This window comes from Heterocephalus glaber, unplaced genomic scaffold, assembly GCF_053883595.1.
Source record: "Heterocephalus glaber isolate CG9 unplaced genomic scaffold, H.glaber_assembly_v1.0 deba00001481, whole genome shotgun sequence".
NCBI classification, from domain to species: domain Eukaryota; kingdom Metazoa; phylum Chordata; class Mammalia; order Rodentia; family Bathyergidae; genus Heterocephalus; species Heterocephalus glaber.
In genome coordinates, this window is record NW_028258317.1 from 30,841,232 (window position 1) to 30,913,320 (window position 72,089).

Here is a 72,089-nt window from a genome sequence, read left to right on the forward strand (position 1 = left end):
TTTAATTTTTAAAGTTTTTGGTGCCAGGGATCGAACTCTGGTCCTTGTGCTTGCGAGGCAGGCGCCAGAACCACTGAGCTAAATCCCCGGCCCTCTTCTAGGTATTTTTTATTAGTACATGTTTACAGTACATAATGATTACATTTATTGTGGGAAGTTTGTAACACATGTAAGCAGCTTCTTTTTTTTTTGTCCACTTCCTTTCCCATCCCTGCTCCTTCCAGCTCATCTCCCTGCCCCATTTTCTAAAGCTCTACTTGCATTTTTTTCAACTCCTTTTTAAAATCCCTTTTTTCTTCCTTTTCTTCCCCTCCCTCCATCTTTTTTTCTCCTAATTTGAAAAGGATCTTCCTACTTCCTAATGTCTTTTTTATTCTCCTTATTTGTACTTTGGGTTTTTCATATAAGATAAACAATATAATATTTAAACTTGTGTGTCTGATTGTGTTACCTAGTCTGTATTGTGTTTGGCATTGATTTTGGTCCAATGCTTTGTACTTGATGAATGAGAAACTAAACATCCTTACGTTAATTAGTACCTTTTCCTAGCTCGAGATTTATGAGGTCTTGTGCGATGGAACTCTGATAACCTCCTGCCCCAACACATGAAAGACACACCATGCTCTGAATATATGTAAATGAGTGGCTGCATGTGTGTATACTATGTACTGAACTTAGAAAACACTGAACCTTTCTGGAAAATGTAATTGATATTAAAGTCATATTCAAGTGAGAATGCTTCCTCCTTATAGCAGCACTATGTAATTGTTTTACCTGTGTAGGTATATCTTGTCCTCATTTATTTTTTATACATAGTATTTATTAATTTAGAAACACATAAAAAGAAAAACTAATCTATAATTCTATCCAATTTTTTTGAAAATAATAAAATTATTTAAAATATTCCTTATATAAAGAACTCAAAGAAATCAGACCCCCCAGATTTAAAGACCCAATCCAAAAATGGGCATCTGAAATGAATAGACATTTCTCAGATGAAGAAGTAGAAAAAGCAAATAAATATATGAAAAGATATTCAACATCACTGGTCATTTGAGAGATGAAAATCAGAACAATGCTGAGATTCCATTTCACTCTAGAAAGAGTGTCTGTTATCAAGAAATCAACCAGTAACATATGCTGGAGGGGCTGTGGGGAAAAAGGAACCATTCTCCACTGTTGGTATGAAGTGTAGACTGATGAAACCACTGTGGAAATCAGTGTGGAGATTTTTCAAAAAACTAAAAGTAGAAGTTCCATTTGACCCAGTTATTCCCCTTCTTGGTATCTTCCTGAAAAAATGAAAAGCATCATACCACAGTGGTATATACACACCCATGTTTATTGTGGCACAGTTTGTAATAGCTGTCTTGGAAACAGCCCAACTGCCTATCAATGGACAAGTGGATACAGAAAATGTGTGCTTTTTGTACAACAGAGTACTCTGCCATAAAGAAGAATGAGCTTCAGACATTAATAGTTAAATGGATGGACCTTGAGACCATACTCCTAAGTAAAATAAATTGGACACATGTTTAAATACCACATTGTTTCTCTAGTATAAGAAACTGAAAGTGAAAATAGGGACTAAAATCTATAATATTGGGAAATGGGAAGAAAATGTTCAAATAGGAAGGGGGACTGGGGATGGGAGAGGGAAAGGGAGGAAAGAACAAGAAAAAATGTGAAAATAGAAGGAAAAAAATGGAAACAAAGCTTTTGTATAGGGAGGAGGGAGGGGTTGAAGGGAGTCAGGAATGGGAAAAAGGAAGAGGCAAGCTATATCATGTACAGGTGCAAATTCCCTATGATGACTGTTATCATTATGTATGTCTAAATGTACCAATAATTATTTTGCTTCAAAAAATATTCTTATATCCTTCAAGAAAACATGTATGCCCCAGTCGTGTATGTGTACATACTTTTTCCTTACATGAAAGTTATTATAGAGTCATTATTGTTAGGCCTTAATCTTTTGCAAAGATAACAAAATACTATTGCGTGACTGTATCATGATTTATTTAGCCAGTGTCATATTGATAGACATTCAGGGTGTTTCTAGCTTTTTACTATTAAAAACAGTGTTGAAATAAACATCTTTGAATGTATAACTTAGTGGTACTTTTTCAAATGTATATATAGAATAAATCCTAGGTGGAAACTTTCACCTCAAAAGAGCATTATTTTTAAGAGCAACAAAGCACTGAGTAACAATACATTGCAGAATGACAGTTTAATATTGTTTAAGTACACTGGAGTAGCGGAAATTGCCAAGAGTATTAAAAATAAAATTGTACTGAGAGTCACTAGGATGTGTTGTGGACTATGAATGTGATTACAATAGATTATAATTAACTGTCATCAACTTTAGACTTTTTGACTTAAAATTTTTGTCAGGATTTCCCTGTCATTTCACAAGCACTTAACATATATTCTTAGGGTTCATTTTAGATGAAAGGTCATTAAAAATGAACTAGCTACAACCTTCCTTTGCTTAACTATCTTAAAATTTATACACTCCAAGGAAGTGTTCATTGTTAAGTTAGGAAACAAGCTTGCATTTTCAATTAATGAATGTACTTTTCCTTCCTCAGGTGGAAGGGAAGATTTTGGGAAAATAAAACCCGAAGAGGCACAGTGTTGCTCCATGACTTGGAACTGGAGAGGAGGCAAGATGCTGGCATAGCTGTTGATTTGAGAACCTGCTATGCCAACATATTGCCATCTTTCCTGTCTGAGAGCAGCCATGGCCACCTGAGTGCCATTCTCCCATGTCTTGCTATGGAGGCATGTTCTTCCTTGAATGTGGTTTTCCATGACATGTCCTTGTTCACCTATGACTTCCTCCTAAGTACACAGAGTCCCTCACTGGCCTTTCTGGCTGTTCTTGGACACACCAAGGATGTTTCTGCCCTTGCTGTTGCTTGCCTTTTTCTCATTATATGGGTTTCAGTGAGGACATCACATCCTCTGAAAAGTCTTCCGTAACCATACTCATATAAGCTGTCATGTACTCCAGGCATCCATCATCCCGTTACCCAGCTGTATCTCTCCAAAAGCCTATTTGTTTACTGTCTTATTACATGAACTCAAATGTAAGCTTCTTGAGGGTTAAGAATCTTGTCTCCTTAACTGTATCCCAAGAGCCTGAAACATACAGAGTAAGCTTTCGGTACATATTTTCGAAATGCCACTCAGAATTTCATGCAAGAGAGGTGTCATACTATGTTTTTCACATTACAAATGGCTTTGATGAAACCCTGGCTCACAGGTAATTATAAAGAAAAAAAACCATACTGGGCCTGCAAACATAATGCCTTAGAGGAGGTCATAATAACCATCCTTGTGTCCATAGGCACATGAGAATCAGTATATTACAGAGGAAAATGCATTGGCTTCAAAATAAAATTTCTATACCAACTTCACCACTGGTGTTGCCTGTGTGTTCTTAGATAAGCTCTTTAAGCTCTAAATGTTTTTCTTTGTTGTAAAATAAGAATGAAAATACTCCATTGGATATTTGAGGTAAAGAAGGGATTTTAATCAGGTGATTGTCATCTGGTGTCTAAAAAGTTTGTCTATGAAATTCATGACATATATATTATTAGGCAGCCAACAAATTTTTTTTTTTTTTTTTTGGTACCAGTGATTGAACTCGGGTCTTTGCACTTGTGCAGCAGGTGGAGAAACCACTGAGCTAAATCCCCAGCCCAGCAAATTTTTATCTTACTACCAAGGGAAAATTTTCTCCTTTGTTAGAAACAAGTAATCTTAAATAGAAATTCTATGCCAGAACTATCATACGTGAAGAATTCTATATTGAGACACAAATTTTGAGAGACTAAGGAGTTAGTTGTCAGATTCTTCTGGTTCCTTGCTTTCTGTTATTTGTGGGGTTACTTATTGTCTGTGGACTTTTGGCTTTTACAGATTCACTTTCTTGCAGAGTAAGAATGCTTGGTAAATACTATTTGACGTTCATATTTTAGGTATTGAAGTTTTAGTAAAAAGCTTTGGTTTTAATAAACTAAACTTTGGCCCGGGGATTTAGCTTAGTGATTCTGCCACCTGCAAGGACCCGAGTTTGATCCTGGTACAAAAGAAAAAAAACACCCTCAATTTTATATTTTGATTTTTTCCAAGAATAAGATAACATTCATCTTTTCAACTGACATACAGTATTTTTTCACTCTGTATTAGAACTACAACATCCATGAAGTGCTCATTATATTGTACTTTTAGTTCTTGCTTCTGAAACGATAATTTAACAAAAATGTGTAACACAAAAGTAGCAATTTTAGTCTGCAACTTTTATAAATGTTTTGTTTATACAAAGATAATTATTTTAATGACATTATTTAAAATAGTGTGTTAAGTACTTTAAGCAATGTTAAATACTTTTCTAATCTAAAGTATCTATAGATTTATTGTTTTTCTTGATGGTTTGTATATTAAAATGTTTTGTTCTTTCAATTCTTGCAGTTATCAGCAAAAAATAAATTCGTAGAACAACAGCCATTAGCCCTTTAAGGATATTGTGCAAACCAACATTACCCATGAAGACTTTGAAGAACCCAATTAACAGCTCTAGCTGACAATTGACAGGTCTACTGCATTGTTCATTCTTTACCGTGATGATAAAAATAATTTGTTGAGGAATCAATAGAGCAGGACATAGAGTTAATTATAAGAATGGTTATTTAATTGTACCTGTAACTTAGTTTTTAAAATTCATTTCATTTCATGAGTTTGAGTTTCGTTTGCCTTTTTCGTAGAGATGCTGCCCTCAGTCCTCAAGTCAGTTGATGAGCTAGATTCGAAGCATGGAAATGAATTTTGAGCTCACTTAGATTAACCCTGTACATCTGAATTTATTTTACTAAAATTGCTAAATATTTGCACCTTTTTTCCAAAGCAAATAATCATAGATTGGGAATGGGAGTTAAGATATAAGAACATCAAAGTGAGAGGCTGAGAAATTAGTATTCTAAAGTATCCAGTAATTTCTGTATGTCAGTGGATTTTAGACTTCAGTATGCAGTCAGGTAGACAACTCCATACTCCTAATGCAGCCCCGAGACATTCAAATTTAATAGGTCTTGACTGCCATTTTAAAAATCTTCATTTGTAATGAGCACCCTATTGATTTTGATTCAGTTGGAGAATGTACTACACATTAAGAACAGTTATCTTAAGTTCTGAGTCAGAGGGCAGGTTTTAAAAAATCTTATATAGTTCTCAATATGGAACTTGAGTATGATGTTGAAAGGAGCCTGCTTTCCTACTGAGATTGTGCTTATGGAAAACTGGAACAATGTTTTGTAGTCCTGCTTTGTCCTCTGAGGTTTCTTACATAAATAGCCCATATATCTGCACACAGCAGCACTGCACCATGGGCTACTGATATGCTTCTGTAGAGTTGTTTTTAACTTAAATCATCTTTTTCCCACTGGTTCACATTATAAATTCCAAGATGTTTTATTTTCTTGGCTGAGTGATGTGATAGTGACCCAAATCCTTTACCTCTAAATATTCACTCTGCTCTAGAATTTCTGTCAAGTTGTAAATTATGTGTGAGTTCCTTGAGGCTATCAACTAGATCTAATTATGCAGATGGATAATTTTCAAAGATCTATAGGACTCTTTACAGTGGTAAATCTTTCTGTAAACTAAAGAATCATGTCTTAATTGATCTTAATTTAGTTTAGATTTTTGCAGGTGTTTTCTTAATTTCAGACATCTTTCCTTCATGAGGAATTGTGGTGTAGTAGAAAGAGCTTAATGAAATGGAAAAAGATTTGGGGTCTAGTCCCAGTTCTGCCAATTTCTAGCCCTGTGTATGACTTTGGACAAGTCATTTAATTGGTTTTCTTCATTGTATGTTGGGGGTAATAGTAGAGCAGGTTATATGATACATTAGGAAAGAGTGAAAAAAATGACAGCTTTGAAAACTAAGCAAGTACAAATTGGAAGATAATCTTCAAAAAGAATAGTTGGAGATTTTAGTAGTAGTTATATTTAATATTTTTCAATGTTTTATTGCTGTGTATTATCTAATTTGAATGTGAAAAAAATAGTTCTGGGTAGAAGGTAAATAACTTTAGTTCTCTTCCAGCCTGAACCACTTACTTTCTAACTAATTGTAAAAAAAAAAAGAAAGAAAAATAAGCATAGTGTTTTAATTGGTTTTATATTGAAGGAAAGTCCTGCCTGTACACTATTTTAAAACGTAGGTATATAAAGATGATTCTGTGACTCACAGAGTTGCTTCCTCATTTGCTTATTATGAAACTCTTAATTCGATAAGGTATATGAAACTGCTTTTAAAAATGTAAGAAGCTCTACAAATAGAGGTTCTAGATAACTATAAATCCTTTTCAACCATTTCCTTTCATATCTACAAAAGTTTACTTTTAAAATGATTGAGATTTTAATAAAAATATTTTCTTCTAAGCCTGGCTATAATGTTTTCATTTGTGGAATTCTTTTGTTTACCATTGTGTTTATAGCAGCTAGATTATGAGAAATTTGGTGAAGGGTGTATCTTCCAGCTCTGTAGACTCTAGAAATATAGTGCTAATAGGTGGGAAGATTGGAAGCATCCAATACAATGGATTTCATTTTCTGTCAACACATCCCTCAAAACTACAATATAATTAAAGTACTGCTTTCAGTTTTCACTGAAACCGGTGATGTTTTTATTCCCATATAATATTTTATGTACTTAATGTCAGAAAAGTACACATTACATTTTTCTATTAAAAGTAAATTTGTTTTAATGCTTTGAACATTAATTTAAATACAATATTAAGAAAGTTGTGGCAAGTGAATATGGCAAAACTGTTGCTCATACTTTGGGAAGCCTAATTAGTTCAGCTAATTGGGCAAGAGCCTCTTGTGGAGTAGCAGAAAAAAGCTTTACAAATATGTTGGATGGTATCTATTGTTTCTCCAAAAGATAGTAGAATTTGAGAATATGTGTATTTTTCTAATTAAAATATTTAGTTTTATATGAGGAGTAATGTACTTTGCCTACAAATTCTAATATATGTTCATATTTAGTTGCTGTTAAGGATTAATATTTACCAGATGTAAGGAAATTATTGTACCTTGTGTCTTCAAAAGCAATGCTCAATTGGTAAGTGACAAAAAGCTCATTCATAAATTGATTAGTAAGTGAGTATCTGAGTAGATATATATGTCCTTAAAGATAAGATTGTCTAAATTGCAAAACTGGCAGTTTATATTGATAGAACAGGCACATAATCTGCAAATATGCATCAAAAGCAGAAACCCATTACGTAATCTGGAAAACTTTTTAAAGTCTCAGCTTATAGCATAAAATTTTAGTGAAAACAGTTGGTATTACAATGCCTGCTTAATGCTATGAGACGTGCAAATTAGAAATTATCATCAAGGATAATTTGCTAAATGTGGAATTAAAAATCTAGACGTTCAGAATGGTCCACAGTGAAGAGAATCATCAAGTGTGCATGAGAAAACAAAGCTGTAGTGATGCATTTGCTAGGAAGCAAGCCACCTTCATGGTTTGCATACTTTGAAAATATATGTTCTCTGATGCTTAACTTTGCAGAAATAAGTGATTTGACTTGTTGATTGCAAATTAATTACCCATCCATTGAAAGAATTTACGGAAGAGTACTCATGGGATTTATGTGACTCAGAATGATCTCTGTTCATCTTTTCTTACCTGCCTTTCCACTTGCAAACCTTTCTTTATTCCTGAAACTTGTATAACAGACCAATGTACTGGATTTTGGAGACATCATAAAAAATTAGATTGAGTATATTGCTGAAATGTGAAGAAAGGGCCAGGGGGAGGAGAGTAGAGAGTGGAGAAGTGGGGGAGAGGAGAGGAGGAAAGATATATATTCAGTTCATGCACTTAATTTGTTCTACGATTTTGGAAAAGATGGCCACATTCATATTTATGTGGGAAAGATAGTTGGAGTTTTATCTGTCACCCATGTAGAGTGTTAATAAAATTTTGCCAGATGCTTCTGTTTTTGAACCAAATTGTTTCCAAACAAAACCATCTGTAAACCAAGGTACCATTGTGTGTGTATGTATGTATATATGTGTATATATGTGATATATATGCACTACATAATTATTTGGAATATACATATATATAAAACATGTATATCTTGTACATATATCATATATATCACATATAAATATATATATATATATATATATATATATATATATATATATATCTTGTATAAGAGACCTGTGTACTGGACTTTGCAGACTTGTCACAAAATATTGGGTTGAATCTATTGCTGGAATGTGGAGAGAGGGAGACTGGCATGGGGGCTAGGTTCAGTCTAATTTACTTGACCAAAGAATCACACTTGAGAAAGAAAAAGATATCTTGAAAAAGGAAGTAATAACAATTGGTGATAAAGTCACGAACTGAAAAATAAATGAGAGCCTAAATTTCAAAACTAAAATGATTAGTCTCCAGGTGTTTATTTTCCAAAGTTTAGCATATTCCAAGTAATTTATAGTGCTTAAAATTATTTTGAATTACATGATTTTTTGCATCATTACTTGAACACGAAAGCTTTATAAGAAGTATCAGCTTTATAAGAAGTATGGAAAATCTTTACACAACTTTCTGTGTCCTGAGATATTTTTCTGTCATTTAGTCCTACTCTATTAATCTTTTCCCATGTACTAAAAAGAGTCAATACTTTTTCATTGTGTACAGCCTAGGAAAACAGATCAACAAGACTTAGCAAATTTGATTGTGACAGGGTACTTTTGTGAGTGGAAACATAAGGGAATCTGGCAAAGGACTCCAAGGCAGAGATGTATTTTGTTTATTAGAGTAGAAAGAAGGGAGAAGAGTGTCCTAAGAAGAGGGGCCCTGTAGCTAGAAATTTCAGCACATCAAGAACTGAGATGTCCAGAATGTTTTTTTTTTTTGGTACTGGGGATTGAACTCAGGTCCTTGTGCTTGCACAGCAGGCGACAAAACCACTGAGCTAAATCCCTGGCCCTAGAATGTTGAGAGTAGAAGGGAAAAGAGAGAATGACGTGCATATTGGGGTATCTGGATCTACCACTTGTTTTGTAGCTCCTGTAAATACTGAAGGTGTTTTAGGTACCTTTCTAGTTCAGACTCTGTTTTACTCTAGTTTTACATTTCCAGTTACCTTTTATGTAGCCTCAAAGCTGTGCCTTTGTAACAAACTTAATTTTTAGAAAACTAGAAATCCAATCCAGTCAAATGGCTTCTTCTTGATTAAAAGCTTCATCACCAGTGCACACTGAGACCCAAATGTCATCTTGCTTCCTTTCTCACCTTTCCTCATACTGCCTCCCCCGTGTAATCAGTTGTCAAATCCTATTGATTTGTTCAGCAGTGTCTGTCATGTGTAGTAACTGCTTCCCATTGCTGCTGACATCGCCTTTGTTTATACCTAGTTCCTGACCAGGTACAGTATTATAAAATCGAATTAATCTCCCAGCCTCTATTCCTACACTTCACCCAATTCAAGTCTATTTTCCTTTCCTGTTACAGTTATTCTCCTAAAACATACATTTGATGATTTTAGTGTCTTGCCAATTTACTGAATAAGGTAATAACTCAGCCTGATACTGTGCTTCACCAGTTGGCACCAAACCATCTTGCTTCTTTCATTTTTCAGATATCTGTGCTCAACAGTTTAGAATGAATAGTTCTAAAAATCTCACATATATTCACCCTTTCATTCCACTGTATTTTTCCATGTTCCTTTTCAAAAAAAAAATCACAAAACTATCCATCTCACAACGCCCAGTGAAAATGACACTTCTTCAATGAACTCTTCCCCTGTCCTCCCAATTAAAATGAGTTGCTTTTTCCTGGGTCTTCCAAAAGTATATTGTATGTGACTCAATCATATAAAGCACTTTTATAAAATATTGTGTACTTTTCATGTATGAAAGTCAGAATTTATTCTGTTTCATGGGAGAGGGAGGGAGACATATCTTAGTCCTTTGTATATCTGTATCTTTACCTAGTAAAAAGCCTTGTATATATATTTGATGAGTATCTGTTATGGTGATTATCAGTTCTGTTCGCTATGCAAAGTGCTTCCCATAAGTCAGCTTTTATCAAGGTGTAACACACACATGTGCACACGCACACACATATCCAGATGCTGCAGTTGCAGCAGTTCCTTTTGCTTACGTAATGAGGTCAGATTTTCCTGAGGGCTTTCCAGCAGTGCTTTCTTATAATCAGCTGGTTTTTTTATTTTTTTCATTAAGTTTATTAAGGATCAGAGACTTGCTAGCCTATCTAGAGGAGAAGGGGTCCAGTGAAAGGATTAATAGGGTACAGTTCTAGATGTCAGGAACTAAAGCAACTCTAAAGGTATGTGCTTCTCTCTACCTGTCATTTCCTGTGTGCTTGTTGCTTCCCTGCTGTCCTCTGAGACTCTACTGCTTTGTCCTTTTCAGTTCACTTTTTCTATCTTTACTCATTTTTCTCTTACTGTAGCCTTGGCTTAGAAGAGACTTATCTCAGTACTACATCCACTTTTGTGAGCTCTGTTTCTACATCATGACTTTTCAGCTTCATCCCCTGATGTTGGTTGTAGCAAACTCTATGTCTTACAGTTCCATTTTTTAAGAATGAGAACCTGATGAGACCAACTTTCTTTTAAGCCAAGCTACATAAAGGTGTCTTGTATAAACAGATACTGGTTTGTGTAGCACCTCTGGTCCACTCATCCATGGTTTGTTACAGGCCTTGGCTCCCTATGTCACTAGAACTGTGAACAGGGCATGTCTTTACAAGCAGTATGATCCTTGATTGCCACACTCATCAAATACCACCACTGGATGGAAGTATTTATGTACCCATGTACACTTAACATTTAGAATTGTTTTCTTCCTATCAGTCTATGGCCATACCACCCTGAATGCACCTGATCTTGTCCTCCTAGCATACATCCTATCATAACTTACATGAACACTAAAGTAACTTTATTAGTGAGCAAATCTAACCATAATTCTTGTTTTACCATCTTTTTGCTTCTCCTCTTCTTATGTACTTTGTCCTTCAACCACACACTTACAAGATTTAGGATTGTTAATGTTGCAAAAAGTTTTAAACCTTACAGATTCTCTCTCATCTTTTTGTCTCTCTCTCTTTCTTACCTTCTCTTAATAGAACCCATGTAATAGAACCAATTTTTATTCTTTTCCCTTTCTTTGAGTACTTTTATTGTTTCCAAGAAATTGTTGATAAACTATATCAGGAAGATGTGAGGTTGGATCTCCTCATGTTCTTTTTTAGGATGTTGTACTTTGACACTTAACCCAAAAATGAATTTTATGTTCTATAATTTCCTGATGGAACAAATTAGAGAGGCAATGGGGGGGGGAAGGATTTTTATAGATTCATCATCATGTAGAATATGCTGTAAAACTTACAAGGTTTTGAAACTTCGATTGAATTCCTAAGTTATATAACACTTCATTGCTCCGTAAATCACATTATGTCAATAGCAAAAACAGCCTCACTTTCTAATGTAATCTCATTTTATACTTTTCTTTATGAGTTACTGAAAATATCTTTTTATGGTGGTGACCAGAAATAGAGTTAACCATTTCTTGATGTTGGCCTTCATTAATTTTTTAATTTTATTTTATTTTTCTAAAATTAATTTTATTGGTACATTTTAGGTATATAATATAATGACTTTCATCATTGGAAATTTGCACCTTTACATAATCTCTCTTGGTTCTTGTTTTTCTCCCATTCTCCTGTCTTCCCTTCAACCCCTCCATCCTTCCCCATTTACAAAGACTTTGTTTCCATTTTTCCATTTTCTCATATTAATTCCATTCCCTTCTTTCCTTTCCCCTATCCCTCCCACTTTCCCTTCCCCTTTGCCCCTTTTCTTCCTATTTCACATTATCTATTCTTCCTTTTAGTCCTTATTTACACTTTCAGTTTCTCATACTAGAGAAACTTCAGTATTTACACATGTGTATCCTATTGATTTCACTTAAGAGTATGGCCTCACTGTGCATCCATTTAGCTATAAATGTCTATAATTACTCATTTTTTATGGCGGAGTAGTACTCCATTTTATTAAAATAACCCACATTTTCTTTTTTTCTTTTTTTTTTTTTTTGGTATCGGAAATTGAACTCGGGACCTTGTGATTGGAAGGCAGGCGGCAGAACCACTGAGCTAAATCCCCTGACCCATCCCCCCCCCCCCCATTTTCTTTATCCAGTCTGCAGTTGATGGGCATTTGGGCTGCTTCCAAGTTTTAGCTATTAAAAATTGTGCTGCTATGAACATGGGTGCACATATATCACTGTGGTATGATTGTTTTCATTCTTTGGGGAAGATACCCAGCAGAGGAATAGCTGGGTCAAATGGGACTTCCAGTCCTAGTTCTTTGAGGTATCTCCATACTGATTTCCACAGTGCTTGCACCAGTCTACACTTCCACCATCAGTGGAGCAGCGTTCCTCTTTCCCCACAGCCCCACCAGGATTTGTTATTGGTTGATTTCATGATAGCAGCCATTCTTTTGGGGGTGAGGTGGAATCTCAGCATTTTTTTTTCATTTGCATCTCTCGAATGACCAGTGATGTTGAACATTTTTTCATATGTTCATTTGCTATTTCTGCGTCTTTGTGTGAGAAATGTCTGTTCATTTCAGATGCCCATTTTTGGATTGGGTCTTTAAATTTGGGAGGTCTGATGTTTTAAAGTTCTTTATAGATTCTAGATAGTAAACCTTTGTCTGAAGAACAGCAGGTGAAAATTTTTCCCACATTGTGGGTTGTCTCTTCACACTGTTGGTGGTTTTTCTTGCTGTGCAGAAGCTTTTTAAGAAGAAGAGATCAAACTTGTTGATTGTTTGTGCTACTTCGCATGCAACTGAGGTTTTGTTCATAAAATCTTTTCCTACACCAGTGTCTTCAAGAGTTCCACCTAACCTCTGTTCCAGCCAATTCAGCATTTCTATTTTAATATTTAGATCTTTCATCCATTTTGATTTTAATTTAGTGCATGGTGGAAGATATAGGTCTAGTTTTAATCTTTGTCAAGTTGAAACTTAATTTTTCCAGCACCATTTATTAAAGAGGCTATCTTTCCTCCAGTGAGTGTATTTGGCTCCTTTGTCAAAGATGAGGTGGCTGAGTGTGTCTGGAGTTGTTTCTGCATCTTCTGATCTGTTCCACTAGTTCTCAGGTCTGTTTCTTTGCCAGTAGCATGATGTTTTTATCACAGTAGCTCTGTAGTATAGTTTCAAGTTGGGGATTGTGTTACCCTCTGCCATGTCTGTGTTGCCTAGAATTGCTTGTTCTATTCTGGGTGTCTTCTTGTTCCAAATGAATTTTTGGATTGTTTTCTCAAGGTCCATGAAGTATGCTGCTGGGATTTCAATTGGGATTGCATCGAATATAGCAGTTTTGGAAGAATGGCCATTTTCACTATGTTGATTCTTCCTACCCAAGAGCAAGGGATGTCTTTCCATTTTCTGATATCATCTTCAATCTCTCTTTTCAGACTGCTGTATTTTTCAGAGAAGAGGTCTTTGATTTCTTCTGTTAGGTTGATTCCCAGGTATTTCAGTTTTTTGGATGTTATTGTGAAAGGAATTATTTGCCCTATTTCTCTCTCAGTGAGTCTGATGTTCGTGTTGATTTTTGTGTGTTGACCTTGTATCCAGCTACTTTACTGAATTTGGTTGTTAAATCTAGAAGACTTTTGGTGGAGTTCTTGGGGTTTTCTACATAGAGAATCATGCCATCTGCAAATAATGACAATTTGACTTCTTCGTTTCATATCTTTATCTCTTTCTTTTGTCTAAGTGCTGTGGCTAATGTTTCCAAAACTATAGAACAGTAGTGGTGATAGTAAACATCCTTGTCTTGTTCCTGATGTTAGTGTCAAGGATTTCAGTTTTTTACCATGGAGTATGATATTGGCTGTTGGTTTTTCATAGATTGAGGTAGAGACTGTCTATTCCAATTTTTTGTAGTGTTTTTATCATAAATGCATGTTGGATTTTGTTGAATGCTTTTTCTGCATCTATTGAAATGATCATATTTTTTTTGTCCTCGGCTATCTTGATATAGTGTATTACACTGATTGATTTGCGAATGTTGAACCATCCCCAAATCCCTGGGATGAATCCCACTTGGCCAGTGTATGATGTTCTTGATAATCTTCTGCATTCTATTTGCCAGTATCTTATTAAGGATATTTGTATCTATGTTCATTAGTGAGATTGGCCTATAGTTCTCTTTTTCGGTTGGGTCTTTCTCTGTTTTTGGGGATCAAGATGATGCTTGCTTTCAGGAATGAATGTGGGAGTATTGCTTCCCTTTCAATTTCATTGAAGAGTTTAAACAGTAGTGGAAGTAGTTTCTCTCTAAATGTCTTGTAAAATTCAGCGGTGAAGCCATCAGGACCCAGGCTTTTATTTGTTGATAAGGTTTTAATTACGTTTTCAATTTTATTGATTGATATTGGGTTGTTTAGAATTTTTAGGTCTTCGTTGAACTTTGGTAATTCATATGTATCTAGGAATCTGTCCATTTCTTCTGTGTTTTCCATCTCATTGGCATATAGGTTCTTGAAGTAGGTATTGATGGTCCTCTGGATTTCTTCTGGGTCCATTGTAATTTCACCCTTTTCTTTCCTAATTGCATGGATTTGGGCCTTTTCTTTCCTTTTTTTTTTTTTGATAAGTTTGGCTAAGGGCTTTCAATTTTGTTTATTCTTTCAAAGAACCAACTCTTTGCTTCATTTATTTTTTTTATATCATTCTCTTGGTCTCCATTGTACTGATTTCTGCTCTGATGTTTATAATTTCCTCCCTTGTATTTGGGTTTGGGTTTGGGTTTGTCCTGCTCTTCCTTTTCTAGAAGCTTGAGGTTCAGCATCAGGTTGTTTAATTGAGCTCACTCTGTTTTCCTAATATGAATATCCACTGCTATGAGTTTCCCTTGGAAGATTGCTTTCATTGTTTCCCAATGATTGAACCCAAGGTTTCATGCCTGATAGACAGGTGTTTGACTATAGAATTAGAACCCCATCCTCCATGAACACTCCTCAAATGCCCTCAGCTTCCTGCCACCTATCTCCCCAACTGTACACATACTATATATACTTTTTCTTTCCACAGCATTGTGTGATTTTGCTCAGCATGACTAAATATATCAACTGACAAACAGCCATGATGTAGAGGTGGAATACTTCAATTTTGCTAAAATCTAAACTTAATCTTAACTTAGTATTCTGGTCAATGCTTTCCTTTAAAGAAATCACTGTCTCTCTTTTGCAGTCTCGGAAGTAATGTGAAAATCCAAAGGATGTGGTCATGAGTTATAATTCAAAATTACATCTTTTTTAAAATTCCAATTTTTAAAAATTTTACTTTTTGCAAGTCCACTTTTTTTTTGGTACTGGGGATCGAAGTCAAGACCTTACCCTTGCAAGGCAGGCAGTGGCACCACTGGGCTAAATCCCTGGCCTGAAAGTCCACTTTTTAAAAAAGCAAGTTCCACTGTTTATAAAGCAAAATATCATGAAGTATTCTCTACTTTATATCTTAACATTCATTCCCAAGGAATAGCTGACTGGCAACTATTTCAAGTGTCTGTTTCTCCTCCTCTATGATATAAAATATTTTAAATGCAGTTTTCTTCTTATTGGATAGGTATATAAGTTGCTGGTTCCAAAAGGAAAATAATTTTGAGGGCCCCAAATAGTGATATAACTGAGCATTCTTAAAAGTTATCAGTCTATTTCTTTTGATTGGTGAATTGAGGCCATTAATACTGATGGTAATAACTGATATCTATTGACTTATCCTTGTCATGATATTTTCCTGTTGTTGGCTCTTTTACTTTTTATTTTTCCCCCCTTTCCTTTAATTTCTTGCCTTGCCTGATGGCTTTGATCTGTTGTGCCTCATGGAGTTGTGACCCTCATTGTCTTTTTCTAGGGTATTATTTAGAATTGTTTGGAGTGCTGGTTTGGTATTCATGATGTTCCTCAGTTGTTCTTTGTCATGGAAGTATCTTATAAGGGTGGGTAGAGGGGTTGAAAGGAGGGCAAGGGGATGGGAAAAAATAAGAATCAAGATATATCATGTACAGGTACAAATTCTCAATGATGAAAATGATCACAAGGTATACCTAAATGTACCAATAAAAAATTAATTTCTAAATAAAAAAGTTATCAGGATTCCTTCAGCCAGGAGTTGATTAATTTCAGGGTGATTTTAATCTTGTTCTGACCTTCTAGATAGATGAAATGAGTAGGAAGAAGCTCAGTTCACAGTTCCAAGGCAAATGAATGGTTTCATTATAGCACCTGACTGTGACTACTGCGCAGTCATGGTGACAAAGAGGACATTTGTTTCTGAGTGTAAAGAGTTTGTTAAGAACTTATTCCTACCCCAGAAAGGAGAACTGTCACCACACAAGATGCTTATCAAAGACAATGACATTGTTCCAACTAGCTCAACCCATGCCCCACTTGCTACCTGTTTTGGGGGTGTCTATTACCATTTTTAAGCCATCTTCTTGATTTTCAAGAAGGGCTACTCTGAGCAGCAGTCTCTGTGTTCCATGCTTTAGAATCACTTCTTTCTTCTTGTATTTATATGTGATGGGAGTCAGCACTGATTAGGTTTCCTGGCTTCTTTGGCTAGTCAAAATGAAGTCTGACATGGAAAGATAAGGTCAATTGAGGGTACCCTCAGGAAGTTGGTGATGATGATAAATTGGCCCAATATTAGTATAATTAAGCCCAAAAAACAAATTGAACTTGAATTTAAGTAATCTTTTCAATGCTTTTCCATCTACAACCCCAAGCAAAGATTTTCTGTCTTCATAAAGTATTTTACAGATCTAGTATTCCACTATTAATTAAGATTTATAAAAGTAGCCATATGTTTTCTTAATTTTTTTAATTGTTTGTTTAGAATACCTTGTTTATTTGACACAATAAATTCTAGCTCATGGGAGTACTTTTACCTGGCATTCAGATGAACTTGGTTCCTGGTATGGCAGTCAATAGGTCACTTAGATAGTCTCATCTGGTCTTTTGATAACACTTGCACCAATGTCAGCATTTTCTGTGATGATTTTGGGTCATAGCCTCCACACTATAGTCATCCTTCATGATGACTGCTGGCTCTGCCAGGTAAGATGTGTTGGCAGGTAGACTTTGTTGCTCAGCAAACTCATTAATCTCTGGACCAGGTCAGGTAGCAGAGTCTTCATATCTGATTTCTAGTGGTTACACAAGGTATGCTGTATTGATTTTAGACAACTCTGTCACATGGTAATTGCTTAGAGCCTTGAAAAATGTAGACTAGATTATGAAGGCAAAGGGCAAAGGTTCCAATTCCTTAATATTTTACAGTCTTCTGGTTTATTTTTCTCTTTGCTCAACCAAGGAGTGAAACCAACCAAGTTCTTTCTTCAAGCTCAGATTAATGAATACCAAATGTGAAAAACTCTGTGAAGTTACAGTGATTTCTCTAGTGTTTCTTTTAATCCCTCAAATGTTTGTTCAGAAGAAGCAGAAGTGACAAGTCTAAAATGAGGATATTGACATTAGAAGCCCAGTCAAATGGAGTCTAGTTTAGTTCTCCAAACAAGAATTTCTTAATATCAAGAAGCAAAATAAATATGAGTTAAAGGTGGGGTAGATGGGACTCCCAAAGGGCAGGCAACAAATAAATGATAAATTACTAATGCTAATACTAGGTAATTTATAGATGTTATTTAATCCTTACAATTACTCTTTAAGGTCATTATCAGTATTATCAGTATGCCTGTTTTTCAAAAATAGTGTCACTAAAGCTAACTGATTCTCTAAGTGCTCGGAGGTTGGATTTCAAACCCAGTGTTAAACATAGAATCTATGGAAAACATAGAATCTTTATAATGCCTCAGTTTTGTTTCAAGGGGTAAACAAAATATTCATCCCAATGTATAATTGACCACATTCCAATGTAATGTTTTCTAATTTGTATTAGCATAATATATGTGGTTTCTACCCACAATGTCTTCCAACATTTTTAGATCAGAAAGGTAAAGTTAATTAAGACTGCATACTATCTTTTTTTTTTCTTAAATTCTTTTATTGGTACATTTTAGGTATACAACACAATTACATTTCTCATTGGGAACTTGTACCTTTACATGATGCATCTTGGTTCTTATTTTTTCCCCATTCCTAGCCCTGCCTTCACCCCCTCCACCCTTCCCTCTTTACAAAGACTTTATTTCCATTTTTTCCATTTTTCATCATTTTTCCTTTCCCTTCTTTCCTTTCCCCTGCCCCTCCCACTACCCCTACCCCTTTGGACCTTTTCTTCCTATTTTGCATTATCGATTATTCATTCTAATCATTGGTACATTTTAGGTATACAATTTAATGACATTCATCGTTGGAAATTTGCACCTTTACATAGTCTCTCTTGGTTCTTATTTTTCACCCTTGCCCAGCTCTCCCTTCAACCCCTCCATTCCTCCCTATTTACAAAGATTTTGTTCCTATATTTCCATTTTCTCATATTAATCCCATTCCCTTCTATCCTTTCCCCTACCCCTCCCACTTCCTTCCCCTTTGCTCCTTTTCTTCCTATTTCACATTACCTGTTATGCATTTTAGTCCTTATTTACACTTTCAGTTTCTCACACCAGAGAAACTATTTGGTATTTATACATGTGTGTCCTATTTATTTCACTTAAGAGTATCGCCTTAATGTGCATCCACTTAACTATAAATGTCTCTAATTTCTCATTTTTTATGGCTGATTAGTACTCCATTTTATTAAAAAAACCACATTTTCTTTATTCAGTCTCCAGTTGATGGGCATTTGGGCTGTTTCTAAGTTTTAGCTATCACAAACTGAAGACTGCATACTATCTTAAGAGAAATGAAATAATATATATTGACTCATATCATCTAGCCCACTGGCCTTAAAAGTGTCCAGAACCTTGGTTCAAAAGCCTTTTTGACACTAAGAACCCGCCCCCCCACACCCCCAACACACACACAACACATAGTTTTAAAGCTTAGTTCAAGTCTTCCTTCCAATCTGTGTACTGATTTAGTTTCTTGAGAATTTCAGGATACTCTCCTATCAGCTATTGAAAAAGATTTATGTGTCTATGTGCCAAATAGGGTGGTAATACTTTCTTACTTGTAATCTCAATTATTGATTTGTCTAAGGTACTTTTTATTTCAGTTTTGCAAATGAAGCAATGAACTTTGACTTTTCAAAGATTCATTCACATTCACCCATCTAGTAAATTGCAGAGCTAGAATTTGAGCTTATGTCTTTCTTGATTCTACAACTGTTCTCTTCCTTGTGTCATAAGCACATTTATCCCTCTGGGTGATATGTATACTTTTATTGTTCACTGTGGCATTCTACAGAGTGCTACAAAATGAAAAAAAATCATAGGAGAATTATGATACCTTAGAATCACAGGGAGCTGGTTTATAATGCTACCTACAATTTGTCTTTGTTGTGTTTGGTTATTAATACCATCAGTAGCATTTTCAGATATTATAATTTCTAATTCATTAATTTCTCTTTGGTTCTTATTTTTAAATTTCTATCTCTCTACTTGTATGTTTCTACTTGATATCCTTTCCGTCCTTGACTAGATGGAGTATATTTATAGTAGTTGTTTGAATACCATGGTCTGCTAATTTCATCATCTCTTGTTCAGTTTCTATTAACTAATTTTCCTTCTGATTATAGGTCATATTTCTTTATTTTCTCATATGAACAGTTTTTTATTGAATGCCAGATTTTCAATAAGTTGTGATTTTTGTGTTTTTGTGTGCTATATTTTATTTTATTTAGGACCTTTTAAAGACAACTCTAAAGTAGTCTTTATTTGGGGACTAATTTAGCCACATATTTAAGAGTTGACACTTTGGGGACCTCTGCTGAATGTCCTATCTACCAAAGTCTTTTCCTTGTGGTTGGTGGAAACTTGAACAATTCCCAGCTTTGAATGTGCTCTCAAATTTTTTGGCTTAAAGTTCCCCAGGAACTTTCCTTACTTGGGTAGCTGCACTCGCTTGGGCCACATGGAACTTTTCCTGATGCATGCACCTATTACTATTTACCAAAGACCTGAAGGGATCCTTATGAAAATTTTTGGAACTCTTTCTCTAGGTAGGTCCCTCCTTTGGTGTAGTGTGCTCCACACATTTTAGTTGCTTTGGCCTCCTGAAGCGCTCATCTCTATTTCTCAATTTAGCAGATTACCCAGGGAAGTTTTCCTCTCTGCAACACTGTCTAAAAATTGTCCCTAGGTGAGTAAACAAGCCTCAGTTGTTTCCATCTCTGAGGGATTACTGCCTTGAACCTGTCTTATTCAATAGCTGAAAATAGTTGTTTCCTATATTTTGTGTAACTTTCTAATTATTACACTTGATCTTAGCCAAAAGGCTGAGAAGTGATAACTTTCTAATTATTTATAGTGGAAGAGTAATTCTTGGCCCTGTCAGTGAACAGAAGTAGAAAGCACAGCTGACTGGTTTGGAAATGTTACTGAAGTTTTCTAAATCACAGTGTGTATGTGTGTATTTGTGCATGTGTGTGTTTTCATTTTTAAAGCATTCTTATCATAAGACCTACTTCTCAATAACATAAGGATTAGAAATAATATTAAATGTATCCCCTTAGTAACACACACAACATGTGAATGTAAAGTGTTAGTGTCTCAGTTTCCTTATTTGTACAATAGAGATGATACTAGTATTTCATAGAGTAGTTGTGTAGATTATATGAATTAATGTTTGTACACAGATGCATAATTAGAAGTTTCAGTGCTACTTAGATACATAATTGTGGACAGTCTTGGATGTATAATCTACCACCAGAGAGAAAATAGTCTTATCATTAATCATTAATGCACATGTTGTTAGACAATATGCAAATATTTTTAATTGTTCCAAATGAGACACTTTTCAGTCAAGGAGAATCTATCTTAAATGGTTGCCCAAGGTCTCATATCTCTCATCCCTTCCCCTTCATTTTCTCTATCTTAACCTCTCTTTCCTTCCCTACTCAATTTCCTGGTTTACTCTACGCCACATGATGAAATCTCCTCAGGATGGTGACCATGCTTGCACACATATTTCAGAAACATCGATGTACCTTTTATCATTATTTTTTTTAAAACTTGGATCTTGTTTTGTCACAATGGAGCATCTACAAGACAAATCTTTCTCTTGATATCTAGGTCACTTCTAATATAATTTGACGTGCTGTTAGATCAACAGTCTGTACTGTATTACTATATTTGATTTTAAAATTCATGCTAAGGACTGGAAGGAAGATAAAAAAAAGTGAGGAAATGGTAACCAAATACAGAAAGCTCATTGAGAACTGTCTAAACATGGTATATACTCAGCAAGTGGTGACTATTATTTGATATTGCCACTTGAGTGATTTTTATCTAACAAAATATTAATATTAAAAGCAAAGAAAGTAGGAAATCAGTTGTTAAATACGATCAAAGAGTTTTTGGAGGACCATATTGTCACTGAGTTTAATCATATATGTACAATCTAAACTCATCTCCTATAGATATTGCAGTGTAATACTTCCACTGCTCCCTAATTAATATGTTAAAATCTCTTGTTTCATTGTCATTAGTTAAATCCCACCTGGTAAATGCCCATCCCTGCATAGACTATACACCCTTTCTGCTTTTGCTCAAATCAAGGCAAATTGATGCTTTTATTAATTTGAGGTCACCAATCATAAAACCAGGTCTCTAATTCTGCTCTCGTACCCTCTCTAACCCTTCAGTATTGCTCTTTTATCCTATCAGCCAGGCTCCCTTCACATTCTTTTTTTGTACCAGAGTTCGAACTCAGGACCTTGTGCTTGCAAGGCAGGCATGGAGCCACGAGCTAAATCCGCAGCCCTTCCTTCACATTCTTGCTATCACAACTCTAAATCTCCTCCCTTCTTTTCAAACCTAAAGTATCTTTCTTTCCCCATTTAATAAATTTGCTTATTTATCCACTATTTATTGACTACTATATTCTGGGCTAAGTATAGTGTGCTAGGCTGTGTGATTGCAATGTAAGCAAAACACAGACTGGTTAATGTTCTCTGAAGGAAGACAGAGAAATTAATAATAAAGTAGTCACGAAACTTACAAATATGGACTATGATGACAGATATGAATGCAGCTGTAAAAGGATGTTTAAGAGCTTATGAGCCATGTGAAGAGCAGCTGGATTGGGAGACAAGAGAGACTTGAGGGAAAGGAAATATCATGTGCCAGTATACATGTTGTTCTCACAGATGATCTTTCAGTTGATCTAGTCTCTGCTTCACCAAGAAAATAATAGAAACCATCAGAATGAAACTCAATTTCCTGTCTATACCTGTACTCTAATCTGCATGGATCCTATTCTTTTTCCTCCTATTACAAACAAAGCCTGACTGAGTGCTATAGTTTTTTTCTGTCTGTCTCCTTTCTCTCCCTCTCATTCTGAAGTAATCATAGAAGCTGCAAATATAGAAGAGAAAACCTTGTTTTTGAATGGATTTTAATGTAAGTTGCTGATCTGAAGGTCTACTACTTTTGCTTGTGTACATGTACATCTGTATTTCCTACCAATAGAGACATCTTCTCCTGAGCATAACAATACAATCACCAAAATTCAGAGATTAACATTGTTACATTAGCACCATGGAATATTCAGTTTTTATACTTAAATTTGTCAATCATCCTGATAAAATCCTTAATAGAAAATGAATCCTGTTCATGATCACTGTGTATTCAGTTATCCTTTAGTCTTTTAGTGTGGGATAATTGTGTGGTCTTTCTTTGACTTCCAAGACCTTGAAAGATTAGAGGGCAGTAGTTTTGCAGAATTATTTCTCCTTGCCCTGCTCAGCCTATGACTTTGACAGTTGCCCTCCCCCTTTGTTGCCCTACTCCTCTCATGCTCTGATAGCCCATACCATACCATCTCTTTACATGGACCTGAAGCTTACCCCATCTGAGCTCCAGCAATGTGGGCCCCTGCCCCTTCCAATGCAGTGTTTACCTTTTTATACCCATCTGTCAATTTTTAGGGCTGAATCATTGAGGAAGGGAAAGCCAAAATTAAATGTCATTTAAGATCATTTCCAAATAAAGTGTTTTATAACAAGTAAATTAATATCGTGAAATATTTTCAAATTTATACTCAAAATTGGGATAGAAATGTGTTGAGATCATTGGGACAAATGACTGCCTAAAAAAGTTACTGAAGCCAAAGCAAATTGAGGCACTGATTAGATTACACTAGGGCTGGATGTGGCACACTGGGGAGTTTGGCTAGAAGTGCAAGATCTGAGAGTGGACAGAGTGCCCAATAAGGGGAGGAGAAGATGGCAGTGAGTGGATTGCATGAAGGAAATATGTGCATTAAAATAGTTCTGACAAGAAAATGGAATATTTAACAGTAAGTATCTTACCAAATAAATGTAACAAAACATGTCTTAATATGGGCCAGAGATTAGTAATCTTATGTATTATAAGAACAATTCATATGATCTGAGCAATAATGTATTGCTGATAAAAGGAACACCCCTAGATGCCATGAACTTGTGACTTCACTTGCCAACAATGAAGATAATACTAGTGTACATGTAATTAAATACTATGCTGCCACCCTTTGGTAGACTTTAAAATGTCTTCTTCAGTAGCTAGAACTATTTTGGAATAATTCAAACAGAAAAAGTATCACATTTAAATACAGCATTACATTTTTTAGATTGATAGTAATGATAAATAATTTATGGAAATAGTGAATATATAAAATATAAACTTATACAATAATTTTTAAAGCCATTGAAAAACTCATTCTGTTGGTCTAAAAGTATAATAGACTGCCACCATTAGTTCTTTATGTTTTTTCAAAGACTTCATCATAGCCAGTGATGCTTAACCTTTAGCCCTTTTCTTCATCATAATGACATGTTTCTATTGTTTTTGTCTAGTATAATGTAAACATGAAGTGAATTCCCTTAGTACCATTCTTGGGTTTGAAAAGAGGGATGCATTGTCTAGCTCTTGCCCTTTAAAAGCCCTTAATATCAGATATGAACCTCTATATGCATATGTATGGTCACAGACACACAGATTCAACATTTTTCCCTAGTAGTCATGTTGCTTAGGATCTGGCACATAATATCCTATATAATCTGAAAACTCTAAATATGCGTGTTCATTTGGCATCAGGGAAATACTTCACATTTCTTCCTCTAAGTCCTCTAAAAAGAAAAGTAAATTTGCCTACTGTCATGAGAAGACACTGCTATGGAATATGAGAGATTTGAAATGCAGAAGAAAGAAGAAAGACTTGTAAATATTTCCTAAGGGACAGCACAAACACAAGTTCTTGCATAGTGAAGTATCATTTTCTAATCATAATAGATGTCTATTCTCTTGGACATTATGTAATAATTAGTGATTCTAGAGTTATTCATTGACTAGGATATAATTTTAAATAGTTGCATATGATAAGAAATACTTTAAATATTGAACAGTTTATTGTACTCAAATCTGTATTTATGTTTATCTATATATAACATGGTGGTTATAAGTATAATGAAATTTTTTACATCATCATTCAAAGGAACCCTGTAAAGTAGAATTACACATAATTTTATTTTATAATAATATTTAATGTTTAACAATAAAGAAAAGTTCTACACTAAAATGCTAAACAAAAATTTCACTTAAATAATTTTGATTAAAATTTGGTATTCATATGGGTTTTGTCTTTTAATACTGGTTCATAATATTGAATAGGTCTTGTGTTTTGAAAATTAAATATTTAATATTTCTATCACTTTATATTACATTTAAAAATAAAATATATTTTAAATTTCTAGACTTTTATTACCTATTATAAAACACCTACTATTAATATACTTATTTACTCTAGAAGCTAAAAAGAGAAGAGGAATGTGATGAGGTAAACAATGAAATATATTCAAAAATAACCCAAATTCAATTTCTAGACATTGAAAACATATCTGTAGTGATTAATGTGCAGGACCAGACCAATAGTAGATAAGATATTACCGAAGAAAGTGTTAATGAACAGTGACATGTTGTCATTGAGACAGACATAGAAATTATCAAAAATAAACAGAGAAAGACTAAAAGCATGACCAAAGGTATCAGAGAACTATTTTCCGTATGTTTCAACAGTCAAACATATCTATAGTTGTAATCCCCCAAGACATTGTAAAGGAGAGATGGAAATTGAAAAGTATTGTAAAAAAATAATGCCTGAAACTTTTCCTAATTTGATAAAAATAACAAAACAACAGATTAAAGAAACTCCTAGTAAAAGAGACAAAAGAAAATCACACCAAAGTGCATCATAATTGCTATGGTTTGGATGTGGATTATCTCCCGAGTTCCTGTGTTGAAGCTTCTTTCCCAGTGAGGCAGTATTAAGAGGTGGTGGGACCTTTAAGAAGTGTGGTCTAAACAAGGAAATAGGATCATTGGTGACATTAAGAAAAGGATTAAGTTCTTCTGGATCCAAGTTCTGTGAGAGTTGTTATAAAAGAGCAAGCTTAGAGTCTCTTTGTTCTCTGGTTTCCTGTCCTGACTGCCACTCACTTCCACAGTCATTTTGCCACCCACCATGAGGTCCTTACCAGAACAGAGCCAATTCTCCTGTCATTCCCTTGGATCTCCAGAACTGTATCCTAAATAGATCTTTCTTTTTAATATACCCGCTTCAGAAAACAGAGTAATACAATAATCACACTGCACAAAAATGATGATACAGAAAAATCTTAAGAGCAGTGAGAAAAAGAGGACATATTAGGCATAGAGGAATAAAATTATGAATGACAGCAGTCTTCTCTGTAGAAATAATGCAAGCCAAAAGACAATAGAACAAGATCTTCACAGTACTGAAAGAAAAAAAATGCATCAACTTAAAATTCTATACCAGTAAAAAATCCGTTTTAAAACTGAAGGCAAGACACTTTCTCAGACAAAAGCTAAGTGGGTTCATTTTCAGAGGACCTGGAATATGAGAAATATTAAAGGAAATTCTTCAAGAAGGAAAGTTATACCTGATAAAAATTTAGATCTATGAAAATAAATGAAGAACACCAGAAGTAGTAATTATATAAATAAATGTGTGTTAATATGTATGATATGATATGTATGTTCTAATGTATGATAAAGTGATTGATATGTAAATAAATATAAAAGGAAACCTTTTAACATGCAGTAAACCATTTAAGAAAAATAATGCATAAACTTTGGTACATTTTAGGTATACAATATGATGACATTCATTATTGAGATTTGTACCTTTAAATGATATATCTTGGTTCTTATTTTTTCCCTGTTCCCCTGCCCTCCCTTCAACCCCTCCATCCCTCCCCATTTACAAAGACTTTGTTACCACTTTTTCTTTTTCTCATATTAATTCCATTCCCTTTTCTCCTTTCCTCTACCCCTCTCATGTCCCCTTCTTGTTTGCACCTTTTCTTCCTATTTCACATTATCAGTTATACCTTTTAGTCCTTATTTACACTTTCAGTTTCTCACACCAGAGAAACTATTTAGTATTTACACGTGTGTCCTATTTATTTCACTTAAGAGTATTGCCTCAATGTGCATCCATTTAGCTATAAATGTCTCTAGTTTCTCATTCTTTACGTCTGAGTAGTACTCCATTTTATAAAAAAAAAACCCCACATTTTCCTTATCCATTCTCCACTTGATGGGTAATTTGACTCTTTCCAAGTTTTAGCTATTACAAACTGTGCTGCTATATATATGGGTGCACATATATCGCTGTGGTATGATTCTTTTAATTCTTTTGGGAAGATATCCAGCAGAGGAATAGCTGGGTCAAATGGGACTTCCAGTCCTAGTTCTTTGAGATATCTCCATACTGATTTCTACAGTGGTTGCACCAGTCTACACTCCCACCAGCAGTGGAGCAGGGTTCCTCTTTCCCCACAGCCCTGTCAGCATTTGTTATTGGTTGATTTCATGATAGCAGCCATTCTTTCTGGGGTGAGGTGGAATCTCAGCATTTTTTTTCATTTGCATCTCTCAAATGACCAGTGATGTTTAACTTTTTTTCATATGTTTATTTGCTATTTCTATTTCTTTGTCTGAGGAATGTCTGATCATTTCAGATACCCATTTTTGGATTGGGTCATTAAATTTGAGAGGTCTGATTTTTAAAAATTCTTTATATATTCTAGATAGTAGACCTTTATTTGAAGAACAGCTGGTAAAAATTTTTCCCACATTGTGGGTTGTCTCTTCATGCTGTTGGTGGTTTCTTTTGCTGTTTAGAAGCTTTTTAATAAGAGATCCCACTTGTTGATTCTTTGTGCTAGTTCATATACAACTGAGGTTTTTTCATGAAATCTTTTCCTACACCAATGGCTTCAAGCATTCTACCTAACCTCTCTTCCAGCCAGTTTAGTGTTTCTGTTATTATATTAAGTTATTATTGTGTTGTTATATTAAGAACTTTCACCCATTTCAATTTTAGTTTAGTGCATGGTGAGAGATATAGGTCTAGTTTTAATCTTTGGCAAGGTGAAACCTAATTTGTCCAGCACCATATATTGAAGAGGCTATCTTTCCTCCAGTGAGAGTGTTTACCTCCTTTGTTAAAGATGAGGTGGCTGAGTATGTCTGGAGTTTTTCTGCATCTTCTAATCTATTCCACCGGTCTGTGGGTCTATCCCTTTGGTAGTACCATGCTGTTTTTATTACAGTAGGTTTGTAGTATAATTTCAAGTTGGGGATTGTGATACCCCCTACTTGTCTTTGTTGCCTAGAATTGCATTTATTATTTTAGTTCTCTTCTGGTTCCAAATGAATTTTTTGATTATTTTCTCAAGTTCTGTGAAGTATGCTGTTGGCATTTCAATTAGTATTGCATTGAATCTATATAGCAGTTTTGGAAATATGTCCATTTTCACTATATTGGTTCTTCCTACCCAGGAACGAGGGATGTCTTTGCATTTTCTGATATCATCTTTGATCTCTTTTTTCAGAGTGCTTTATTTTGCAAGTAGAGGTCTTTGACATTTTTTTTCCCTTAGGTTGATTCCTAGATGTTTCATTTTTTTAGATGTTATTGCAAAAGGAGTTGTTTCTCCAGTTCCTCTGTCAGTGAGTCTGTTATTCATGTGCAGGAAGGCTACTGCTTTTTGCATGTTGACCTTGTGTCCAGCTTCTCTACTGAATTTGGTTATTAAGTCTAGAAGACTTTTGGTGCAGTTCTTGGGGTCTTCTATATAGAGTATCATGTCATCTGCAAATAATGATAATTTGAATTTTTCATTTCCTATCTTTATTCCTTTTATTTCTTTCTCTTGTCTAATTGCTGTGGCTAATGTTTCCAGGAGAAAATTGAACAAGAGTGGTGATAGTGGATATCCTTGTCTTGTTCCTGATTTTTTTGTGAAGGATTTCAGTTTTTGACCATTTAGTATGGTAATTTAATGAATAAAAAAAAGTTAAAAAATAAAATGGAAAAATATCCCTTGCTTGTGGGCAGAAAGAACCAACATAGTGGTCATGCTTTGTTACACAACCTGATGAAGCAAATATCACTGAATGTCAAGAATAAAGAGGAAATGAGAGAAGCTCAGCCAGTCCCAGCACCCGGAAGGAAGCTCCCTGCCCATTGTTTTCCATGTAGTAATTAGAATTCAGTCTGGCTTGGACATTAGCCATGAGAGAAGGAATCTATCCCCCATGGGATTTGGAGTCTTAAAGCTCCAAGATTATAAAAAACTAGCCCCTCACCTGCTGTAATCAGATGTTGTGCATAATAGCAATGTGATGTGGCAGACTACCTCTAGATCTATGAGTATTCATGGATGATGAAGTATCAGTCCATCCCCTGGTGTATTGAAAGTTACAACAATTGAGGTTAAATAAGTTACAGAACCTTGAACCATAGGCTATGGAGCCAAATTCTCAGTGAGCAAAGTCTTCAAGAGTTCAGTTCTATTTCCCTTCTATTTAATTGCTTGCCTTGCCTGGTGAATTCATTCTATTGGAATTATTGAAATTGTTGTCTTCATTTTCTCTTTCTAGAATATCCGTCAGAACTTTTTGGAGTGCTGGTTTCGTGCTCATGAATTTCTTTAGTATTCTTTATCACGGAAGTATTTTATTTCTCTATGAATTTTGAAAGACAATTTGGCAGGTAAAACAATCTGTGAGGGAGGCTTTTGTTTGTTTGTTTTTGTACTGGGGATCAAACTCGGGTCCTTGCGCTTGTGCAGCAGGCAGCAAAACCACTGAGCTAAATCCCCAGCCCGGGAGGCTTTTTTTTTTTTAAAGCTTGAAATACTTCACTCCAAGCTCTCCTTGATTTAAGGGTTTGTGTTGAGAAGTCTGCTGTGATTCTGATGTGTTTTTTCTTTTCTATTTCTTTTTTCTTTTTTTGGTACTGGGGATGGAACTGAGGACCTTGCACTTACGAGGCAGGTGTGGTACCACTGAGCTAAATCCTCAGACTGTTTTATTTTTTCTTTATGGGTTATTTGTTTCTTTTCTCTAACAGATTTTAATATTCTGTTCTTATATTGAATTTCTGGGATCTTGACTATTAAATGCCTTGGTGTATTTTTTTTCTGATCATGGGTATTTGGAGTTCTATATGCCTTACTTCTTTCTCTGTATGTCAAATTCTTTTTCTATGCTTAGAAAGTTTTCTGCTAATACTTATTTTATGTCCTTTGTGCTATCTTCTGGTTTTTAATTTATTCCAATTAATCTTATATTATTCATATTTGCATCATCTAGCAGCTGTTGGATTGCTTTTTTTTTTGGTTCCTTGCTATTTTTTTTTCCTTGCTATTTTTAAGAAGTCTTTCATTTGTTAGTCATCAACCACAACCCTGTATTCTAGATCTGATATTCTAGCTTTACATTTGTTGATTCTGCTGTGTATACTTTCAATAGAATTTGTGATCTCCTGGATATCTGTTTGAATTTGTTTTATGGAATTCAGTTCTTTCTTATGTTGAGCGTTCTGTATCTACTCACTATTCATTAACCATTTCCTTCAATATGATCATCATTTCTTTAATTATCTGTGTAATTTTTTCTGTTTTGGTTTTGTCAAGAGGCTTATCCTTCTGTTTTGTTACTTCCACTACTACCATTTCAGAAAGTTCAGCTAGATGGCTTTTGCTTTCTTCTACCTCAAAGTGCCCTTGGATTTGTATTGGGTGAGTTGGTGGTGTTGGATTGCATCTTATTTCTATGTTTTCTTTTTTTGTTGTTATTTGTTTTTTGTGTTGAAGCTTGTAAATTGCTTGTAGTAGGTAGTTTTAGTATTAGTATCAAGGCCTCTTAAGAGAATGGCTGCTTTTCAAAAATGTCTGCTAGACATAGCTGGCTTTTGGCCTTTGAGTCTATCCCAGGATCCTACTGCTTCTGTTTATTAGGGATGAAATGTTGCAGTCTCTTTGGCCTAGCACCTAGTTCCTTAGTACTTGGCTATAGTATTGTTTATGACCCCCAGACAATTTAAGTATTGACATATAAGGAAGGTCAGTTGATCACAACAACTATTTCACCTTGGTAAAGTAGTGCAATCAGTAATAACAATAGCATCACACACAAATTTGAAAATGACAAACTGTGATAACTAATAATTTGCACCTTTAACCCTAGGTATAAGATTTATAGTTATATAACAAAATCTAAGATAAATCAGAAAATTATACACAGTAAATACCTACTCAATAGAGTGATTTTAGAAGGAGCAGAGCCCCCCCCCCAATGCCAAGGAGGTGAGCTGTACACCCCTACCACACGTGGCTGTGCTGAGCCATTACCTGCACCCATACCACAGAGTTGCAGGGGTCATAAAGGACATTGTTCTGAGCTCCAGAAGATAGAGCAGAAGTGAACTACAGAAAGAGGGCCTCTCTGAGGCTCCTTGATGAAAATTGAAGTCCACTGGAAAACTGAAGAAAATCTCTGCAAAAAAAGGCCCACCAGACCACCTTACTTAGATGGGGGAGCAGCAGTGTGGACCAGAGGGACAAGGCTGCAAGCATATCCTATCCAGGCTCCACCCGAACCCTAGAGGCTCACATACACTGGCCTAAGCCAAGGGCCCACCTGGAAAAGAGCTGCATAGCCACATAAGCAACAGCCAGAGGTTTGCCCCAATACCACAGATAAGTGCACACAGACCCTACCAGAAGCTTGCTCACACAATAGGAACTGGGGTGCACAGCCCCCAGCCAAAGGCCCTCACAGACAACAGGTACATAGGGGCCCTAGCCAGAGGCACACCTAGACACAATCCCAAGGGTGCACAGGCCCCAGAAAGAAGCCTGCCCAGACAAGTCAGTTCAGGAATCCAGAAGGCTGCCATTCTGAACCCAGTAATTAGTGTGCTAGAGAGCAACAGAGAAAAGGCTGCTCAGTGGGTGCTGAGAATTGAAGACTACTGGGTGAGCAAAAAGTTGCCTCAAAAAAGGCACAGCAGGCTGCATCTGTTAAAATGAGAAGACACATAAACAAGTCTCAAAACCAGACTTCCAGATCACCTAAGATAACAACAAAGGGAAATGGGATGGAACAATCTGCTACTCAACCACCTGGACTCCGTGAACTGGCAACAAAACAGGTTCTAGAAAAAAATGAAATCAGAAATAATTTCTCAGATAACAGCAGAAATTGTGCCCATAGTACAAGACATGATTAATAAATCTAGGGCGGACACAGACTAAAAAAATAGAGGAGCTGAGGAACATGATGGAATCCCAACATAGGAAACAAATGGAAGTCAAAAAATAGATGCAAACAGATTTCCAGTAGGTTAAAAATTCCAATGAAAGTTTACACACCAGAATAAGCCAATATGAGTACATAATTTCAGATATAGAAGATAAGATTGCAATTAGTGACCAGGAAAATAATTTCTTAAAAATAGTAAGGGACCATGAGAAATCAATCCAGCAACTGCTAGATGATGCAAAGAAAAATAACATAAGACTGATAGGAGTAAGTGAAGCAACAGGAGAGAATGCAGATGACATAAAAAAACTGTTCACAGAAGTAATGGCAGAAAACGTCCAAAGTAGGAAAAAAAGCACTTGACATACAGATAAGTGAGGAATATAGGACTCCAACTAGCCATGGTCAAAAAAATCTACACATAGGCATACAATAGGATTCCAGAAACCCAATAGAAGAACAAAATTCTACAACCAGTTAGAGAAAAGAAACAACTCACATGCAAAGAACAGCCTATCAGAATCACAGCAGACTTGTCAACACAAACCCTCAAGGTAAGAAGAGCTGGGAGTGATGTATTTCAAGCCCTAAAGGAAAACAGCCTCCAACCCAGATTGAAGTACCCTGCAAAACTATATTTCAAAATCGATGGAGAAATAAGATACCTTCATGACAAAGATCACCTTGGCAACTTCATGAATACTAAACCAGCACTCCAAAAATTTTAGACAATATCCTAGGAAAAGACAACAAGGATCACAACCCCAGGAGGCCCAGAAGAATGAATCCATTAGGGATGACAAGAAATTAAACACAAAGGGGGAGAATCCAACAAAAAGAAAAAGTCATGACAAGGATAAGTCAATACATATCAGTTATAACCATCAATGTTAATGGTCTCAATTCACCAATCAAAAGAAATAGGCTGCCAGAATGGGTCAAGAAGCAAGATCCAATAATATGCTGCATATAAGAAACACACTTAATTCAAAAAGAAACTCATAGACTGAAAGTTAAACAATACTCCTTACAAGGGAATTGGAAAAAAGCAGGAGTAGCTATACTCTTTGCAGATCAAGTGGATTTCAAAGGAACACTGATTAAGAGAGACAAAGAAGGACACTACATCCTTGTAAAGGGAACAATCCAACAGGAAGAGATGACAATCATAAACATATATGCACCATACACAAGTGCACCCAACTATATAAAACAAATACTAATGGACATGAAAAATCAAATAAACACTAATATGATAGTTGTGGGGGACCACAATACCCCACTGTCAAAAACAGATAGATCAACTCGACAAAAAAATAAGCAATGAAATACTAGATCTCAATCAAACTCTTGAACAAATTAACTTAGCAGATGTTTACAGAGTGTTCCACCCCACAAAATCAGAATATACATTCTTTTCAAGTACAAATGGGTTATTCTCCAAAACAGACCACATACTCATAGAACATGTTTTAGTAAGTGCAAAGGAATTGAAGTTATCCCCTGTATATTATCAGACCATGGTGCAATAAAATTGGAGATTAATAGCAAAAGAAACCACAAGAATTTCATAAACAAATGGAAATTGAACAAGACACTTCTGAAAAACCAATGAGTCACAGAGGAAATTAAAGAAGAAATCAGACAGTTCCTACAATTAAATGACAATGCCAATACAACATATCAGAATCTATGGGACACAATGAAAGCAGTCTTACCAGGGACATTCATAGCAGTGAATACTCAGATGAGGAAAACAGAGCTAGCCGAATTAAAGAACCTGATGCTGAACCTCAAGCTTCTAGAAAAAGAAGAGCAGGACAAACCCAAACCCAAAACCAAATACAAGGGAGGAAATTATAAACATCAGGCAGAAATCAGTGCAATGGAGTCTAAGAGAACAATACAAAAAAATCAGTGAAGCCAAGAGTTGGTTCTTTGAAAGAATAAAAAAAACCTGACAAACCCTTAGCCAACCTTATCAGAAAAAGGAAAGAAAAGGCCCACATCCATGCAATTAGGAATGAAAAGGATGAAATTACAATGGACCCAGCTGCATCATCAAGACCTACTTCAAGAACCTATATGCCAATAAGATGGAAAACACAGAAGAAATGGACAGATTCCTAGATATGTATGAATTACCAAAGTTGAACGAAGAAGACCTAAAAATTCTAAACAACCCAATATCAATCAATGCAATTGAAAACATAATTAAAAACTTACCTAATGAAAGCCCTGGCCCTGATGGCTTCACTGCAGAATTATACAAGACATTTAGAGAGAAACTATGGCCACTACTGTTTAAACTCTTCAATGAAATCGAAAGGGAAGCAATACTCCTGAATTTATTCCTGGAAGCAAGCATCACCTTGATCCCCAAAGCAGAGAAAGACCCAACTGAAAAAGAAAACTATAGGCCAATCTCACTAATGAAAATAGATGCAAAAATCCTTCATAAGATACTGGCAAATAGAATGCAGAAGATCATCAAGAAGATCATGCACCCTGGCCAAGTGGGATTCATCCCAGGGAGGCAGGGATGATTCAACATTTGCAAATCAATCAATGTAATACACTATATCAAGACAGCCAAGGACAAAAAACATATGATCATTTTAATAGATGCAGAAAAAGCATTTGACAAAATCCAACATGCATTTATGATAAAAACCCTACAAAAAATTGGAATAGACAGTTTCTACCTCAATGTGACAAAAGCCATCTATGAAAAACCAATAGCCAGTATCAAACTAAGTTGTCAAAAACTGAAATCCTTCACACTAATATCAGAAACAAGACAAGGATGTCCATCACCACTCTTGTTCAATATAGTTCTGGAAACATTAACCACGGCAATTAGACAAGAGAAAGAAATAAAAGAAATAAAGATAGGAAATGAAGAAGTCAAATTGTCATTATTTGCAGATGACATGACACTCTATGTAGGAAACCCCAAGAACTCCACCAAAAGTCTTCTAAACTTAATAACCAAATTCAGTACAGTAGCTGGATACAGGGTCAACACAAAAATCAATAGCTTTCCTCTACACGAACAACAGACTCACTGTTAAAGAAATAGTACAAACAATTCCTTTCACAATAGCATCCAAAAAAACTGAAATACCTAGGAATCAACCTAAGAAAAGACATCAAAGACCTCTTCTCTGAAAAATGATTGAAGATGATATCAGAAAATGGAAAAACATCCCTTGCTCCTGGGTAGGAAGAATCAACATAGTTAAAATGCCCATTCTTCAAAACCTGCTGTATAAATTCAATGCCATCCCAATTGAAATCCCAGCAGCATATTTCACAGACCTTGAGAAAAGAATCCAAAAATTCATTTGGAACCAGAAGAGACCTAGAATACCAATTCTAGGTAACAGACACATGGCAGGGGGTATCACAATCCCCAACCTGCAACTCTACTACAAAGCTACTGTGATAAAAACATCATGCTACTGGCAAAGAAACAGACCTGAGGACCAGTGCAACAGATTAGAAGATGCAGAAACAACTGCAGACACACTCAGCCACCTCATCTTTGACAAAGGAGCCAAATACCCTCACTGGAGGAAAGATAGGCTCTTTAATAAATGGTGCTGGGGAAATTGGGTTTCAACTTGCCGAAGATTAAAACTAGACCTATATCTCCTACCATGCACTTGACTAAAATCAAAATGGAGTAAAGATCTAAATATTAAAACAGAAATGCTGAGCCGGCTGAAACAGAGGTTAGGTAGAACCCTTGAAGACATTGATGTAGGAAAAGATTTTATGAACAAAACCTCAGTTGCACAGGAACTAGCACAAACAATCAACAAATGGGATCTCTTCTTATTAAAAGGCTTCTGCACAGCAAGAGAAACCACCAGCAGTGTGAAGAGACAACCCACAATGTGAGAAAAAATCTTCACCAGCAGTCCCTCAGACAAAGGTCTACTGTCTTGAATCTATAAAGAACTTAAAAAAATCAGACCTCCCAAATTTAAAGACCCAATCCAAAAATGGGCATCTGAAATGAACAGACATTTCTCACACAAAGAAGTAGATGTGGCAAATAAACATATGAAAAAATGTTTAACATCACTGGTCATTTGAGAGTTGCCAATGAAAACAAGGCTGAGATTCCACCTCACCCCAGAAAGAATAGCTGCTCTCAAGAAATCAACCAACAACAAATGCTGGCAGGGCTGTTAGGAAAGAGGAACATTGCTCCACTGCTGGTGGAAGTGTAGATTGGTGCAGCCACTGTGGAAATCAGTACGGAGATACCTCAAAGAACTAGGACTGGAAGTTCCATTTGACCTAGCTATTCCCTTGCTGGGTATCTTCCCCAAAGAATTAAAGGAATCATACCACAGTGATATTTGTGCACCCATGTTCATAGCAGCACAATTTGTAATAGCTAAAACTTGGAAGCAGCCCAATTGCCCATCAACTGGAGCCTGGGTTAAGAAAATGTGGGTTGCTTTTTAAAAAAATAAAATGGAGTACTACTCAGCCATCAAAAATGATAAATTAGAGACATTTATAGCTAGATAGATGCACATCGAGGCAGTACTCTTAAGTGAAATAAATTGGACACACATGCATAAATGCCAAATAATTTCTCTAGTGTGAGAAACTGTGTAAATAAGGACTAAAAGGTATAATAGATAATGTAAAATAGGAAGAAAAGGAGCAAAGGGGAAGGGGCAGTGGGATGGGTAGAGGAAAGGAAAGAAGGAATGGAATTAATATGAGAAAATGAAAAAATGGAAACAAAGTCTTTGTAAATAGAGAGGGATGGAGGTGTTTAAGGGAGGGCAGGGGAATAGGGAAAAAGAAGAATCGAGAGAGATTATGTAAAGGTGCAAATTTCCTATGAGGGATGTCATTATTTTGTATACTTAAAATATACCAATAAATTAATAAAATTTTAAAAAGGAAAAGACATCAAGTGACTTTACCCTAAGGAGGGAAAATTTAAAAGGAAGAAGAGGAAAAGGTAGAGAAATGAAAGCCAAAAAGAGATTAGAAGCAAGGCTGAAGAAAAAATGATGATACCCAAGCTTCAGGAACTTGGTGATGAAGACAGGAGGAAAAGAAAGAAAAAGAAAACAAAAGCCAGCACAAAACAAAAAACTAATGTTCACACTAAAAAAAAACACCAACAGCAACAATCAAAAAAAGAAAAAACCCAAACAAACAATCAAAAATTTTTAAAAAGACCAAAAGCAAAGAAAAAAGATTTTTTTGTGTGATTTCAAGCTTGTGCTTATCTTCTGTGGTCTACAGTTTTGTGGCAGTGTCCAATTCAAGACATGACTCTGCTCTGTCTGGTAGACAAGGTAGGTAGTCAGAGCCTAGACCTATGTAGAATAATCCCAGCAAGCCAGTCACAGGATTAGGGTGGGGTGGTAGTTTGGGACTTTCAAATCCACAGAAATTCAGGTGGAACCTTGCCTTTGGTTGTGTGGGTGGGGCCTGAGTCATCTAGCGTATAACACTGGGTGTCTGTTGCTGGTCTGACCACAGCTCCCTGACCATACATGTCTCCTGTGGTTTTCTATTGGAGGCTGATCAGACCCCCAGTCACCTGACCAAGGGTATGGTGGATGGATTGAAAAAAAAGACAGGACAAAATCTTAATGCATAAATGGGGGGCCCAGGATGATCAAAGCTCTTGTCTGGATAAGACACTGTCTTCTGGAGCTCATCATTATTTATTGATCTTGCAGCTTCTAGAAGGGATAAGGGATGGTGCAGGGAACAGTGAGGTGGAGAGCACTGATGCAAGCAGGTTCCTAGCAACAAGGGAATAAGGTATTCTAGTAGGAACAGATCACCAATTAATGGGAAATTTGTTACTTCTCATGGATTAATTTTTGCCTCTGTGGGAGTTTTCTGTATGAGCCACACTGCCCTTAGCACTGCTTGCCATCCAAGATATCACAACATCATGGATCATTGAGACCTCTGTTGTAACCAGTGATGTGGGGAGTTCTTCCTTTCCTACACACTAACTCCTGGCTTTTCAGGCAAACCATTGTGGGAGGCAGACTCAGACATTTAATATAAAAAGCCATTTTATGAATTTTTGGCTTGCTCATGGTGGACTCCTACAGTTATCCTTCACCCAGTCACTGTGGGAGTTTAGCACTGGGAGCCCTGAAATGAAGCCTATTGAGTCGCAGGTTCATTTGACCTCTCCCTAAAATGACTTCAGACCAGGCACTTTCTCCAAAGGATATGACAAACATTTGGACTGGAGTTACTCAACTGCTGTTATAATGCAGAGCATCCACTGTTCTGTTTCACTGTGCATTTCTCCCGTGCCTGCTTTCACTGTGTCTCTGTAGATTCAGTCTTCCTTTCTCTTACCATGATTCAGAAGCCAGGGATAAAGTGCAGATTGCCCCTTCCTTTTTCTGTGTTGTAGTCTGTCTCTTCAATTTCTCTATAGGCTCCAACTTCCCTTCAGATCCTTCCTGGGTCCCAAGGATCCACTTCTCTCCATTTTTATTCACCAAGTTGTTATTTTCCAGTGTCCAGGTTCCAAATCTTGGACAGGCTGATTTATTGCTGCTTACTGCTCCACCATCTTCCCTGCAATTTATCTATTGCAGTATCATTTACCATAGCCAAGAAATGGAAACAGCCTAAGTGCCCATCAAGAGATGAATGGATAAAGAAAATGTGGTAAATAGACACAATAAAATAATATTCAACTGTTTAAATAAAGAAGGAAATTGTATCATTTGTGAAAATACAGATGGAACTATAGATTATTATGTTACATGTATGAAATACATGTACAGGCACAGAAAGACAAGTAGTATGTCTTTCTCACATATTTATCATGGTTTCACTTGTATGTGGATTGTAAAAATTGTTGTTGTCATAAAAGTCAAAAATAAAATTGTGGTTACCAGAGGCTGAAGAGAGTGGGGAAAGGAAAGGGTGGGGGAAGGATGATCATCCATATGAAGTTACAGTTATATAGGGTAAGAAATTATTGTGTTCTGTTGCAAAGTAGGGTAATTAGATAATTATATACTCTGTGTTTCAGAAAACAAGAAGAAAGGACTATTAATGTTTTCAGCATAAAATATGATAAATGTTTGAGGAGGTAGCTATGTTTACCCTGATTGAACTTTATACAATGTATACTTGTATCAAAACATCGCAATATACCCCATTAGTACGTACAATTTTTGTTCATTTTATCTGTTAAAATGAACTAGCTTTAAATACAAGTGATTATCAGCCAGTTAAAATCAAATTTTATTCATTGAAGACAAAACAAAAGAAAATCATGTAAAAGCTTGATTGTAAATCAGAACTCATTCTTATTCAATAGTCACTTCTGATATTTGTAATGTATCCTTATACTGTTTTCCTGAAGAGCTGCATTAAAGATTTAAAAATCTGTGTTGAGACCAGTGAAAATTTTATTATACAGATAAAGCAGACTGTTATTGAAACAAGTGTTATTCCTTTTGTATCTTATAAATTACCATAAGTCTTTTCTCCTTTTCCTCCTTCTCTTCTTCCATATGTATGCTGATTCAATTGATTCAACTCAGTGATACTAAGCCTACAAGTGATCCTAACATACAGCTTAGCTAATATATAATTAGACCATGAAAGTTTACAAGACATTTGTTTTCAGTGCACAAGGATTCATCCAACTACTGCCTGTGAGAAATGATGAAAGATAAAATTCAGTATATTGCATTATTTTGTGCAGAATGTATTAATGAACCCTAAGTCACACATATTTATTAAACACCTACTTTAGTTGTATAGCTGGGGATTTAGCTCAGTGGTTCCACTACCTGCCTCAAAAGCACAAGGACCCGAGTTCAATCCCTGGTACCCCCCCCCCAAAAAAATATATATATATAGTTGTATAGACAGTAAAAAGGATGAATGTGTATTACACATTCTTAAGATATTTTAATCTTGAAGGATGGTAAGATATGTAAATAAATAGTAGACAGAAGAAGAAATACAAAATGCTGTGTGGATTGAGAGTAAGATTATAGTTCCATGAGTAGATCTTGGCTTTAATGAGCAAGTTCAGAGAAAGATTCAGTGAAAGAGGCTACAGATCATGTTTCAAAGAAAGAAACTCTCATTGATAGCCACAAACATACACATTCAAACCGTAAATCTTTTAAGGGAGTAGGAGTCCTTTACTGTAGCTGGTGCTTGAGTTCCCTCACACTGCTTAGAAGAACAGTGGGAAGTAAGATTGGAAAGATTGATTAAAGACACATTCAGAAGGAATTTAACACATAGAACTAGATATTTGTAATCCAACAGGCATTACTGATGTAGAAATGTTCACTATAATTTACTATAGTTATTGCTACCCTACGGAATATAAACTAACCAACTGCCTCTAATCACTTCTCACATACTTATCATTTACAATGGTTTCACAAGGTTCCACTATATGGAGGAACCAATGTAGATGTAGTCACTCTCTTGTTGTTGGACCCATAGGTTGTTTATAGTATTCTGCCATTTCAATAACATAACAACCTTCTTTTGCTAAATGTTTTCTCTTTCATATTATTTTCATAGGCTAAAATGTTAGATATTATATTGAATTGATAAGATATAAGACCATATAAGGTTGCTAATACATATTATAATATTAATTTGCTCAAGCATTTGTGCAAATTTGTAGTTCTACTTGAGGTTTTAAATTTAGTAACCTTTATGTATGCTAACTTTTGCCTCTAAGTATCTTATAGGTGGTGGTAAGCCTTAGATAAATATTACTCCATGAAAGAGGACTGGCTTTTTTAAAAAAGTTTACTTTCAATAAAAGAACTTTATTTTTTGTAATAAAAGAACTTGAAATAAGCTTGATTAATTTTTTAGAAATCACATTCTCTTACGTGAAACTTTGTATGTAAAAATAATAAAGATAATAGAAAATCATTTTGGATGGCTACTTGGCAGTTGGCTCAAGAAAAGCATAAAATGAAACAAGATTTCTTTGTTATTTCCTCAAACAAATAACACAGCGGGGAAGGTGAATGAAATGTTCCATAAATGCTATGAAATGGGAATAAGAAAACCTATGGTGAACTTGAATAAATGACAACATAAGAAAACTAAAGAAACGAAAGAGAACACCATCCAGAATCATCAGAGATGCATGAAAGGTAAACATTCACTAGAACTGGGGTTTTATTAGGTCTGCACAGAGATAAGTAGCACATTTTACCTTCACTATGATTCACAAGCAGATCCTTGAAATTTTGTTGGTGCTGCTGGCCTCTTCCACTATTTTCTCCCTAGAATTGAAACTGGCTGTGGAGAGGGCTTACAACTACTGAATAATTTGCAAAGTTCATCAGATTTATCAGTGTCTACCACACAGGAAAACTTTCCTGATTGCTCAGAAATCTGTAAGTTCTCAACCATGCCAGAAAGAACATGCACTGGTTATTCTTCATGAGATGCTACAGCAGATCTTCAAGGCAAATATTTCTTTGAAAGGTTGGACGGATAACCACATAGAGAAATTTCTCATCGAACATCCTCAGCAGCTAGAATACCTAGAAACACTCATGGGGTTGGAAGCTGAGTAGGAAAAATGGTGCCTGAGGTAGTGAGAACCTGGGGTTACAGGATACAGCATACTTCTGAAGGATGATAAATTACCTGGAAAACCAAGGATACAGTAGATGTGCCCAGACCATTGTCCAGGTGGAAATCAACTGATACCTGTTATTTTTATTCAGACTCACAGAAAAGTTGAGCAAATAAGAAATAGATCCTTGAACAGTATGGAGCAAGAGCTAACTATGTACAGGCTTCAAATGCATAAATTTGGTGTTGGAGTGAGATATTTATATGAACATTGTTTCTTCTTATTAAAAATGATAACATTGTTTTAGATTTATGCATATATATTATATAGTTAACTATGTTTTAATATTATATACATTCACAATTGTTTTTATTTTTGTCATTTTATATTTCCTACCCATTTAAATTGCTTGTAAATCAAAATAATATTTCATAATTGTTTCTTCAAATAGGTATGTTTTCATAGATGTTGTCAGGTGGCTATAAGGAAATATGTCTCTGGTATAATTCCTTCCTTACCACAGAACATCTATTCAAATTATTCCCTTATTTGTCAGAAACTAGTAGAAGTAATGAGAAATACTATGATGCTTGGAATAATTTGCACTACAAGGTTTGAAAATAGCATTGCAACTGAATATTTAAGTTATGGGAGATAAAATGGGAATGTGGCCAAAGGACATGCATGGTTTTCAGAGAGAAAGAACATACATGAAAAAAGATTCAATCTCACTCGTAATAATTAAAAACTAAATAGCATGTTATTTATAACCTAATAGGTAATCTAATAATAAGTAATAGGTAATCTAATAATAGGTTATAGGTAACCTAATCAAAGTTTGATTTAAATAAACACACACACACTGTAATGACATCAGGGAGGAATGGTCCCATAATTTACACCAGTGGTTGTACCATCATTATGAAGGCAATTTTCTATTGTCTATCAAAGTTAGAAATGCATATAGCCTTTGATGCATTAATTCTAGGCATGGAAATGCATCTTATAAAAATACATGTGTATGTGTATAAAATGAGTTAAATACAGTATCATTCACTGTGGCAATATTTGTAAAATCAAAAGATAGGAAGCCACCTAAATTATTCCAATTAGAAATAAATATATTCATATGAAAAACACCATTCAGCTAAAGAGAAGAGTGAAGGGGCTCTACTTAAAAAAATAGGCAAGATATAGAATAGTGTATAGAAAATGCAGTCTTTGAGTAAATGTATGAGTAAATAAAGATTTATAATAAATAAATTAAAAATTATAACCTATTTTTGGAAGATGGAGGGGAGACTGGGGAGAGAGTTTTTATTGCTCATTTTCACATTTTAATTTTGAATCGTGTGAATATTACAAATTAAAATAATGTAACAATTTATTTAACAACTCACAGTATCAGAAATATGTATGAGCAAGTATTGCTGATGAAAGGATGTGTTAGGTGAATGCTAGAGGAAACAGGGCTTAACCAGACTGCTCTTGGTTGGGATGACTAAACTGGCTAGAGAGAAGCCTGACAGGATTCTGGCTCTTCTAACCAAGCCCTCTCAGAGATCACTATAGAACCTGAAGGATACAAAAAAAGGATAAATTTGAATCATTTGCAGGAAAATGGATGCAACTTGAGACCATAATGTTAAGTAAAATAAATCAGACAGACAAGCTTAAATATCATATGGCTCTTCTTGTATGAGAAACACAAAGTATAAATAATCTAAAAGCAAAAGAAAGGATGGATAATAGGAGTTATGGAGCTAGATCTTTTGCAAATAGAAAACATACAGAGATGGAGGGAGAGAGGAGGGAGGGAAAGGGAAGAGAAAGTAAAACAAATTAAGATGTATTATGTGCACGTACCAGACCCCCATGATGAATGTGATTACTATGTACTACAAACATGTAGTAATAAATTTTTTTTAGGAAAGAAGTCATCATAGAACTTGGGGCCATAATGACTGAATGTGGGGCCAAGTGATTAAAGTTTATTGAAACTTGGTGACTTCCCACATTGACCCAATGTCAGCAACAAAGGCATAGCTCAGAACTACAGAGCTAATTCTACTACTTTATGTTTTGCTTCAGATTCATTGTATAATTCTAGACAAAAGCTATTACTGAATGTAAAACCTTGCCGAGGAACAAAATGTATTCTTGTTCAATTTTTTTTTTTTGGTAGCGGGGATCGAACTTGGGTCCTTGGGTTTAGTGCAGCAGGAGACGAAACCACTGAGCTAAACCCCCGGCCCTCTAGTTCAAGTTAATTAGTGGAAGTGAGTAAATCAAGTATGCTGATACTTCTACATTTGGTTTCAAAGAGAAAATAGAAACTGAATAGGATTATGAAGGTGAAACAGACTCACCTGCAATAGTTAATGGAGGCAAGAAAGCTGAACCTGAAGTTGGAAGCAAGCCTTTTCTGACTTCACAGTGAGGCCCAGGAGCTGATTTGTTTATCTTCAAATTCACACAGATGTAGTAAAGATGAAGGAGGAGAAATACCATACTCAAATGCAAATACAGGTCACTTTGCTTCTCATGGTCTGTAGAATTTTTTTTTCTGCTTTGAACCAGGATGTTTTCCAAACAAAATCCTTCATTTAACACGTTATTCATTTTTCAAATTAACCTTACTTTGTCAGAGTTGGCACCATCTAAGTGACCTGATGTGGTGGAAGAGATGAAAGGTTAAATAGGCCTTAACTAGTTTTCTCCTGGAGCCCCTTTTCAAGTAGTTCACGTCTGCCAGACATTGTCATAGCTTTGCTGCTGTGTACTTACTGTACTGTGTGATAGTGTACAGCAGTCCAGAGTTCAGTTAGAGGCTAGAATATCAAGAAGCAAGAGGAAAAGCAGTAGTGATGTGGAGGTTTAATTTTCTATGCTTTAAATTGTGTATTTGTGTCAAAGTTGTATGACTCACTTTGTTGGACTAGAGAATGAATCTGACTTAAAGACATTCTCCCAGAAGAGGGCTCAATCAGAAGTTTTGGACTTACTGTATTGGGCATGCTATAGTCACTCCTTCTGGAAGTAGTTTCTAGTTTCTTTATGTCCTAAGCATAGAATTGGTCAAAACAAGAGCAAATTGTAGCAAAGTTTTATTAAAGGTAGAAAAAGAAATTGGCTCTACAGAATTAGTTTGGGGCAAGTAAAAGTAGGAAAAGAAGTACACCCTACTGCCTGAGGGTAGGTCACCATGCAAAAGAGGACACAGTAGTAAAACCTCAATGTGGACTGTCCTTTTCGTATCATGTACTCCTCAGGCTGATGTCAGATCTAGGCCATTCTATCATATATCTGCTCAGGTTCTCACAAGAAGTCCATAGGCGGGGCTTTGGAAATGATTCTCTGCATATGTTCTGGGATCTTGTCATGCTTCCTTTCTCAACCAGCTTTAGCCATTCCCTACCTTCCTGTCTCAGTCTCGGTGTGGGGGGGGGGGCAACTGCACAGTACCTGGGACATATCACTGCCTCCCCAGGATGCTGGCCAGTCCCTGAGTATGGACATAGCACCCCTATTTGACAAGTCTAGGATCAGCCATCTCAGTGATAGTCATGAGGCCCCAGGCCTGAGCAACTTGACTCCATGGTGCAAGGATGTGTCCAGAGACCAAGTGTTGGTCTGAATGACCTCTCAAGGACAAGGTCAAATTCTGGAACCTGTGACCATAAGCAAATGTAGAGAGCAACAGTGTAGCTCACTTTGCCCTGGGCAGGTGCCTGCCCCACTTTGTCCCCCAGCCCAGGGTGTGCTGTGAGCTCAATTATTGCCTCAACACTTGGCTCTGTCAAGCAGCCATATCTATAACCCATGCACTTGGCTTGAGGTCTCTAACTGCTGGACTCACAGGAATGGCAAAGGTCCTGAGGGTCCCTGGTTCTCTGTCTGCTCCCACAAACTGGTTGGACATGTAAGAGTGAAGAGGGGCTCAGGCATTTCATCATGCACCAGGTTCTAGCATGGGCTTCTATGAGGGTGAGGATCTGGACCAAGCTCAGAGCAGACACCCTGATCTTCTGTCAAGAATTTCCACTGTCAGCTAACTCATACTGTGCTGACCTGTACAAGAACAAGGAAGCAGTACAGGACCTGACAGAGCAGAGCACTCTACTATTTCTCATTTTCTTCTCCTCAAACTAGGTGGACCTTGGCAGCCTGGTAAAGGAGAGTGTGGTACATCCTGCTGCAGATGGACCAGGGTGGACCTTGGCACTACCAAGGAAGAGCCTAGAGCATCCAGCTGTGGATGGACAGGCTGGACCTCAGGGGACCGGTGAGGAGACCTTGGATAGTCCAGCTGTGGACAAACCACACTGGACCCTGGGGGGACCAGCGAGGGAGAGCCCATCAGTCTGGCCAAGGACAAGGTGAAGTGGATCTTGGAGGACTTGGTGAGGGAGAGCCTGTGCAGTCGAGCTGTGGGGAGACCACAGTGGACTTTGAGGCCCCAGTAAGGGAGAGCCCAGTTGGTCCATCCAAAGATGGACAGGAGCAGACTTTGGGAACCAGGCAAGGCAGAGCCAATTGACTTGGCTGCAGACAATAGGGGTGGACCTCAGGGCATCTGGTGAGGGAGACCCTGGTTAGTTTGGCTGTGGCTGTGGACCTTGGGGGACTCAGCAATGAAGAGCCCAATGGGTCCTGCTGCAGATGGACTGGGGTGGACCTCAGGGAATCTAGAGAGGGAGAGCCCAGTTGGTCTGGCTGCAGACAAATAGGGGTGGACCTTGGGGGACCCAGAGAGGGAGGGTCTGGTCAGTCCAGCTGTGGATGGACTGGGGCCAACCTTAGGAGAACTGAGAGAAAGCCTATTTTGTCTGGCCACAGATGAGCAGGGTTGGATCTCAGGGAATTCCATGATGGAGACCCCAGTTGATCTGGCCTCAGATGGATTAGGGTGGACCTCAGTGGACCCAGGGAGGGAGAATACAGTCAGTCAGTGTCAGGTAAAAGGGCTGAAAACCAAGACCAGACCAGGCCACAACAAGCCTTTATTAGGAGAACAGATCTGGTGGGCTGTCTCTGAACAAAGGAGAGACAAAGACAATATGGCCGGGGCATGGAGTGTCTTTTATAGAGACTGGGGTGGGGTTTGTAGGGGCTGAGGCAGGGTTGAGTGAGGTAGTGACTAGGGAATGGAGGAGCCAGTGATGTCACTAGGTGGTAGGAGGTGAGTATTAGGTTACTCTCTAGGTGGGAACAGGGGCATGCTGGGAAGAAGGGTTTGTTCTTTGGTGGGAGCAACCATCTTGGTGTGATGTCACACAGGGAGAGAGCAAGGCATGATAGGAAGAGGGCAGCTACTATACATAATAGCTGCTGAAGTAGTGGGAGACCTATCAGTCAGGCTGCTGATGGAACAAGGTGGACCTCAGCATACCCAGTGAGGGAGAGCCAGGTCATTCTGGCCACTCAGACTGGGGTGGACCTCTTGGAGCCCAGCAAGAAAGAGCTCAGTTGGTCCAGCTGAAAATGGACTGGACCTCAGTGGACCTGGCAAGGGAATGCCTGGTTGGTCAGGCTGTAGACAATGAGGGTGGACCTCAGGGGACCCTGTGAGGGAGAGCTTACCAGAGACAAGCTTGAAACCACATTGAGCAAGCTATAAAATATTTAATTGGCTTATGAATTAGCTATTGATTAAATTGTGAGTCTGTCCTAGGCTTACATGACTTGCTAGATGAGCCTTTGGCTGGCACCTGGAAACAGAACTCCCTATGTCAATGGTCACAGTTGAGGCCTTAATGGTTGGTGACACTGTGATGCCTCTGATAGCAAGATAACACTGAAACTGAGGACTTTTATGACTCTCATGCAGCCATTCTCCCAGAATAAATGTCAGCTAAAGAAAATAAGCAAGTTACTCTTACAAACTGTCTTTCACAGGAATGCATCATTCCTCCTTTTACAAGCTTAGCTCACATCAGTGCCTTGGCCCTGCTATTCCTTGCATCTGCCTTTACACACCCTGCAATGTTGTATAATCAATAAATAGTGGCAAGTCTGGAGACTCGGGGTCTTAGCCTGATAAGAGCTCTGACCATTCCAGAACCCCATTTATGCAGCCAAACCTTTGTCTTGTCTTGTTCTTATCTTCACCATACCCTCAGTTAGGTGATCACAGAGTCATCCATTCCCGATAAGAGCCCAGTCAGTCCAACTGTGGACTCACTGGGGTGAACCTAAGTGGGCCTGGTAAGGGAGAGCCCAGTAATTCCGACTATGGATGGACTGAGGTGGACCATGGCACACCTGGTGAGGGAGAGCCCAGTCATTCAGGCTGCAGATGGGGGAACCGGCAAGGGAAAGCCTGGTTGATATGGCCATGGATGACCATGGTGGACCTTTGGGGACACAGCAAGGGAGAACATGGTCAATCTAGGTGCAGATGGACCAAGCTGGTCCTCATGGTCCTGGTGTGGGTGAGCCTGGTTGGTCCATTCAAGGATGGATCAGGATGGGCCTCAGCAGACCTGGTGAGGAACAGCCCAGTCTGTCCAGCTTCAGACAGACCAGGGTGGACCTTGGCAAACCCAGTGAGGGAGAGCCTGGGAAGTCCAGCCCCAGATGAACTGGGGTGGACCTCTGTGGGACAAGTGAGGGAAAACCCAGTCTAGCATTGAATGGACCTAGGTGGACTTCAGTGGGCCCAGTGAGGGAAATCCTGGTCATTCCAGCCATGGACAGACAGAGGTGGACCTCAACTGACCTGGTGAGAGAGTGCTCAGTCACTCTGGCTGCAGATGGGGCAGGTTGAATCTTGGGAGACCTAGTGTGGCAGATCCTGGTCAGTCTAGCCATGGACAGACCAGGCTTGACCTTAGGGGCCCCAGCAAAAGAGAGCCTGGTTGATCCAGCCACAAATGGACAGCATGGACCTCATCAGACCAAGCATGTGAAAGCCTGTTTGGTTCAGCTGTGGACAGACTGGGCTAGACCTTGGCTGGCTGAGTGCGGGACAGCCCAGTTGATCTGGCTATGGATGGACTGCACTGGACCTCAGGGGACACAATGAGGGAGAGATCAGTTAGTCTGGCTGCAGAGAGACCAGGGAGGATATCAGGGCACCTGATGAGGGAGAGCCCAGTCTGGCCACAGATGAACAAGGGTGGATCTTCCAGGACCCATCAAGGGAGTATCCAGTTGGTCTAGGGCCAGATGGACCTGGGTGAATCTCAAGGGACCGCGTGAGGGAGATCCCTGTAAGTCCAGCCATGGATGGGGCAGGGTGGTCCCCTTGGGGGATCAGGGCAAGTAGAACCCAGCCAGTCTGGACGCAGACAGACCAAGGTGTATCTGGGAGTAACTGGGGAGGAAGAGCCTGGTTGCTGCAGCAATGGACAAACTGGAGTGACCTCAGAGGACCTAGTGAAGAAGAGCCTGTTCGGTCCAGCTGGGAATGAACCCGATTGGACCTCAGAGGACCTGGTGAGGGAGAGCCCAATGAGGGAAAGCACAGTTGGTCTGGCTTGAGATAGATGAGGGTGTACCTCAGGGGCATGGCTACAATTCCCTGTATTGCTACCACCATAACAAAAAAAGCAAACAGATAGAGCTCCCAATATAAACCCTGAGAGGGAAGGCAGTCTGGCTGAACTCACTGGAGTGTCTGCCTATACCCATTATACAATTGGAGAGTGCACCATCATGAGACTTTTAATATAATGCCAGTTTGGCTTAGAAATTTCCATGCAACTCTTTTGCAAAGAAAAAGAATGGAGAGTTCTAAATGTCTTACTAATAAAAACTTTATGTTAACAGCCTAACTGAATTTCTGGAATGGTTCTGTTGTTTGAAGTGAAGTTTGCACACTAAGATATTCATTGGTGCATTGAGCTCCACTGAAGTGAATGGAAGTACATGACCTAAGGTGCAGTTTGTAACTGTAAGCAGCTAGAGCACCCAGTGTGTGGGCATAAATTCCAGAGAGGAAAGGCAGTCTGGCTGTACTCATTGGAGTATTTGCCTGTTGCATTACAGACTTGGTGAATGCACCTCTAGGAGGCTTGTATTGTGAATGGCAATTTGGCCAAGAAAATGACACGCAGCTCTGTTGTAAAAAAGGGCTTGGAGAGTTCTAAAAGTTTCACTAGTAAAAACTCTATTTTAGAAGCCTGAAGGACTTTCCAGAATGGTTCTGCTGTTTGAACTGGGGTGTGCACACTAAGATATTAGTACCTGTATTGAGCCCCTTAGAAGGGAATGGAAGTGGATGACCTAGATGCAGTTTGTTATTGCAAGCAGCTAGAGCTCCCAGTTTGTGAGTATAAACTCCAAAAAGAAGGAAATGTGGCTCTATTTACTGGAGTGGGTGCCTATGGGCATTACAGAATTGTAGATTGCACCTCTTAGAGGCTACTATTGTGAATGACGGTACAGTTTAAAAAGTGCCATGAAGATCTTTTGCAACAAATGGCTTGGAGAACTTTAAATGTTTCACCAACAAAAACTATGTTAGAAGATAACTGAATTACCAGAATGGTCCTGCTGTTTGAACTGTTTGTACACTAAGATTTAATTGGTATATTGAGTCCCATAGAAGGGAAGGAAAGTGGATGACTGAGGTGAAGTTTTTAACTGCAAGCAGCTAGAGCTCACAGTATGTGGCTATGAATTCCAGAGAGGGAAGGCATTCTGGCTGTACTCACTGGAGTGTCTTACAATCTGCATTACAGATTTATAGACTGCACCTCTATGAGGATTCTACTGTAAATGGCACTTTGGCCTAGAAAGTCTCATGCAGTTTTGTTTCAAAAAATAATATGAACAGTTCTAAATATTTCACTTATAAAAACTCTGTTACAAGCCTCAGTGAATTGTCAGAATGGTTCTGCTGTTTGAACTAAGGTTTGCATACTAAGATTTTCATTGGTGTATTGAGCTCCATTGAAGTAAATGTCAGTGGATGGCCTGAGGTGCAGTTTGTAACTCCAAGCAGCTAGAGCTCTCAGTGTGTGATGAAGAACTTCAGAGAAGGAAGGTAGTCAGATTTTATTCACTGGTCTGTCTGCCTATCTGTATTACAGATTTGTTGAGTGCACATCTATGAGACATCTATTATGAATGGGAGTTTGGCCTAGAAAGTGCCATGCAACTCTGTTGCAAAAAAGGTATTAGACATTGGAATCAGTATGGAGATACCTCAAAGAATTAGGATTAGAGGTCCCATTTGACCCAGCTATTCCCCTGCTGGGTATCTTCCCAAAAGACTTATACTACAGTGATATAGGTGCACCCACATTCATAGCAGCACAGTTTGTAGTAGCTAAAACATGGAAACAGCCCAATTATCTATCAACTGGAGACTGGACAAAGAAAATGTGGGTTTTTAAATAAAATGGAATACTTCTCAGCCATAAACAATGATAAATTAGAGGCATTTATAGCTAAATGGATGCACACTGAGGCAGTACTCTTAAGTGAAATAAATAGGACACATGTAAATACCAAACAGTTTCTCTAGTGTGAGAAACCAAAAGTGTAAATAAGGATCAAAATGTATAATAGATAATGTGAAATAGGAAGAAAAGGTGCAAAGGGGAAGGGGAAATGGGAGGGATATGGGAAGGGAAAGAGGGGAATGGAATTAATATGAGAAAATGAAAAAATGGAAACAAAGTCTTTGTAAATAGGGAGGGGTGGAGAGGTTGAAGGGAGGGCAGGGGAAGGGGAAAAAACAAGAATCAAGATATATTACGTATCTCTCGAATGACCAGTGATGTTGAACATTTTTTCATATGTTTATTTACTGCTTTTACTTTTTGTCTGAGAAATGTCTGTTCGTTTCAGATGCCTATTTTTGAATTGGGTCTTTAAATTTGGGGGCTCTGATTTTTTTCAGTTCTTCATATATTCTAGATAGTGGTCCTTTTTCTTTTTTTCTCTTTTTTTTTTCATTCTTTTTTTCCTGATTAAGTTTATTGGTACATTTTAGGTATAAAATACATTTACATACATCACTGGGATCTTGTACCATTACATGAATATCTTGGTTCTTATTTTTTTTCCCTTCCCCTGCCCTCCCTTCACCCCCTCCACACTTCCCTATTGGCAAAGATTTTGTTTCCATTTTATCCTTTTCTTGCATTTTTTCCCTTCTTTCCTTTTCCCTACCTCTCCCACTTCCCCTGCTCCTTTAGACTTTTACTTCCTATTACACAATATCAATTATACATTTCTTAAATTAAAATATCAAGAGCTAGGAGACATTACCACAGATTCTACAGAATTTAAAAGGATATAGAAAGCATATTTCAAAAATCTGTTTTGAAATAAATTGGACAACTTCTAAGAAGTACTTTGGAAGACAAATTAATGAAACTAACTCTGGAGGAAATATAAAATTTGAATAGCACCTATTAAAGAAAGTATATTCCTAGCTTGAAAACCTACCTATATGACCACAACAGGCTCGTATAAATTTTAACTGATAAACTATATCAAACATTTAAAGCAGAAAAAAAAAGGAACACTTCTCCCCTCATTTTAGGAAATCAACATTGTGCTAATCCTAAAACTGGATAAAGATAACAGAAGAAAAAAGTATGAACATAGATACAAATTTGTTAAACAAAATAAACTATTAGAAGTCAGATCTGGCAGTATGGAGACAGCGGTATTGTTATAGGGATGGCAGTGTTGGTTCAGCATTGGAAGATCTACCCCCAAAAGTTATCATTTTAACAGAGAAAAGGAAAAAGCCACATGATCCTGCCACTAGTTGGAGGAAAAGTATTGGACTAAATTCCACAGCTGTTCATGGTAAAAGCTATCAGGAGACTAGAAGTAGAACAGAACCTTCTCAACAGATTAAAGACATGTACTCCTTACTTCCAGTGAGAACACCTTATATGAATGGAGAAGATACAATGCTTACTCCTTAAGGTGGGGAACAATGGCAGATATGCTTACTCTTTATCTGTCCATTAAACTTTGAAACCTAGGCCCCACCAAAATAGTCTGGCAATAAAATGACACAATTAGGATAGGGTTGACAAGGTAGAAGCAAAATCTTTATTTGTAGATGAAATGATCATCTACAGAAAAAATACTAAGAAATCTCTAGGAGCCCCTAGAACTTCTATTTGAATTTAGCAGGATTAGAAAACACAAGATATATATAAAAATTCAGATCTATGTATACTTGCTATAAATGAAGAATTGGATATTGAAATTTAAAAGATATGTAGGAGTACAAAGGACCTAGAAAAGTTAAAAAAAATTGTTGGAAGACTTTTAGTACCTAATTTTTTTTTTTTTGGCATTAAATTCTTTTCTTGATACATTGTCGGTATACAACACAATTACATTTCTCATTGGGAATTGTACCTTTACATAATGCATCTTGGTTCTTATTTTTTCCCCATTCCTAGCCCTCCCTTCACGCCCTCCACCCTTCCCTATTTACAAAGACTTTATTTCCATTTATTCCATTTCTCATCATTTTTCCTTTCCCTTCTTTCCTTTCCTCTGCCCCTCCCACTACCCCTACCCTTTGGACCTTTTCTTCCTATTTTACATTATCGATTATTGATTCTAATCATTGGTACATTTTAGGTATACAATATAATGACATTCATCATTGAAAATTTGCACCTTTACATATTCTCTCTTGGTTCTTATTTTTCACCCTTGCCCAGCCCTCCCTTCAACCCCTCCAGTCCTCCCTATTTACAAAGATTTTGTTCCTGTTTTTCCATTTTCTCCTATTAATCCCATTCCCTTCTATCCTTTCCGCTAGCCCTCCCACTTCCTTCCCCTTTGCCCCTTTTCTTCCTATTTCACATTACCTATTATACATTTAGTCCTTATTTACACTTTCAGTTTCTCACACCAGAAAAACTATTTGGTATTTACACATGTGTGTCCTATTTATTTCACTTAAGAGTATTGCCTCAATGTGCAACCACTTAGCTATAAATGTCTCTAATTTCTCATTTTTTATGGCTGAGTAGTACTCCATTTTATTAAAAAAACCACATTTTCTTTATCCAGTCTCCAGTTGATGGGCATTTGGGCTGTTTCCAAGTTTTAGCTATTACAAACTGTGCTGCTATGAACATGGGTGCACATATATCACTGTGGTATGATTCTTTTAATTCTTTGGGGAAGATCCCCAGCAGTGGAATAGTGGGGTCAAATGGGACTTCCAGTCCTAGTTCTTTGAGGTATCCCCATACTGATTTCCACAGTGCTTGAACCAGTCTACACTCACACCACCAGGGGAGCAGGGTTCCTCTTTCCCCACAGCCCCGCCAGCATTTGTTATTGGTTGATTTCATGATAGCAGTCATTCTTTCTGGAGTGAAGTGGAATCTCAGCATTGTTTTCATTTGCATCTCTTGAATGAGCAGTGATGTTGAACATTTTTTCATATATTTATTTGCTATTTCTACTTCTTTATCTGAAAAATGTCTGTTCATTTCAGATGCCCATTTTTGGATTGAGTCTTTAAATTTGGGAGGTCTGATCTTTTAAAATTCTTTATAGATTCGAGATAGTAGACCTTTGTCTGAGGAAGAGCAGGTGAAGATTTTTTCCCACGTTGTGGGTTGTCTTTTCACACTGCTGGTGGTTTCTCTTGCTGTGCAGAAGCTTTTTAATAAGAAGAGATCCCATTTGTTGATTGTTTGTGCTAGTTCACTGGCAACTGAGGTTTTGTTCATAAAATCTTTTCCTACACCAATGTCTTCAAGAGTTCTACCTAACCTCTGTTCCAACTGGTTCAGAGTTTCTATTTTAATATTTAGATCTTTAATCCATTTTGATTTTAGTTTAGTGCATGGTGAGAGATATAGGTCTAGTTTTAATCTTTGGCAAGTTGAAGCCCAATTTTTCCAGCACCATTTATTAAAGAGGCTATCTTTCCTCCAGTGAGGGTGTTTGGCTCCTTTGTCGAAGATGAGATGGCTGAGTGTGTCTCGCATTGTTTCTGCATCTTCTAATCTGTTCCACTGGTCCTCAAGTCTGTTTCTTTGCCAGTACCATGGTGTTTTTATCACAGTAGCTTTGTAGTAGAGTTGCAGGTTGGGGATTGTGATACCCCCTGCCATGTCTCTGTTACCTAGAATTGCTTTTGCTATTCTGGGTCTCTTCTTATTCCAAATGAATTTTTGGATTGTTTTCTCGAGGTCTATGAAGCATGCTGCTGGGATCTCAATTGGAATTGCATTAAATCTATATAGCAGTTTTGGAAGTATGGCCGTTTTCACTATATTGATCCTTCCTACCCAGGAGCAAGGGATGGCTGTCTATTTTCTGATATCATCTTCAATCTCTCTTTTCAGAGTGCCATAGTTTTCAGAGAAGAGGTCTTTGATTTCTTTTGTTAGGTTGATTCCTAGGTATTTCAGCTTTTTGGATGCTATTGTGAAAGGAATTATTTGCCCTATTTCTCTCTCAGTGAGTCTATCATTCATGTAGAGGAAAACTATTGATTTTTGTGTGTTGACCTTGTAACCAGCTACTTGACTGAATTTGGTTATTAAGTCTAGAAGACTTTTGGTGGAGTTCTTGGGGTCTTCTATATAGAGTATCATGCCATCTGCAAATAATGACAATTTGACTTCTTCATTTCCTATCTTTATTCCTTTTATTTCTTTCTCTTGTCTAATTGCCATGGCTAATGTTTCCAGAACTATATTGAACAAGACTGGTGATAGTGGACATCCTTGTCTTGTTCCTGATTTGAGTGTGAAGGATTTCAGGTTTTGACCATTTAGTATGCTATTGGCTGTTGGTTTTTCATAGATGGCTTCTATCAGTTTGAGGTAGAGACCATCTATTCCAATTTTTTGTAGGGTTTTTATCATAAATGCAGGTTGGATTTTGTCAAATGCTTTTTCTATGCCTATGGAGATAATCATATGGTTTTTGTCCTTGGCTCTATTGATATACTGTATTACATTGATTGATTTTCGTATATTGAACCATCCCTGCTTCTCTGGGATGAATCCCACTTGATCAGGGTGTATAATCTTCTTGATGATCTTCTGCATTCTGTTTGCCATTATCTTATTAAGGATTTTTGCATCTATGTTCATTAGTGAGATTGGCCTATAGTTCTCTTTTTCAGTTGGGTCTTTCTCTGCTTTGGGGATCAAGGTGATGCTTGGTTCCAGGAATGAATTTGGGAGTATTGCTTCCCTTTCAATTTCATTGAAGAGTTTAAACAGTAGTGGCAGCAGTGCCTCTCTAAATGTCTTGTAGAATTCAGCAGTGAAGCCATCAGGGCCCGGGCTTTTCTTAGTTGAGAAGTTTTTAATTACATTTTCAATTTCATTGGTTGATATTGGGTTGTTCAGAGTTTCTAGGTCTTCTTCGTTCAACTTTGGTAATTCATATGTATCTAGGAATCTGTCCATTTCTTCTGTGTTGTTCATCTTATTGGTGTATAGGTTCTGGAAGTAGGTATTGATGATCCTCTGGATTTCTTCTGGGTCTGTTGTCATTTCACCCTTTTCATTCCTAATTGCATGGATTTGGGCCTTTTCTTTCCTTTTTCTGACAAGGTTGGCTAAAGGTTTGTCAATTTTGTTGATTCTTTCGAAGAACCAACTCTTGGCTTCATTGATTTTTTGTATCGTTCCCTTAGTCTCCATTGCATTGATTTCTCTGTTTCCTCCCTTGTATGAGCTTTGGGGTTGTCCTGCTCTTCTTTTTCTAGAAGCTTGAGGTTCAGCATCAGGTTGTTTAATTGGGCTTGTTCTGTTTTTCTAATATGCATATTCACTGCTATGAATTTCCCTCGTAAGACTGCTTTCATTGTGTCCCATAGATTCTGATATGTTGTATTGTCATTATCATTTAATTGAAGGAACTGTCTGATTTCTTCTTTAATTTCTTCTGTGACCCATTGGTTATTCAGAAGTGTGCTGTTCAATTTCCACATGTTTATGAAATTTTTCGAGTTTCTTTTGCTATGGATCTCCAATTTCATTGCACTATGGTCTGATAATATACAGGGGATAACTTCAATTCCTTTGCACTTACTTAAACATGTTCTATGTGTGAGTATGTGGTCTATTTTGGAGAATGACCCATGTGCAGCTGAGAAGAATGTGTATTCTGATTTTGTGGGGTGGAAGACTCTGTAAACATCTGTTAAGTTCATTTGTTCAAGAGTTTGATTGAGTTCTAGTATTTCAGTACTTATTTTTAGTCTAGTTGATCTATCTATTTGTGACAGCGGGGTGTTGAGGTCCCCCACTACAATTGTATTAGTGCATATATGGCTTTTCATGTCCGTTAGTATTTGTTTTATATAGTTGGGTGCACTAGTGTTTGGTGCATAGATATTTGTGATTGTCATCTCTTCCTCTTGGATTGTTCCCTTTACAAGGATGTAATGTCCCTCTTCATCTCTCTTAATCAGTGTTGGTTTGAAATCTACTTGATCTACCAAGAGGCTAGCTACTCCTGCTTTTTTTCGGGTTCCTGTCACATGGAGTATTGTTTTCCACCCTTTAACTTTCAGTCTATGAGTTTTCTTTTGAATTAAGTGTGTTTCTTGTATGCAGCATATTGTTGGATTTTGCTTCTTGACCCATCTGCCAGTCTATTTCTTTTGATTGGTGAATTGAGACCATTAACGTTGATGGTTATAACTGAAATGCATTGACTTGTCATTGCCATGACTTTTTCTTTTTGTTGCGTTCTCCCCCTTTTCATTTAATTTCTTGTCATGCCAGATGGGTTCATTCTGCTTTGCTTCCTGGGGTTGTGATCCTCAACGTCTGTTCCTAGGCTATTGTGTCAAATTCTTTGGAGTGCTGGTTTGGTATTCACAAAGTTCCTAAGGTGCTCTTTGTCATGAAAATATCTTATTTCTCCATCCATTTTGAAAGACAGTTTTGCAGGGTACATCAATCTGGGTTGGAGGCTGTTTTCTTTTAGGGCTTGGAATATGTCACTCCAAGCTCTTCTTGGCTTGATGGTTTGTGTTGAGAAGTCTGCTGTGATTCTGATGGGCTTTCCTTTGTATGTGATTTGTTTCTTTTCTCTGACTGCTTGGAGAACTTTGTTCTTCTGTTGAGTTTCTGGAATCTTAACTATTATATGTCTATGTGTAGATATTTTTTGATCAAGGCTATTTGGAGTCCTATGTGCCTCACTTATCTGTATGTCAAGCTCTTTTCCCCTGCTTGGGAAGTTTTCTGCCATTATTTCTGTGAAGAGATTTTTTATGTCATTTCCACTCTCTCCTGTTTCTTCATTGAGCCCAGTCAGTCTTATGTTATTCTTCTTTGCATCATCTAGCAGCTGCTGGATTGATTTCTCATGTTCCCTTATAATTTTGAGGCAATTTTTCTTTTCCTGGTCACTAATTGCAATCTTATCTTCTATATCTGAAATTCTGTCCTCACATTGGCTCATTCTGCTGTGTAGGCTTTCATTGGAGTTTTTCATGTCCTGGAAATCTATTTGCATCTGTTTTATGGATTCTGTTTGTTTCTTATGTTGGGATTCCATCATGTTCCTGAGCTCCTCTCTAGATTTATTAATCATGTGTTGCACTAGGGGCACAATTTCTCCTGTTATCTGAGAAATTATTTCTGATTTCACTTTTTCCAGATCCCCTTTTGTTGCCAGTTCCGTGGGTCCAGGTGGTTGAGTATCAGAGTGTTCCATCTCATTTCCCTTTGGGATTGCTGTAGGTGATCTGGAAGTCTGGTTTTGAGACTTATTTATGTGTTTTCTCATTTTGACTGGGCCAGGGGGCTGTTAGCGCCTGCACAGATTACCTCCTCTGAGCTGGGTGAGGTAGGACAGGGGCCGGGAGCAGCAGTAGGAATGGTGACCCAAAAGCCTTTTCCTGTGGGCTGGGAGCAGCAGAAGGGATGGTGGCTGGGAAGCCCTTTCCTCTGGACTAGGAGCAGTGGGAGAGCAGCTCAGAAGCCCCTTCCTCTGGGCCAGGAGCAGCGGGACAGAAGGTGGCCCAAAAGCCCTTTCCTCTGGGCTGGGAGCAGTGGGAGGACAGCTCAGAAGCCCCTACCTCTGGGCTGGGAACAGTGGGACTCAGTACCTTGGTCTGGTGGTCTGGTGTCCTCTGCTTCTTTGTAGTGTGGAACCAGGTGGCTGCCTGTCTGCAGCGGGGTGATTTGGAGTCTTCAGCGTGACTCAGGACCTTGGTAGGGTGTGCACAGACCTTCCTGTGTGCAGCGGGCTGATTCTGCGTGTTCTGTGTGACTCAGGACCTCCGTAGGGCATGGGCAGACCTGCCTGTCTGCAGCGGGGTGATTTGGCATCTTCCGCACGACTCTTAGTACCTAATTTTAAGACTTCTTCTAAAGCTACAGTAATCAAGCCAGTGTTGTGTGTAAGGAAAGACTTATAGATCATTTGAATAAAACAGAAAATCTAGAAATAGAACCACACATATATGGTCCACTGAGTTTTGAAAGATTATTTAACATTAGCATTTTATAGAATATAAACTTAATTCAAGAGCCAAGGAAAAGATAGTGTTTTCAGCAAATGGCACTAGAACACCTGGTATCTGTATATAAAATATTAACCTCAACCCTTTATTTCCATACATAAAAATAACTTGAAGGGATCTATGAACCTAAATATGAAAGCCTAAAAGTATAAGACTTTAAGAAGAAATTATAAGGGAAAATGTTTATGAATTTAGGGTAGACAAGAACTACCTAGGATACAAAAAACATGATGTATAAAAGAAAAAAATTGATAAATAGATTCCATCAAAATTTAGAACTTTAAATAACATCATTAAAAGGAAAAGTAGTCCTTACACAGACCATATTTACAATGCATATAACCTATGACCAGAGTATATTAAAAAACTCTTACAGCTCATTAATAGACAACACAATTAAAAAATAGACACAAGAAAATGATAAATAGCCAGCACAAGGAAAGGTGTGAAACTCTAGAATCAGAAAAATACTAATCAGTACAATAACAAGATTGAATTATACACTCATTAGGGAGATGAAGTTAAAAGTTTTAAAAGCCTTGTCATGACTTTTTCTTTTTGTTGGATTCTCCCACTTTGGGTTTAATTTGCCACTCCCAATTGAGTCATTCTGCTGGGCTTCCTGCGGTTGTGATCTTCATTTTCTTTTCATAGTATATTGTCTAAAATTTTTTGGAGTGCTGGTTTGGTATTCATGAAGTTCCTGAGGTGCTCTTTATCATAAAAGTATCTTATTTCTCCATCAATTTTGAAAGATAGTTTTGCAGGGTACATCAATCTGGGTTGGAGGCTGTTTTCCTTTAGGGCTTGAAATACATCACTCCAAGCTCTTCTTGCCTTGAGGGTTTGCATTGAGACATCTGCTGTGATTCTGATGGGCTTTCCTTTGTATGTGATTTGTTTCTTTTCTCTCACTGCTTGTAGAATTTTGTTCTTCTGTTGCGTTTCTGGAATCCTAACTATTATATGCCTATGTGTAGATTTTTTTTCATCAAGGCTAGCTGGAGTCCTATATGCCTCACTTATCTGTATGTCAAGTTTTTTTCCCTTCCTTGGGAAGTTTTCAGCCATCACTTCTGTGAAGAGTTTTTTATGTCATCTGCACTCTGTCCTCTTTCTTCATTGACTCCAATCAGTCTTATGTTACTCTTCTTTGCATCATCTAGCAGCTGCTGGATTGATTTCTCATGGTCCCTTACTATTTTTAAGAAATTTTTCTTTTCCTGGTCACTAATTGCGATCTTATCTTCTATATCTGAAATTCTATCCTCACATTGGTTCATTCTGCTGCGCAGACTTTTGATGGAGTTTTTAATCTCTTGGAAATCTGTTTGTATCTGTTTTATGGATTCCATTTGTTTCCTATGTTGGGATTCCATCATGTTCCTCAGATCTTCTATTTTTTATCTGTGTCCTCTCTAGATTTATTAATCATGTCTTGCACCATGAGCAAAATCTTTGCTGTTATCTGAGTAATTATTTCTGATTTCATTTTTCCCAGATCCTCTTTTGTTGCCAGTTCAGAGAGTCCAGGTGGTTGAGTATCAGATTTTTCCATCTTGTTTCCCTTTGGGGTTGCTGTAGGTGATCTGGATGTCTGTTTTTCAGGCTTGTTTATGTGTCTTCTCATTTCTATGTGTGGGGGGGGTGCTTTTAGTGCCCACGCAGCTCACCTTCTCTGACCTAGAAGCGTGGAATGGTGGCAGGGGAGCTTCCCTCCGGGTGCTGGGACTGCCTCAGCTTCTCTGCCCTAGGAGCATGGAATGGCAGTGGGGGAGCTTCCCTCTGGGTGCTGGCACCGGCTCCAGTAGTCCTTTTTCTGAGGTACAGCTGCTAAAAATTTTTTAAGATGTGGTTTTTTTTAATAAAATAGAGTACTATTGAGCCATAATGAATGAGAAACTAGAGACATTTATAGCTAAATGGATGCATATTGAGGCCATACTCTTAAGTGAAATTAATAGGACATACATGTGTAAATACCAAATAGTTTTTCTAGTGTGAGAAACTGAAACTGTAAATAAGGATTAAAATGAATAATTGATAATTTGAAATAGGAAGAAAAAGTTCAAAGGGATAGGGGAAGTGGGAGGGGAAGGGGAAAGGAAAGACGGGAAAGGAAAAATTATGAGAAAAGAAAAAAATGGAAACAAAGTCTATGTAAATAGGGAAGGGTGGAGAGGGTGATGGGTGCACAGGTAATGGGGGAAAAGAAAGACCAAGATACATCATGTACAGGTCCAAGTACCCAATGATAGATATAGATGTAGATGGCAGTTCAGCCCAGAAAATGCCATGCAGCCCTGTTGCAAAGAAAGTTCAAGAGTTCTAAATATTTCTCTGAGAACAACTGTATGTTAGAACCCAAACTGAATTTCCAGAATAGTTCTGCTGTTTGAACTGAAGTTTGTACTGAAAGATATTCATTCATGTATCTTCATTTGTGTATACCATAAAAGTGAATGAAAGTGGTTGACCTGAGATACCCTTGCTTATAACTGCAAGCAGCTAGAACTCCCAGTGTGTGACATTTTTCTTGTTATTGTGAATAAAGTCAGACTGTACTCACTGGAGTGTCTGCATATCTGCATACAGATTTGCAGAGTGCAACACTGTGAGGCTTCCATTGCAAATGACAGTTTGGACAAGAAAGTGCCATGCAGCTCATTGCAAAGAAAGTTCTTGGAAAGTTCTAAATATTTCTTGAATCAACTCTATGTTGGTATCCAAACTGACTTTCCAGAACGGTTCTACTGTTAAAATTGAAATTTCCACTCAAAGATCTTTATTGGTATATTGTGTGCTATAGAAACAAGTGGAAATAGAACACTTGAGGTGCAGGTGTTTATAAATACAAGCAGCTAGAAATACCAGTTTAAGGCATTCAACTCCATAGTGGGAATGAATTCAGCCTATACACACTGGAGTGTTTGCCTATCTACACTAGAGAATTGTAGAGTGTACCACTAAGAGGGTTCTACTGTGAATGGCAGTTTGGCCTGGAAAGTGCCATGCAGTTCTGTGGCAAAGAAAGTTCTTGGAGAGTTCTAAATATTTCTTGAATCAACTCTATGTTGGTATCCAAACTGACTTTCCAGAACGGTTCCACTGTTAAAATTGAAATTTCCACTCAAAGATCTTTATTGGTATATTGTGTGCTATAGAAACAAGTGGAAATAGAACACTTGAGGTGCAGGTGTTTATAAATACAAGCAGCTAGAAATACCAGTTTAAGGCATTCAACTCCATAGTGGGAATGAATTCAGCCTATACACACTGGAGTGTTTGCCTATCTACACTAGAGAATTGTAGAGTGTACCACTAAGAGGGTTCTACTGTGAATGGCAGTTTGGCCTGGAAAGTGCCATGCAGTTCTGTGGCAAAGAAAGTTCTTGGAGAGTTCTAAATATTTCTTGAATCAACTCTATGTTGGTATCCAAACTGACTTTCCAGAACGGTTCCACTGTTAAAATTGAAATTTCCACTCAAAGATCTTTATTGGTATATTGTGTGCTATAGAAACAAGTGGAAATAGAACACTTGAGGTGCAGGTGTTTATAAATACAAGCAGCTAGAAATACCAGTTTAAGGCATTCAACTCCATAGTGGGAATGAATTCAGCCTATGCACACTGGAGTGTTTGCCTATCTACACTAGAGAATTGTAGAGTGTACCACTAAGAGGGTTCTACTGTGAATGGCAGTTTGGCCTGGAAAGTGCCATGCAGTTCTGTGGCAAAGAAAGGACTTGGAGAGTTGTAAATGTTTACCTAATAACAACTCTATGTTAGAAGCCAAACTGACTTTTCAGAATGGTTTTTCTGTTTGAGCTGAAGTTTGCACTCTAAATTCTTCCTTGGTGTGTTTTGAACCATAAAAGTCAATGGAAGTGGATTACTTGAGGTGCAGATTCTTGTAACTGCATGCTGTTAGCACTCCCAGTGCAGGGCAATTAACTTCATAGTGGGAATGAAGTCAGCCTATATTCACTGGAGTGTCTCCTTATCTGCATTACAGGTTTTTAGAGTGCACCATTATTGGGATTCTATTGCAAAAGCCGGTTTGGCCTAGCAAGGGTCAAGCAGCTCTGTTGCAAAGAAAGGGCTTGGAGAATTATAAATATTTCCCTAGGAACAACTCTATGTTAGAAGCCAAACTGGCTTTCCAGAATGAGTCTCCTGTTTGAACTGAAGTTTGCACTCTAGGGTCTTTATGGTTGTATTATGCACCACAGAAGTGAATGGTAGTAGATGACCTGAGGTGCAGTTGTTTATAACTGAAGACAGCTAGACCACCCAATGTATGACATTTCACTGTATAGTATAAAAAAGTCAACCTGTACACACTGGACAGTCTGCCTATCTATATTAATTACAGCTTTGTAGAATGCAACTCTATGAGGATTCTATTGTGAATGAGTTTGGCCTAGAAAGTGCCATGCAATTCTGTTGCAAAGAAAAGGCTTGGAGAGTTGTAAATATTTCCCTAATAACGGCTCTCTTTTAGAAGGCAAAATGATTTTCAGAAGTGTTCTGCTGTTTGTCCTGAAGTTTTCACTCTAAGATGTTCATTGCTATACTGTGCACCATATAAATGCAAGTGGATGACCTGAGGTGCTGTTGTTTCTCACTGCAAGCCTGTAGAACTCCCAGTGTATACCATTCAACTCTATAGTGGGAACGAAGTCAGCCTATACTCACCAGAGTGTTTGCCTATCTGCATTACAGATTTATGGATTACACAACTATGAGGCCTTTACTGTGAATTGCAGTTTCGCCCAGAAAGTGACATACAGAAAGGCTTCAAGGCGTCTAAATGTTTCCCTCATAACCACTCTATACTAGAAAGCAAACTGCCTCTTCAGAATGGTTTTGCTGTTTAAACTGAATTTGCACTCTAAGATCTTCATTTGGTCCATTTAAGTGAATGGAAATGGATGACCTAAGACACAGTTCCTTATAATTGCAAGCAGCTAGAATTCCTAATGTATGTTAATTAAATCGGTATTTGCAATAAAGTCAGACTGTACTCTGGAGTGTCTGCCTTTCTGCATTACAGATGAGGTTTCTATTGTAAATGGCTGTGTGGCCTAGAAAGTGTGATGATATTCTAGTAATGAAAGAAGGGTCTTGAAAAGGTGTACATATTTTCTGAATGAAAACTGTATGGTAGAAGCCAAACTGAATTTCCAGAATGATTCTGCTGTTTGAACTAAAATTTGCACTTCAAGATCTTTATTGATGTATTGTGAGCCAAAAAAGTGAATGGAAGTGGTTGACCTGAGTTATAGTTGCTTATGCCTGCAAGCTGCCAGATTTCCCCTTGAATAACAGTCAACTCCATTATGTACTCTGAAGATTTTCTCTGGTGTATTCTTCCTAATAGGAGTAAAAAGAAGTGGAGGACTTGAGGTTCAGTTGTTTGTAATTGCAAGAAGCTAGAACTGCTAGTGTTTGGCAATCAACTTAATGGAACAAATGAATTCAAGCAGTCCTCACTGGAGTGTCAATGTATTCATTACATATTTGCCGAGTGCATCTCTATGAGGCTTCCATTGTGAATGGCAGTTTGGCTGAGAGAGTGCCATGCAGGTCTGCTGCAAAGAAAGGGCTTGGAGAATTCTAAATGTTTCCCTAAAAGCACCTCTATGTTAGCAGACAAAGTGATTTTTGAGACTGTTCTGGCTCTTTGAACTGAACTTTACAATCTAAGATTTTTCTGTTTTGCATTCTGCACACAGAAATCAATGGAAGTAGATGACCTGAGGTGCACATATTTGTACCTGCAAGCAGCTAGAACTGCCATTGTTTGCCAATCAACTGTATGGAAGAAATGAAGTTAAACAGTACTCATTGGAGTGTCTGCCTATTTGGAATATAGTTTTGTAGAGAGCACACTTAAGAGGCTTCTGTAGTGAATGGCTCTTGGGCTTATAAAGTGCCATGCAGTTCCTTTGCAAAGAAAGGCTTGGACAGTTCTAAATGTTTCCCTAAGAACAACTTTTAGATAGAATGCAAACTGACTTTCTGGAATGGTTCTCCTGTTAGAACTGAAGTTTGCATTCTAAGATTCTCTGTAGTTTATTCTGCCCCACTAAAGTCAGTGTTAGTAGATGACCTGAGGTGCAGCTGTTCAGAACAGCAAGGAGTTAGAACAGCCAGTGTTTGGCAATCAACTTCATGGAAAGAATGGAGTCAAATGGTACTCACTGGAGTGTTTACATGTCTGCCTTACAGATTTGTAGAGTGCACCTCTAAGAGACTTGTATTGTGAATGTGGTTTGGCTTAGAAAGTGCCATGCACCTCTGATACAAAGAAAAGGCTTGGAGAGTTCTAAATGTTTAACTAGCAACAAGTCTGTGTTATAAAACAAACCAACTTTTCAGAATGGCTCTGCTGTTTGAACTGAAGTTTTCACTTTATGTTTCTCTCTGGTGTATTCTGTCCTATAAAAGTCAATGGTAATGGATGACGTGAGGGGCAGCTATTTGCAACAGCAAGCCGGTAGAACTGGTACTGATTAATAATCAACTCCATGGAAGGAATTATGTCAAACAGGACCCCCTGGAGTGTCTGACTGTCAGGGTTACAGATAGGTAGAGTGCACCTCTATGAAGCTTCTATTCAGAATGGTAGTTTGGCCTAAAATGTACCACGTAGCTCTATTACAAAATAAGATCTGCGAGAGTGCTAAATGTTTCCCTAATAACAACTCTATGTTAGAAGCCTAAAAGATTTTCCTGAATTGTTCTGCATTTTGAACTAAAGTATGCAGTCTAGGATCTTCATTGGTCTATTGTGGCCCAGAGGCAGGAGGAAGACAAAAAGTGCATTTTTTTCTAACTGGAAGCAGGTACAAGTTTCAGTGTATGGCAAGGATCTTTGTAAGAGAGTGCCTTCTGCATGTACCCATTGCAGTGTCTGCCTATCTACATTAAAGATTTGAAAAGGGCACTTCTTTCAGGCTTCTCCTGTGAATGAGAGTTTACCTAGAAAGTACAGTATAGCTCTTTTACAAAGGAAGAGCTTGGAGAGTTCTAAATGTTTCCATAATAACAACTCAATATTAGAAACCGAACTGACTGACTTTCCAGAGTGGTTCTCTTGTTGGGATTGAAGTCTGCACTCTAAGATCTTCATTGGTCTACTGTGTCCCATAAGTATGAATAGAAGTGGAAAACAAAATCCATTTGCTTGTAAATGGAAGCAGTTTGAACTTTCAGTGTATGGCAAGGGACTTCCAAAAAAGAATGTCATCTGCATGTACTTCCTGGAGTGTCTGCCTATCTGCACTATAGATTTGTAAAGGACACCTCTCTCAGGCTTCCAGTGTCAATGACAATTTGGCCTAGAAATACCATACATCTCTGTAACAAAAATAGAGGTTCAAGAGTTCTCAATGTTTCCCTAATAACAACTCTATGTTATAAATCTAAATGAGTATCCAGAGTGGTTCTGCTGTTTGAACTCTAAAATCCTCATTGGTCTGTTTTGTCTCATAAGTAGAAACCATAAATTGTGTTTTTGTGTAAATGGAAGCACTTAGAACTTTCAGTGCATGGCAAACAAATTCCCAAAGAATGCTATCTGGAAGTACTCATTGGAGTGGGTGCCTATTTGCATTACACGTTTGTGAAGGGCATCTCTGTCAGGTGTCCACTGTGAATGTCAGTTTGTGTTAGAAAAACCATGTAGCTCTGTTACAAAGAAAACTGTTAGAGAGTTCTGAATATTTCACTAATAACAACTCTGTTAGAAGCCTAACAGACATTCCAGAACTGTTTTGGTCTTGAACTGAATTTTGTTCTCTAAGATCTTTTTGGTCTATTGTGGCCCATAGAAGTGAATGGAAGTAGAGGGCATAAAGTGCACTTGCTTGTATGTAGAAGCAGTTAGAACTTTCAATGTATGAAATGGAACTTTCAAATGTGTGGCATTTGCATATATTCACTGGAGTGTCTACCTATCTGCATTATAAATTTGTAAAGGGCATCTCTCTCAGGCTTTCAGTGTGAGTGGCAGTTTGGTATAGAATGTACCATGCTGCTCTGTTACAAAGAAAAAGCTTGGAGTGTTCTAAATGTTTACTTTAAAACGTCTTCATGCTAGAAGCCTAACTGGTTCCAGAATGGTTTTGCAGTCTGAACAAAAATTCGCCCTTTAAGATCTTCATTACTGTATTGTGGCCTGTGGAAATGAATGCACATGGAAGAGAAAAAGTGCATTTGCTTGGACCTGGAAGCAGTCAGAACTTTCAGGGTATGACAAAGGACTTTACAAAAAGAATGCTATCAGCATGTACTCACTGGAGTATCTGCCTCTCTGCATTTGATTTAAAAAGGGCATCTTTTCCAGGGTCCCAGTTTGAAGGCCAGTTTGGTCTAGGATGGACCATGTAGCTCTGTTACAAAGAGAGATCTTGGAGAGTTCAAAATGTTTCCCTAATAACAAATCTATGTTAGAAGCCTAACTGAATTTCCAGAATGGTTCTGATGTTAGAACTGAAATTTGCACTCTAAGATATTCAGTGTTCTATTCTGCCCCACAAAAATGAATGGAGGTGGAAGACATAAAGTGCACTTGCTTTAAATGGAAATAGTTATAACTGTCAATGTATGTAAAGGAAGTTCCCAAAGAGTATGCCATCTGCATGTACTCACTGGTGTGTCTGCCTATCTGCATTACAGACTTGTAAAGGGTACTTCTCCCAGGCTTACACTGTGATTGCCAGTTTGGCCTTGAATGTACCATGCAGCTCTGTTACAATGAAAGAGCTTGGAGAGTTCAAATGTTTCCCTAATAACAACTCTATTTTAGAATTCTAACTGATTTTCCAGAATGGTTCTGCTATTTAAAATGAAGTTCAAACTCTACAGTCTTCATTGGTTTACTGTGGACCATAGAAGTGAATGGAGGTGGAATACATAAAGTGAATTTCCTTGTAACTGGAAGTAGCTACAACTTTCAGTGTATTGCAAGAAACTTCCTAAAGAGAATGCCATATTCATGGACTCCTTGAAGTGTCTGTATATCTGTCTTACAGATGCGTAATGGGAACCTCTCTCAGTCTTCCACTGTGAAAGGGAGTTTGGCCTAGAAAGTAACATGCAGCTCTCTTACCAAGAAAGAATTTGGAGAAATCTGAATGTTTCCCTAAAAACATCTCTATGTTAGGAGCCTAACTGACTTTTCAGAATGATTCTGCTCCTTGGATTGAAGTTTACAGCCCAAGATTTTCATTGATATATTATAGCCCATCGAAGTGAATGAAAGTGTAAAACATGAAGTGCATCTGCTTGTAAGTGGAATCAGAATTTTTAGTATATGGCAAGGAACTTACCAAATATAATATCATGTGCTTGTACTCACTGGAGTATCTTCCTACCTGTACTAGAGATTTGTAAAGGGCACCTCTCTCAGGCTTCCAGTGTGAATTCCAGTTTGGCCTAGGAAGTACCATGCAGCTCTGTTACAAAAAAAGATGTTAGAAAGTTCAAAATCTTTCAATAATAGCAATTCTATGTTAGAAGCCTAACTGATTTTCCAGAGTCGTTCTTCTCTTTGATCTAAAGTTTGCACTCTAATATCTTTGTTAGTGTATTTTGGTCCATAGAAGAGAATGCAAGTGGAAGACATATAGTGCATTTGCATGTAACTAGAAGTAGTTACAACTTTCAGTATAGGCAAGGAGCTTTCCAAAGTAGATGTACTCCACATGTACTCACTGGAGTGTCTGCTTATCTACATTACAAATGTGTAAGAGCACCTCAGTAAGGCTTCCAGTTTGAACGGCCCTTTGATCTAGAAAGTATCATGCAGCTGTTACAAAGAAGTAGTTTGGAGTGTTCTAAATGTTTCCCTAATAACAACTATATTCTAGAAGCCTAACTGACTTTCCAGAATGGTTCTTGTGATTGAACTGGTGTTTGTAGTCTAATAACATGATGGTATATTGTAGCCCCTAGATATGAAGCGATCTGGAAGCCATAAAGTGCATTTGCTTGTAACTGGAAGCAGTTTTTACTCTCAGTGTATTACAAGGAACTATCCAAAGGGATAACCATATACTCATTGCATTGTCTGCTTATCTGTATTACACATTTGTACAGTGTATCTCTCTCAGGCTTACAGAGTGAACGGCAAGTACTATGCAAGTCTGTTACAAAGTAAGACCTTAAAGAGTTTTAAATGTTTCCCTAATAATAAGTCTATGTGAGAAACCTAACTGATGATCCAGAATGCTTTTACTGTTCACGCAAATATTTGCACTCTAATATCTTCATTGGTTTACTATGGCCCATGATAGTGAATGGAAGTGGACGACATAAAGTGTATTTGCTTGTAACTTGAAACAGTGAGAACTGTCATTTTATGGCAAGGAATTTCCCCAAAAGAATGCTATTACCGTGTACTCCTTTGAGTGTCTGGCTATCTGTATTACAGATTTGTTTTTTTTTTTAATTAATTTTATTGGTACATTTTAGGTATACAATATAATGACATTCATCATTGGAAATTTGCACCTTTACACAATATACCTTGATTCTTATTTTTACCTCATTCCCCTGCCCACCCTTCAATCCCTCCACCCCTCTTTATATACAAAGACTTTGTTTCCATTTTTTCATTTTCTCATGTTAATTCCATTCCCTTTTCTCCTTTCCCCTACCCCTCTCATGTCACCTTGCTCTTTGCCCCTTTTCTTCCTATTTCACATTATCTATTATACCTTATAGTCCTTATTTACACTTTCAGTTTCTCACACCAGAGAAACTATTCAGTATTTGTGCACGTGTCCTATTTATTTCACTTAAGAATATTGCCTCAATGTGCATCCATTTAGCTATAAATGTCTCTAATTTCTCATTCTTTATGGCTGAGTAGTATTCCATTTTATAGAAAAATCATACTTTCTTATCCAGTCTTCAGTTGATGGGCAATTGGGCTGTTTCTAAGTTTTAGCTATTACAAACTGTGCTGCTATGAACATGGGTGCACATATATCACTGTGGTATGATTCTTTTAATTCCTTGGGGAAGATGCCCGGCAGGGGAATAGCTAGGTCAAATGGGACTTCCAGTCCTAGCTCTTTGAGGTATCTCCATACTGATTTCCACAGTAGCTGCACCAGTCTACACTCCCACCAGCAGTGGAGCAGGGTTCCTCTTTCCCCACAGCCCCGCCAGCATTTGTTATTGGTTAATTTCATGATAGCAGACATTCTTTCTGGGGTGAGGTAGAATCTTAGCATTGTTTTCATTTGCGTCTCTCGAATGACTAGTGATGTGATTTTTATATGTTTATTTGGCATTTCTACATCTTTGAGAAATGTCTGTTCATGTCAGATGCCCATTTTTGGATTGGATTTTTAAATTTGGGCGGCCTGATTTTTTAAGTGCTATATATATTTTAGATAGTAGAACTTTGTCTGAGGAACAGCAGGTGAAAATTTTTTCACACAGTGTGGATTATCTCTTCACACTGTTGGTGGTTTCTCTTGCTGTGCAGAAGCTTTTTAATAAGAAGTGATCCAACTTGTTGTTTGTGCTAGTTCATGGGCAACTGAGGTTTTTTTTTTCATGAAATCTTTTCCTATACCAATGTCAAGAGTTTTACATAACCTCTCTTCTAGCCGGGTTGGTGTTTCTGCTTTAATATTTTGATCTTTAATCTGTTTTGATTTTAGTTTAGTGCATGGTGAGAGATATAGGTCTAATTTGAATCTTTGGCAAGTTGAAACCCAGTTTTTCCAGCACCATTTATTAAAGAGGCTATCTTTCCTCCAGTGACGGTTTTTGACTGCTTTGTCAAAGATGAGGTGGCTGAGTGTGTCTGCAGTTGTTTCTGCATCTTCTAATCTGTTCCACTGGCCCTCGGGTCTGTTTCTTTGCCAGTAGCATACTGTTTTTATCACAGTAGTTTTGTAGTATACTTCCAGGTTGAGGACTCTGATACCCCCCTACCTTGTCTTTGTTGCCTAGAATTGCTTTTGCTATTTTAGGTCTCTTCTGGTTCCAAATGAATTTTTGGATTGTTTTCTCAAGGTCTGTGAAGTATCCTGTTGGAATTTCAATTGGGATTCCATTGAATCTATGTAGCAGTTTTGGAAGTATGGCCATTTTAACTGTATTGGTTCTTCCTACACAGGAACAAGGGATGTCTTTGCATTTTCTGATATATTCTTTGATCCCTTTTTTCAGAGTGCTATAGTTTACATTGTAGAGGTCTTTGATTTCTTTCATTAGGTTGATTCCTAGGTATTTCATTTTTTTTGATGGTATTGTGAAGGGAGTTTTTTCTCTAGTTATTTTTCCAGTGAGTCTGTTGTTTATGTACAGAGGAGCTATTGATTTTTGAGTGTTGATCTTGTATCCAGCTACTTTACTGAATTTGGTTATTAAGTCTGGAAGACTTTTGATGGAGTTCTTAAGGTCTTCTATATAGAGTATCATGTCATCTGAAAATAATGAAAATTTGACTTTTTCATTTCTCATCTTTATTCCTTTTATTTCTTTCTCTTCTGTAATTGCTGTGGCTAAAGTTTCCAAAACTATATTGAACAGGAGTTGTGATAGTGAACATCCTTTTCTTGTTCCTGATTTTTTTGTGAAGGCTTTCAGTTTTTGACCATTTAATATGATATTGGCTGTTGGTTTTTTTATAGATGGCTTTTATCACATTGAGGTAGAGACCATCTATTCCTATTTTTGTGGAGTTTTTGTCATGAATGCATGTTGAATTTTGCCAACCACTTTTTCTGCATCTATAGAGATGATCATATGGTTTTTATCCTTGGCTCTATTAATACAGCATATTACATTTATTGATTTGCATATGTTGAACCATTCCTGTATCCCTGGGATGAATCCCACTTGGTCAGGGTGTATGATCTTCTTTTTGTGTGTGTGTGCCTGGGATTGAACTTGTGTCATTGCACTTGCAGGGCAGGCAGCAGAACCACTGAGATAAATCCCCAGGCCGAATCTTTTTAGTTCTCTTCTGTATTCTATTTGCCATTATCTCATTAAGGATTTTTGCATCTATGTTCATTAGTAAGCCTGGCCTATAATTCTCTTTTACAGTTCGGTCTTTCTCTGCTTTTGGCACCAAGGTGATGCTTGGTTCCAGGAATGAATGTGGGAGTATTGGTTCCCTTTCAATTTCATTGAACTGTTTAACAGTAGTGGCAACAGTACTTCTCTAAATATCT

General features: G+C 37.4%; 1 protein-coding gene across 1 annotated transcript; it reads left to right on the forward strand.

Annotated features, from left to right (window-relative positions):
* The first annotated feature begins 24,937 nt into the window (after positions 1-24,937).
* Positions 24,938-50,981, forward strand: Ifne (interferon epsilon). Its single transcript, XM_087183846.1, is given in 3 exon segments — positions 24,938-41,423; positions 41,425-41,601; positions 41,604-50,981. Coding segments are annotated over 3 exon segments (666 nt in total). The 5' UTR covers positions 24,938-41,066; the 3' UTR covers positions 41,736-50,981.
* The last annotated feature ends 21,108 nt before the right edge of the window (positions 50,982-72,089 follow it).